Genomic DNA, 68,825 nt, shown 5'->3' on the forward strand with positions numbered 1-68,825 from the left:
TTAGGTTAGGTTAAGTTGGGTTAGGTTAGGTTAAGTTATATTAGGTTAGATTACGTTAGAATAGGTTAGGTTAGGTTAAGTTCAAAAATGATACTTATACAATCTTATAACGGCATCTGCGCCACATTTACCAAAATTTATATCGATGAACCGAAAAAGATATACCTAGGTGGTGTTATTTGGTTGTAGATTGTAGACATCAAATAATATATGAACGACAGCAGCATGAATATACACATATTTATATTACTGCGTTAAACATTAATTATATTGACACCTAAGCATCATTTTTGCGATTGCCTTCTAATAAATTGTATTGCTGCTACAATTATTAGTTTGACATTTGTGAATTTCTACCTTTTCTTTGTGATGAACAATTTTACAAATGTGTGCAGTTGTCAAAATTGAGTGAATTTATATTTACAATGAGTGATTTATGATTTTGGTTTTGTGAAACAAACTATTTTATGTGATTTCATCTATTTATTTGTGAAATCATTTAATATATGTGAAAACTACTTTCCAAATGTTAAAGTTATTTTTTTTTTGTGAATTTTGATTATTGCATTGTGCGATTAATTCCCACCCAAAATTTAACCATTCACTTATTATCATCTATGGTTACTATGCTTGTCTACGGTAAAATTACGAAATGTGAAATGTCAAAAACGGTATCACCTTGTGCCAAGATTGAAATGTTTTCTTGGAAATAATGACCCAAAATATGAATGAAAGTATAAAGTTCTTATGCGAGTAAGTATGTGATGAATAAATGTTTACACATCGTACTGCTATATCGATAGTATTTTGATTTAATATAAAATCTGCAGCAGTTGTTACAAAGTTAATATTTACTTCCAGTGCATTGACATTTCGTTATTTACAGTTTGTTTTCGGAGCAGAGTGTCGATGCTCAGAGTCTGGAAACTTTATGCGCCCAAACCCAAAAACGTTTCCCAAAACAAGAACAATTCAATGGTGAGCCACCCCTAAAATTAATAAAATCTAAATCGAAAATTTCTTGATATTTATTTTATAATATACCTATACTTATATATTATATTATTTTGATATCTTGGTTTTTAGTTTGCCTCCTCATATCGACCCTTATCAGTGGCGGTGATCTAACTCAGCCAGGACAGAGAGTAATCGGATTAGCAATTCTCTACGATGTCTACAAGGCTGATAATCCTTTTAACCCATTATTTCTGCATTTGTTAGAGGGGAAAGATGGATTACAACCACTGTTACCACAAGAGAGACATTTCCTAGGTCAACTCGTTAATGGATCTGTTAGAGATGTAAGTATTTATTCATGTATATTGCCCTATTTATTAAGCATATAGTGGATACAGGCAACCCTCGTTCATCGCGGCCCTTCATCTTCATTGTCTCAAAAGTGTGTCAACATAATATATTTTTTTGAGACAGATTAAGTTACACCTATTTTTTGAAACCAATAAAATTTCTTTTCTCGAATTGCTCTCATTTCAAGTTGAAAATTGTCACTGCCGATACTATCTATGATTCAATCTTTCGAATTTTCTCATATTAACGCGGGGTTCTTTATTAAATTTTAGGTTATGAAAAAATCAGCCAAACAAATAATATCAATGGAGATAAATAAAAAAGATGTGGAGTTTGACTATGGTAATCTTCAAATGTCTATTGCGGAGAAGCTATCTGAGCTGCCGCCAATGGCTCGTGCTGGCATACCTGGAATAATATCTGCTGGAGAGGGGTAAATAACCTTTTAGTAATATTATATAGTACTATAATATTATTATCTATCCATATTATATGAGGTATACAATATTAATAATATAGGAGTCAATACATAGTGATTTTTTTTTGTATTTTCTTCCCTTTCCTTCCTCAACATCTAGGAGGCCCTATAAATTATTATCGTATAAGAACTGAATAAAGACCATCATTGATTGATCAGTATCGCTAACTTTATTTATTATTTGCCAACAATAAGCGGTGGTCTCTAAATGACGACGTCTTTGCCCCCCTTTCGCCATTCATTAAAAATAAATTTATTGAAAATGATTGATTTCTGTATGTCATTTTGAAATAATTTATTCTAATAAAAGAATTAGTTTATATTTTGTTGGTTTTATGTATGTCACATTTTCTACAACCCACTCTATCTCCTTCGTCATATTATATCAGACTCTGTCCTCATTGGGACGTGGCGTCATATTATGGACAGTTTCTAATTGACATATCTCTAAATGTTGTCATAAAAATTATAAATGATAGTGTTGTGTTACATATATTTCTTTAAAATTTCAGTGGACCACCCAACAAAGCAGCATTTCAAGAACTTCTTGAAACTCTGATGAGTAAGGAAGGTATACTTCTTCACAAAACTCAAATTCCCCAATGCGCTTTACTGTCTCCTCAAATGGTTGAGTTTGACGACAGCGAAAAGGATTTCTCTGAGGTAATTAATCATTTGACATTAATTTCGAATCTGACTTGCATTGAATACTATATAAATTAACAGTAGCATATAGACATATTTTTACGGGAACAATATCTATTGCAATTAAAACGAGTTAATTTTAATTAAAAACGAGGAGCCGTAAGCTGAGGTAGAAGTGTATAGAAGATCTTTCCTGTAAATTGATTGATATAATTTTACGATATGCTTTCTTACAGTTGGTATGGAAAGATCTTCCAAATCGTAGTTTCTATAAACCTCTTTATGACAGCAGCCTGGAAGGTTTGATTGTGAAAATAGCCGCCTCCACTACTACTGCAAAAGCAAACACCAACACTGACGAATCTACTCTTAGCAATAATACAGATGCATCACAGGACACTGCAATATCAAACGCTAGCCAGGAAGCCAAAGGATTGGTTCAGCAAGCATTAAAAGGAACACTTAACGTAGCTCAACAAACTAGACTTGCCGGATGCTTAGATCAAGACCCTAATGCTATCTACAAAATTGGAATTACACCTTCACAGGTTGGTCTAACTATTATTGTTGTCCAGAAAACCCACCAATCGAAGTTACATAATACCATTTTCCATATAACAGTTACCGTTTCTTTATAATTATAAAGGAATGGTAACCAGGGAACACGAAATTAATGCAAATTGCATTACCCTATTGGTTGTGGTATAGCAGGCTACGGATCTCAAGTGGAAAATATTGGATAAACATATGCCGCGCCAATTAGTTAATTGGTGTAATTAACGTAAGAATTGGTGTAATTACGGCCCCGTAAATGCGTTTTCGGCAGTTAAGCGGTTCAAGAATATTTTTTTTTTCAAAAATTACATCTGTATTATAAAAATCTAGGTACATTATAGTTTGTCACATAAATGTTTCTTCAATTCGTTTGCAAGTCGGCATGCTTTGTTTAACTTGAGTTTTATGGCCTGACCGTCATAAAGTACCCTGCATCAAAACCTTGGTCCATGGCTATGGGTTTTACATTTGTGTTTTATTAATCTGTTCTGTGATAAATTCAATGCATTTGTTTGGAAAGACTTTAATTCAACAGTCAGTTGCATAATGTACAAAACAAAGACTTGTAAAGTTCATTAAATTTGTTATTTTTTTTTATATGTGTTTGATCCAAAGCAAGGACTCAATGTCTAATAAATATTCTTTGTTCAAAAGGTCTATTAATATGAGCTCGGTGGAGACTCATACTATGCTCTACTTAGTAGGAAAAATGGTATATTTTCTTGAAAAAATATCACAGCTGTTATAAAAATGATTTTTTACATTTCTTAATAAAACGATAAACCATTCATCAAATTAACTCAAAAATCAAAATTGTGCTTGTTATAATATTATGTATACTGGTTGTCTTTATTTGGTCAAATTCCAAATGGCATGTTGGTATCTCAGAGTGAATGATTTTGTCTAAGTCTAAAATTGTGGACTATCTGCAACTGTGGTGATATTTTTTAATTTTTTTCCAATAAATTGTTCACTTCTGAAATGTTTGGTGCTTCTCTTTCAGCTACCAGACTTGGTGGAGAATAATCCTTTGGTGGCGATATCCGTACTATTGAAATTGATCCATTCACAACAGATTACAGAATACTTTAGTGTCCTTGTCAACATGGAAATATCATTACACTCTATGGAAGTTGTCAACAGGTAGGAAATGAATATTTTCCTAGTTGTACATATGTAATAGAAATAAAAATGTGTAGGTACTGTCGAACAAGAACTTCTTATCCACGTGTTAAAACTGTGAACTAACAATTGCCTCCAGTGCAGCTAATCGCACTTCACTTTTTCGAATGATGCATGCCTCTACATTTATCATTTCATTTTATGCTCCCGTGGTGTACGGATCTGTCAATTTACGTAATTTGAATAATAAAAATATGTCTAAAACGATCAGGAGTAGAATTATTGTTAGTAAACTTTTGGTTTATTGCGAAGAAGAAAAGGATTCGCATCAAAAAGAAGAGCCGATGCATTATTTAAATACGCCTCTAGCACGCATTGTCGCCGTGATGGGTGGGTCACTAGGAGTCTTCTACATGCGACTTCCTGTTATCGCCGATTTCTTGTTGTCAGACAATACTTGCATTAATTGGATCATAGTTTCTTCTACAGTATCACATATTATGTACCAATAAAATTGTCTTCATTTACTTTTATGTTTTAATATATTATCTACCCTATAGTAGTATCGAAGTGTGAACCCAAAAATATTTCTTCTTTTCTGTCCATGTCCGCTCCTTAGAGAATACGACCCCACGTGGTATCTCCAAGAATCCCTGTCGCCCGCCAGTCTATTATTAGTATTAACCATTAATTTCTAATTATATTTGTGCGTTTCAGATTAACAACATCTGTAGATTTGCCCGTAGAGTTTGTCCACTTGTATATAAGCAATTGCATTTTGACTTGTGAAACAATCAGAGATCGCTACATGCAGAATCGACTTGTGAGGCTGGTCTGCGTATTTTTACAATCACTAATTAGGAACAAGATTATTAATGTTAAGGTATTTATAACATTTTGTTTCTTTTGGTATTTCCATAAAATACATTTTTACATATTTTAAGTACGACTATGAAAGCTTACAATTTAATCATTTTTCTAATGGATTTAAATTCAAATTCCATCAAGTACCTTCGGTCGATAGTATTATTAATCATTTTTGTTGTAAATACAAGGTGAAAATATAAGTACTATACAATACAAACTTCACGCCACCGCAACTCATCTAAATTATCTATGTAATTTAGTTGACATTCAGATAACACTTCTAACTTAATGCACTAGCCCACATAGCGTCGGCTCAACATTGTTGACTTGTTCGCATTATGTGAGAAAGGTGGATACATCCCTGAATGATGCCTGCTGCATTCTAATGGGATGCTTCAAACAGGCTCCTGTCATTCATGTGCACATTCTGGCTGGAATCGCACCATTAGGTATCCATAGAGAAGTAGCCATTGATGTACCATCACTGTGGCCAAAGCATTATTGGGCGTATCTTTCGTAAGGACACGATTGTTGATAGGAATAACGTTATTTGCATAACTAAATTAGAAATTGTGAGATGCTGATTGTCTTCACCTGAAGATTTCATGTCAAATGTAGAGCACAATAATAGCAGATGATTAGAACATCATTGTCTTCACAGAGGTTAAGAAATATTAACAATTTTATTATGCCAACTTATTTGGAAAAATCTGTCTTGGTTATTTAAAATTGCGTAGATTCTGTTTCCACCTAATATTGTTTATTATGTTGTATAATACAGTTATAATAACATATTAATAGTGTTCAGGTACAACCTTGCTAAACCTGTATTGAATGATATCGCCAAATTATTGCTACTTTGGTTCCGATATTTCTTTTGTGTTGAAAAATTAGATACCAAAATCAAATATGGCTTCTTTATATTATAATATAACCATATCCGTATGCACAACTTACTACTCCATGTCTACCCTCATCTGTGATGATGACACATTAACAACGGTCTACATACATTACATTAGCTGTTTGTTGAAAAATTTTCATTGTGTACATTGCAAAGTATGTCAAATTTTGTATGTACGAAACATTCTACACAATCCAAGTGTGCATTATTTCACTGGACATCTCTGGGTGTAAAAAGTAAATAAATAAAATATTTTGAGTATTTGTGTATATTTTCAGGATTTATTTATTGAAGTTGAAGCCTTCTGTGTGGGCTTCAGCAGGATCAGAGAGGCGGCCGCCTTGTACCGACTGCTCAAACAGCTGGACACGGGTGAAGGACCCAACACGCAAACCGCACTAAAGACCGAAAAAAATGAATTATGATTGAAAAAATAAAAATCAATAAATCAAAAATATTGAATTCATTTTGTTTTGTTAATTAATTCACAACAGTAATGAACCTTCCTCGTGAGCCTTCTTTAAAAGTCATCTAGTGTGATTTCTCTGAATGCTTTCATGAAGAATTGAATAGGTGTGAGTAAGAATTGAAATAAAACACAGTCATAAATATTGGTGTCATATATTATATTATTTTATGAATCTGTTTTATAGATTCCGTACAAAAGTATGATCGTAGAAATGTTTTTCTAGAATTATATTACTAATAAAACAAGATCGCCGGGTGCTCCTGTTAATCAAGTTACAATATAACTTTTTAAATATTAAGAACTTTTATTAAATACATAATATTGATATATAATTAAATGAAATCATTTCTTTTGGTGGCCAATTTTTGGGATCTGAACCCATGATCACTATTCGGAATTGATGATATTCTACCAACTAGCCTAGCTACAGCAGATTAATTATATGCCAAAAATAGTCAGAAAACACTTCAGCAAATACAGTGGACCCTTGGTTATCCGGATTACATTTGATCATTAGTTTCATTTGTTTATAAGAAAAATGAAAATTTTAAATATAAACGGGTAAAAAAAACGTAATATGTAACACAAGCAATTGTTATTATAACGTTTTTCTAGAAGTAAAAGACATGTTTTGTTATTTTTCATCACCTATTATTTTGGATAATCAAGGTTCTACTGTATGAGATTGGGAAAAAAAAAATCAATTGGATAAGTTACATTTTTATTATGATAGATAGCTAGATTCAGTGTTTTCTCCAATATGTTCCTAACCAATAGCAAAATTAATTTAAAAAATCCCTCACAGTGTCACATAATAATATTTTAAAGAAAGACAGAAGCATTTGGGTCGCGCCTTATTTTTTCCAACACATTTTGACCCATTAATGTAGAACATTGTCCTGTTAATATGTGTAATATTGTAATAGTATTCCAGTTTTATGGAAGTATAGTGCTTTGAATGTGTCAGTATAATACCAGCATATTTGTACTTGAAGTTCAGTGTCTTAGTAACTCTACAAGATAACTATAAAGTAGCCTCTATTCATGATAAAATATATAAGTAGAAACATGTACGCCAAAATTTGGTGTACCATAATTATAGTTAATAGAAACAAAACAGAGTAAAAAATATGATACCGATATAATAACTATGAGTGTCCTGTCCTAAGTTCTCTTCGGTCAATAAAGAAATACGTGTTGCATTTATTTTACTAGATGTGAATCTGTCAGCAGCTCTGCATTATGTATACAAATAATTTTTACAATAAATAGAGCTGAGGCAACTTTAAAATATTTTAATACTTATAAACTATGTATTGAAATGATTTCTAATTTATATGTCAATATAAAGAAGAAATAAGCCTTAATCTAATCTTACAACTAAATACTTAGGTCTGTGTCTGGAAAGAATTATGCATTATTAATAATATTATAAAGATGTTAACTCACTTTCGTAATATTGCAACAAATACCTAACCATGTCTGTTGTAATTGACACATTGACATTAGAATAAATGAACTCATTTGGTCTTATTTTCTAAAACTCTGAAAATATAAATATTTTTTTGCATAACTATTCTGCTCTTGAATTACGTCAGTGTTTCGCCTTTCGTCACCTGTAAGAAGAAAAAAAAACCCTATTATTGCATAGAAAAAAAATCAACACTCAAGTTCATGAGCAGGCGTGTCAATGGGGTATGTATAATGGATGCTGTCAGAGTGATATTACACCCACAGCTCTGTAACGTTGGTATAAGAACGATCTATGCATTGCACGTCCAACATGGCACTCGACTAAGAGATATGGCCTAATGGATTGGAGAAGTTCTTCTTTCATCATATCCACTCCTTACCTGGAGCATATGGATAACACGTGGCGCATCATGCTCGCTCGTGTCATTCCAGGTCATACCAGCATCACATAGCTCCTCCGTATACACTCTATAGGTACAGATAGTATTTAGCAGGACACCAAAATCCGGATGGCTTGATAAACAGGCAAGCCAGGTTGAAGTTCTCGGTACAAGTCGGTTACGGGGAAGTCAGGCGGGGACCGCGCTAATTTTCATAGCCGATTTTGGGAAAATTCATGAATTCTATTATTGAAAACCTAACCTAAACTAACCCAACCTAACAAATAATCCTGTATATCGACTATTTTCAAAATGTGTTTGCCGCTGGCTTCCCCATAACCGACTTGTACCAAGTTCTCTTCTGGCATCTGCAGCATGTGGCTGAGCCAGGTCCAATGTCGCCTCTTCACTCTCAGCATAAGAGGCTGCTTGGTTCGTTCTCTTATCTCCTTGTTACTCCTGAAGTCATACCACCGCACCCAGTATCTGTTCTCTAAGCTCAGTATATGGTTAGTTCTGAGTCTTCGTAATGTGCTATCATTCGCTACTGTCAGAATGCAAGCGTTGAATAGGCGGCATTTGGTTTTAACCATCGAGTTGAATGTTGCTCCAGCCATTTCTGTTTTGCCCGTCACTCATCAGAGGGAAATCTGGATCAGGACAGGTGCTATTGCACAAAACGTTGGTTTTCTTCATATTGATTTTCAAACCAACACGAGACGAATTGTTATGTATCCTATCGATTGTCTTCTGAATGCCTTTGATTGAGTTGTGGAATAATAGTGTCATTTGGCGTATTCCAGGTCGCACAGCTTCACCGTGGGGGTAACAGGTATGCCTCATTCAGGTGGTATTGACTTATAGAAAATATTTTAAATTTGCAGGGTCCATAACTCGTCAAAATTAGGTAGCTACTGTCAATGAAATATCTATTATTATTGTAATCAATTATAAAAAAAAGTGCCACAAAAGTTCACTATGCACAAATTGGTACAAGTCGGTTATGGGGAAGCCAGCGGCAAACACATTTTGAAAATAGCCGATATACTGGATTATTTGTTAGGTTGGGTTAGTTTAGGTTAGGTTAAGTTAGGTTTTCGAAATTAATAAATTTTGCCAAAATTGGGCTGCGACAATTAGCACGGTTCCCGCCTGGCTTCCCCATAACCGACTTGAACCCACAAATTTATATATCAGTTAAGTCAGCGATACTCAACCTGCGGCCCTTTAAGCTTTTATGTGCGGCCCGAAACAGATTTATTATCAGGAATTTCGTATATCTTAAGATTCGTTTCGACTTTGACGCACAGATAGTGCACAACAGCGCACGATTAATTTAAAAAACACTCAAAATTTTTAAAATCTCAAAAATGTTTTGTTAAAAAAGGGTTTCATGATTTTTTTCGTCACACCGGTAGTGATGCGGCCCGCGTTACTTTACAAATATATGTATTTGGCCCGAAGAAAAAAAAGGTTGAGTATCGTTGAGTTAAGTAGATAGCATTCAGATGTGTCACGCAAAAATTAACAATTTTGCACAACCAAAACATTTGTGATTGGAAGACGTGCAACATAATACAGCAAAAAGAAGCAGAACACTAAAATATTTAAGTGACTATTTTTATTATAATAATAACAATATATTTTTAATAGTTTCAATAATTTGTTTTTCTGGGGGCCTCATTATAATATCAGGCCAGGGCTCCTTCCACCATAACTTGCTATTTGAATATTTATGTATAGTTGGCTGTATGATACATAATATGAGATAGTGTGTATATTATGCTTTATTAAACTTTTCAAATGCAATACCATAAATTAGATAGATATTAAGGTGTAGTAATAAAATATTAATAGTTATCTTACGCATGCTTCCAAATAGTCGATTCTTCTTTCTAAAGTTGTCAACTTTTCGTTCAAAACTGCTAATCGGGATCTACATGATAAATCTGAAATGGATAATGTCATAATTGAATTAAACGATTCGAATCCGGCACAGTGCGAGGTTTTTCCGGAAGCCGCAAGTATTTTAGAAGTGCGATAATTATTGACCTACCAAACGAGTTTAAAAAGTCGGTAATTTTTTTAATGCTTCCAGTTATTACTTCTATATATTCACGGTTTGCCCAATCTTGTTGTATTTGTTTCTGAATTGTTTCCCGATCTCTGTTGGGTGTCGTCATTTTGGATTTTGTATGACTTTCATACGATAACAAAATTCTGATCTGACGTTTCAAATTGTTGCTAGTAGTCAAAGACCATAGATAACAAGTTACTTTGATACCAAAGAGAAATATACTGTTCAACCTCTAGCTTTTGTATTTTTTCAATAATTTATTGTTCCTTATTAATAATTGTAGGTATATTAAATTAAACGTAATAAAGGGTCTTTTTACTTGTTCTCCGCCACCGCTCGCTATCATCTGTCAGTGAGCGCAGTGTTGCCAACCGAACTATAATTATAGTACATTTTGGCTCGCGTACTATTAAAAAAGTAACATTTTCGTCCGTGTATTATTAAAAATGTATAGTACGTCAAAAATACCACAATTTTGAAAAATGGAATTAATCGAATTCGCCGGTTATGTGAATATTCCATATTGCTTATTTCATTGCGTTTAAAAGTTGTCTATAATATCGTCGATGTTTAAAGTTCCGTAAAATGTTCGTACTTCAATCACAGCAAATCGTAATAACGTGAAGCGAGGGACGTAGTAAGTAAATTTATATAATATACGATCTCAGTGTGCGATATTTCTATGGATGTAATCTTGCGTTGTATACTCTAAAAAAACTAACGTGACAGTTAAAATGACGGCGGCCGGTGTTAGCATTTTTCGGTCGTAAGAGGTGTTTTAATAAAGCAGGGCATCGCAATTTTTTGAATTCTCCGTTATGTTTATGTGACAAACAAAAAACTTACATTTTCAACACGTCTTATAATTTTTGCCGAAATACTATAATGTCTTGGACCGCGTACTATAATTCAATAACAAAAAGATAGCTTAATTCCAAAATGTTGACTGACAGATAAAGACGACGGAGAACCAGTAAAAAGCACCGTAATAAATAAAATTATTATTCTTCAACCATTATTAACGATTTTGTATAAATTATTTTCATTCAAAAATGTCGGTTGTCGTACAACCATGTTTGTTACTTAATTATATTTTTTTACAATGGTGATTGGATATGTTTAAATATTATTTAATTTTATAATACAATATGTACCCAGTAGCGTAACTACTTACTTTTGAGACACCTACGAAACTAATTACTTACTTTTGAGACACCTACGAAAATTTAAAAAATGATAACCATAACTTCCATCTCCCATCAATGAACCCATCTCTTTTGTAGATTACATGCTATAAAGTGTAAAAATAAAAGTAATTTCTGATTGGACGTTTGTTTATAAATGCACTTGATATCAGATAGATAGGCCATTCTGATGTCAGTGGCAGGGATTTTGTTACGCTTTGGGTAATATTTTATAAGGTGAGTCGGGGTAAGTGTGACATTTAATTCAGTGAGATGAATTTCAACCTGGTTCATGATGAATAGGTGTGTTTTAAACAGTTGAAAACTTTACCGTAGGATCTACAAAAGAATTACAATTTCTATGTACAGAAGGAACCCACTGTATATCTTACTATACCTAATACGACATTTTAATATTTTTTGATCACTAGTCAGTTTGTTACACTTACTCCAATATTGGGGTAAGTGTAACTAAATTCATCTTTATTCCAAAAGTACCTACTCCAAAACCATAACGTGTTACACGCATAGAAAGGTAATATTTCATTTAATGGATATTGAGTCATGAGTTAAAACTACAGTATAGAATTTCAACAAAATGGACTAAAACATTTTTTTTTGGGGTAAGTGTGTCATACTAATGTAAGAAGCGCTAGTGACAGTGTTTCCATCTTTTTCTATGGTGATTATAGTACAAAGGCGTAAAAATTATAGTATTTCTAAAAAATATATAGTAGGTACAGAACATTTTTAGTCTTAAATCCTTTAAAATTATAGTATTTTGGTATATTTGGGGTAAATTTATAGTATTTTACATTTTTCGCAGAATTAAAATTAAAGTATTGTACTATACTTATAGTACGGTTGGCATCACTGGCTAGTGATGTCCCGAAACAAAAACGACGTATTAACGTAGGTAGTTGACAGAAATTCGATGACACTATCGAGTTTACTTTTTGAAGGATCATGGGATAAACTTGTTATGTCAAGTTGACAGTCAATATTATATATCCTTTGTGGACAATCTTTTAAATCCAGGTTGTTGATTGTAAGGTGAGTCGGGGTAAGTGTGACATATAATTCAATTAGATGAATCTCAACCAGGTTCATGATGAATAGGTGTGTTTTAAACAGTTGAAAACTTTACCATAGGATCAACAAAAGCATTACAATTAATATGTCCATAAGGAACCCACTCTATATAATATTACTATAATACGACATTTTAATATTTTTTGGTCACTAGTCAGTTTGTTACTCTTACCTTGCTCTTACCCCTATATTGGGGTAAGTGTAACTAAATTCATCTTTATTCCAAAAGTAGTTGAAAACCATAACGTATTACATGCATAGAAAGGTAATATTTCATTTAATGGATATTGAGTCTTGAATTAAAACTACAGTAAGTATATAGTTTCAACAAAAATGGACTAAAACATTTTTTTCGGGTAAATGTGTCATACTAGGTAATGTATGAAGCGCTAGTGATGGCCCGAAACAAAACGACGTATTTTTTATTAACTCAGGTAAACGTACCAGTAGTTGACCACTTAAGAAAAAATAATAACAAAAATAACGATTAACGTTTAGCATTAGACTGAATGTTGGCAAAGCAAGTCTACTCATGATGGATCAAATGTCTTAATTAATATTGACACCCCGTAAGTCCGGGTAGGGAGGGGAGACGGGGCCACACGGCCGATCTGACCTCCGCGCTCGACTCTCCGGTCGGCCTGACGTTAATGACGCCCTCGTAGCGTGCCGTCGGCAGAACGCGGGAGCCACACGACCAGCTTCCACCCTTCGACTAGCTCAGAATAGTTCAAGGCGGTCAATAGTAGCTGGTTTTTAGTTCGGTAGAGCACGTTCAGTGTACGGTTATAAAATTTTAACAGCCCTAAATTTATTAAAGATGGGCGCCTTAGGCTGTCAATTAAAATCTAAGGTTCACAGACACACAGTCCGTCGCGTTTCGGAGACTTCCGCTAACTGCCTCGCCAGCCTCGACACCTACCGTGTCGCGGCCAGGTCTCCTCTTTTTTTGGCATTATCGCTGTCCCTTTCAATCTACCCCTGAACATTCACCCCTCTCTATCATTCTCACCCGCGGCGAATGTTTGGCCTTTGCCTGGGTTTTACCGTAAGGGTCGTCCAGGTCACCTTTTTGGCAGGTAGATGAAAGTTACAGCAATTTCGAAGAATTGAAACCAAAAGAAACAACAATAGGTATTTTACTAATACGATTTAAAAACTAAAATTGTCTCGCGTGACCAACCTTTATCTCGCCCCATCTGGTAATTTGAACATTTGTAGGTAATTAATACAAATTATCCTATTCATAGAGTGGCGATAGAAGGATTTTGGCTTGGCGGAATATGAGAAACATGAATGTGGCATCCATATCTTCGCTCGTACTTTACCCTTAAGGGGTCCTCCATGCACGTAGAAACGTGGAGGTATCAATATGATAAGACAAAAATTAAGAAAGGGTCTGTTACAAAAAAAATTATTCAATTTTTCAAAACCATGTTGCTGTTTCAGTAGTTGATCATCGAAAAAATTGAAAGTTCCAGTAGTTGACCACTATATTTTTCAGTACCTAGTTGACCATGTCTAATCAAGAGGCTTCATGGTTCATCTGTCATCAGAGTTGCCTCAGGGTTTCCTGTCAGGCCACTCTAGCCCATAGCTACTTGAATCAGCTTGGTAGCAATGAGCGGTTCAGGAATAAGTTACATAGGAAAGAATTTTGTTTGACAGCCAATCATCAGCTTTGTTCGGGTAAGAAAGGTACAAAATTAGTTACTTCATCAAAGTAAAAATACAAAAATATACCGTCGTTACCCCGAACTTCCCTAGTTTTAGTGGGATTTTGCGTAATATCATAAAAATTAAAATGTTTTCGTAACTAGTAATTATATCCAATGAAGTATTGCGTTGTCAATTTTGTACAAGTGACATGAAATTTCACATTTTGTAGGAAAAACATTATTTTTTGATCATTGAAAGACACCAGGCGAAGCATGGTGTACTTACCCGAACTTCGCCCAGCGTTGTATTTTTCAAATGTAGCCATATATATAAATAAAGGAAAAGATTTAATAGTAAATAGATGTGTTCAAAACAATATGAACCATAGTGATGGGTGTATAAGGTTCAATTTAGCAAGATATTAGGCGGCCATAGACGGACTCGTAAGAGGTTGAACATGCCAGTTAATACGTAATGGCGGCCATACAGTTATCTTTGGTAGATAATCTGCTGCGCCCATAGACGGACACTTTTCGACCTGTCAGATGTGTGCCATTTTCAAACTGCCAGCGACCCCCCACTCCCGTGTTTTTGTAAAACTGTTGGAATTTCAACTCACCGAAAGTTTTTGGGTGACGTTAGCTAGCCGTGTCGTAAAGTAGGAGTAGCTGGCGCGATTTGGCGGCAAATTTTGACAGTTCTGTCATACTTCTAAGTTCGTTCGATAAGAAGTATATTATTTTTGTTGCGTATTAGTTCTTTTGCTACTCAAATATAATTACGAATATTGTGAAGTGTCAACTAGGTACCGCAAACAATATTTTCCACTACTTAAATACAAAAATATGTCTAGGTATCATGGAAACAGACGCCAACTTGCAATTTGTGCAATGTATGTCCATAACAGGGCGATGATAACGGAAAGACGTCGTTCCAAATGGGTGAAACAGTGGCTTATGGAGAAGGAACATTTTAGCCATATTCCTTTGTTAAAAGTCATGCGGGAGAGTGATCCTGAGGATTTAAAAAATTACTTACGAATGAATGGAGAATTGTACGATCACCTGCTATCAAAGTTATGTGATCGGTTGACCAAGCAAAATACTGTGATGAGACAGTCGATCAGTCCACACGAGAGACTTACGGCTACATTACGATTCCTCGCAACGGGTAGAAGCTATGAAGACCTGAAGTTTTCAGTTGGAATTGCCGCTCAAACATTGGGCCAAATCATCCCAGAGACATGTCAGGCTATATGTGATGTCTTAAGAGAGAAATATATGAAGGTGAGTAATTTTTGGTTGCAGTACACCCAGTGTTTCCGAAAGTGTGGTACGCGTACCCTCTGGGGGTACGAGAAGAGTTTGGTGGGGGTATGCGCTGCACCTGGTGCGACAAGTATTAATACGTCATCAATCCGCATCTGTCAACTGGCTTCGATATTTGTTTTTTATGAACACTGAATGATCTTTCACAGTATATAGTAATAGGAAAAATCGACAATATTATAAAGAAATTGTGTCCAATTCTTTGAATTTTTATTTATGTCAAACAAAAAGTATAAAAATGTATACATATTATGTTGTACAATATTTACTACAATATCTTTTATTATAGTATCTAATACGACATATTTAATTCGTTAAAACAAAGTAGGTATCATAATACCGCCGTCGAATTAAATTAGTTGTACACAAAAATAATAAAAAACACAATTTATAATAAAATGGTAAGAATATGAATAGTTGGATGACAATATTACCAAATATAATATGTATAATGAAACATACAATAATTATTTAAAACAAGGTACTTAGTTATATAATATTACAGTAAGCTATCATGAAGCATTCATGACAATCATAACTTATTTTATATAAAACATAAATCGATACACGTCGGTTATGTGGAATACAGCGGCAAACACATTTTGAAAATAACCGATATACTGGATTATTTTGTTAATTTGCGTTAGTTTAGGTAAGGTTAACCTAACAAATAATCCTGTATATCGGCTATTTTCAAAATGTGTTTGCCGCTGTATTCCACATAACCGACTTGTACCCTTAAATCATTTTGGAAAACTTAGACACCATATTATAATAGCTTAAAGCCGCGTTGACACGATCCGAGTACACCCAGACTGAGCGCGCACTCGTACAAGACAGCTTCATACTAATTACTTTTATACGAGCTAACTCGGAAGAGTAGGACGCGGTCCGAGTAGTTCGGATAGGAGTAATAGTATGAAGCTGTCTCGTACGAGTGCGATCGGATGGCGCTCGGTCCGAGTGTACTCGGATCGTGTCAACGTGGCTTAGGATAAGAACACTCACCTGGAAGTGAATGATCAACTCCTATTCGCAGAACAAGAAGAAATGTGAAAAAGCATCTGTGGCTGGCGGGCGTTCAACCGTTAAGAATATGAATATGCCTCTTTGAATAAGCAATATCTAACTGCATATTCAGTTTATTTTTAGTCAACACTGAACAAAATGGGCGACTCAAATACATAATATGATTAATTAGAGACTGGATTATATGCAACATAAAAAGCTTAAAATAGGTAGTAAGATACCGTTCCACATCCACTGAGGTAAATTCGCGGTGCCACGATCCAAGTTCACTTGGACCGAGCACCATCCAAGCGCACTCGTACGAGACAGCTTCATACTAATTATTCCTATCCAACATACTCCTCCGAGTTAGCTTGGATAGGAGTAATTGGTATGAAGCTGTCTCGTACGAGTGCGCTCGGTCCAAGTTAACTTGGATCGTGTCAACGCGGCTTAAAATATGCAATAACCGGTGAGAATGGGCTAAATATATAAATGCATACAATTCGGTCTCTAATGTTTATAAACCGATGTCATTAAAAAAATCGTCACCACATGTGATTACTGAAGTGGTATCCAATTTTTCATTTTCAGCTTTGCATAATATTCTGTTGAATAAATAATTCACAAGTAATTGTTTTCTGGGGTCTATCTTACGCAGCCTCTCAATCACGCAAGCACCTACGGTATCAGCGAAATCTTTTTCCTTTTCCTGGAGGGCATTTGTGCATGCCGCCATGAATGCCTGATGGTCCGCCTGTTCTTTTTTTTTTTTTTGACTGCTTAGAATTTGTACTGCAGCATCCTGAACTTCGAAGAGGTGTCAACGACTCACTCGAAACAGGTGGCAATGGTGCGAGTGAGAACGTTGCTTGTGATGGTGATGAGTTCTGAAAAAAGAATTAAACAACATTTACTACTAATCATTTATTGTACTTAACTACAATACACATAAGGCTATATGATTTTTTTTTTAAATTTTTGCAGTTTCCAAAAACTAAAGAGGATTGGGCAGCGATATTGTTAGATTTCAAAAAACGGTGGCAATTCCCTAATTGTGGTGGTGCGTTGGACGGAAAACACATACGGATCAATCCACCACCAGGCGCAGGAGCCCTATATTATAATTACAAAAATTTTCATAGTGTCATTCTTATGGCACTAGTTAATGCTAATTATGAATTCATATATATAGATGTCGGTAAGCAGGGGAGAATTTCTGATGCTGGTGCAATGGAGTGGAGTCTATTTTATTCCAAGTTAAAGGCTAATCAGTTAAATTTCCCCTCGAGTAATGAAACCGACAACGGCCTTAATTTTCCCCCATTGGAGATGAGGCATTTGCCTCACAAACAAATTTTCTGAAGCCATATTGTCAAAGAGAATTAAATTATCACCGAAAAATTTACAATTATAGGTTGTCATGAGCGAGGAATGTTGTGGAAAATGGTTTCGGCATTCTTTCAGCCCGCTTTATACGACATTATGAGTGAATAAATATTGTGTTATGTGCATAAAAGTTTGCTGGATAATTGTATCATAAGATTTTTTTATTACCTATCATTTTTTATCTATGGCATTCTAATCGAATGCGATTGATTTGTATTTTTTTCGTTATTGGTATACTTACATGTATAGTTGATTTAAATTAATTAATTGTAGTTGTAAACAAATGTTCGTTTTTATATTTTCATTTGTTATATTTCTCAAATCATTAAAACCGATATTGTTTTGGTTCTACACGAACTGAACCCATATTATCGCAGAGAAATTTTGATTTTGATTCAGTAGTTTTAAACGATTTTTCAATATGTTAATAAGTTGTATTCTAATGATTATAACATATTTTAAAATAGGTATAGGCATATGTGTAGTTAATTTAGTTTATTGCAGTTGTAAACAAATTTTTTTTTTATACTTACTACTATGTTCAAAAAAAATTCATAAATAACTATTAAAATTATTCCACATTAGTTTTATTGACAACCATGACAGAAGTTTATCTAATGTATGAAAACACGCCAGAACAGGTTCGGTACTTCGCCTACCGAAGGGTAATTTTTAGGTTTAACTAAAATAGGCGATGTAAGGTACTGCAGGCGAAGCTCGGGGTCACGACGGTATTTATTTTAGGAACTAAGTACATACATACTAGGTACATAGTAACGCATAGGCTCAGTACTTACCAAAATAAAACTTAACATAAAAATCCTTAGATATTCCAAATAAAGTCCAATTCCGGAACTGAATAAACATTACGAGTTTTGCTTACTTGTCTCGGGTCATTTATGTGGGATACTACCATCTTCCATTCATAGCTAAATACATCGGGGCGCTCTGGCCATTTCCATAGTCTCCTGCACTTTTGCATCGATGAAATAATAGCTTCTACTTTAGAAATATGGACGATTTTCACCGGAAATTATTCTCCTTAATATAATGTTCATTAATGACTTTCATAACGGACAGCCATCGAGTTTTAGGCTTAAAGCTTTCATCACTAGACTCATGCCATTCACTCTCTGCTGAGTCTGAAATGTCAACACTTGGGTTAGAAGACTCAGAAGAAAAACGCATTTCTTCTTGACTGCTTTTAATTTCTCCATTTTTCCCCATCCTTTGCTTGCTCATTCAGTTCTTTCTTTGCCTCTCTACAGCTCGTTCTTTTTTAAACCGTTCCATTTCTTCTTTCTTCCTCTTTTTGTTTAGGAAATACTCCTGGCACAGTTTACCGGAAACAATGGTGGGGTTTTTTTCCCTTTTCGCCTTCTTCTTGATTTTTTCTTCCCCATTACCGGGGAAGAAAAAATGTCTCTTGAATGGACTACGAACATTTGATGGATCTGCCACGGGTTCACTGGCGATTGGAGACGAAGTGTCATTACAAATCCTTATACCAGCCTCAGGTGCACTGGCGATTGGAGACGAATCACCATCACAAGTCGTTAGACCAGCCACAGGTGCCCTAGCGATTGGAAATGAAACATCATAATAATTCGTATTATTCCAGGCGGCCAAAGACATATCATTGGATTCCTCTTCTTGCAATGCCTCATTGATTAGTCTGACCGGCTCAGATGGAGTGATATTTTCCAACTCATTTTTTACTTTTCGCCACAGTGCAAACAGTGACTTGTCATCTTGATCAGGTTCGTTGTTTTTGCGGAATGATTCAAGATTTTCTTCATCAATGTTTCTACTAAGGAACTGCAGTCCTCTCTCTAAATACCACTTGCGTTCCTCTGATGTAACCATTGAAGGCACAGATTCTCCTGGTACTGTTACAACTCGAGGGGTCCATGGACAAAATCCACATTTTCGGAAAATGTTTGAGGATTTCTTTTGTACTTGTAGGGAACTGTCGTTGGTGTGACAGCCCTATGGATTCTTTATCATCGGCATTTACCTGCTGGTACACTGTCTTGTTTCCTTTTGTGACTAAGACCCTGCTCCCCTAGGGGCGGCAAGTTATATGAAAGTATGGTGAAGCAGGCAGGTTTTATAAAAAAGTATGGTGAGGTAGGCTGATAATCAATTTGCGGCAAAATTAACAATAGCATTATTAATTATATGGTACTGTCATCTCCCTCCATTTTAGAAAGTGAAAACACGCTGTCACTTTTATTCTTTGTGGTTTTTCGTCTGGATTCAGGACTTGGGGGTGGACAAATAACACACCGGAATTGTATTGGAAACGGCGAGATGTATTTACGTTTAATATTATCTAATGGTTACATTTTTATAAAATTTCTTTTCAATTTAATTTTAGCTGATAGCGAGGTTAACACTGCTTACTGCGTTGCTGTCAAAAATGCTTCTCTCGCGCTAAAACAAACGGCCGCTTACGAGCGGTACAAATGCGGCGTTGCCGTTCGTATTTTTTTGTAACGGCATTCAGACAATGTTGCCGGTCAGATATTTAACAGTATTTAATTATTTTCGCAATCAACCCATACTATTTGTTGGTTTGATACCGACTCGGACCTCTCCAGATACACAGAGACATCCCCAAATGGGGACCATTCGGGGGTGTAACAGTACGTTATAATGACCAAAGTGAATCCTCCGTGATGCCCTGCATTTTTTTTATTGCGTCGCTATTTCTCGTAAGTTGTCGGCTATTGTTGGCCTGCTTCATTTAGTTGCTATATATTCAAGGCTATAATTCTTTTGTTTTTCGCAGCGCTCGAAATGGAAAAATTTACGAACCGGAGCGCTCGAGAGTTTTCTGAAGATTTTTACATAGTAAAGTTATCAAAGTTTATGTGTTTTTTTTCATGAAAATAAATGTGTTAGATTTTCTATTGTATGGCATATCCAGCTCAGACGCTCAAATTATTTATTCTACGAGACGGAGCAATAATTTTACCGATTTCACGAACAGGAACGGCGCTCCGGTGCGTTCCAGTCCATTTCGAGCCCTGGTTTTTTGAAGAAAAAATGCTGAAAAAATACACAAAACCCGTCGCTGAAAAAATAATTTAAAAAAGTTGACCCCTAGGTCATCTACTGGATAGAACCACCCTGGACACTTCTAATTAATAAATAATCATCGTTCCACACTTATTTCTTTTAATGAAACCTATAGATACCTAAACCAATTGTGTCCGGGTAGTTCGTTTTTAAACGGTGTGTTAATATTATTTTATTTAATATACTGTCCAATTAATTCGATGACTACTTTTTTGTGAGACATGCTTTTCCAATGTATGCAAATGTTCTGCCAAAAATGTTTCAATCTCTTTGGGTAATATTGTACTTCTGCTAAAACTGTCTTCTCTTCTTTCGTAAACATGAGCAATGATTGTAGATCGCGGATGCCGTATTTTCTCGCAGCTTCATATCCTGTCAATAGATTGTTTTTTTTACACATTCAACTGTTTTTTGTGATTTTCCTTGGTCGTAAGCTCCTTTATCTGTCTTTCGTTTATATTTACATGTGGAAAAAATGCACATTAATAATTATCACACGTTAGATAAGCACTTATTTTAAAAACGTATGTATTAAATTGAAACACATGCACTCTTCCGAGTACCTACTTAGCTAACATAAAACTATAATAATACAATTATAAACATATTATTTCAATTATGAACATTTCTCCGATCGATATAAATAATGCATCGTGTCCCATCACTAGTTAAAATAATCACTATGCGAATTCATAGAAAATATATGGGGGAAGTGTGACACAACACAAAGGTACACTTACCCCACGCGTTTACTTTCGTGGGGAAAGTGTGTCTACTCGATTAAAGCTTTAAAATGTTTATCAATAAGTAAAACAATAACAACACGTAAAGCAGGGTATCAAAACACATATACTCACCAAATTTTACAACCATAATGTAGTAACAGCTACCATCTCACTCGTCGACTTCAAAATGTCATCTGGAGAATAATCCATGTAGTCACAAAAAACATGGTATCGACACCATTTCTGATTATTTTTATAAATCAGTGACTTTGCTATCACCTTTTCATAGAAGGCATCATCCAATTTGTAGTAGATACTGAGATATCTTAATAGCTACACTTACCCCAAAGTTACACTTTCCCGATTCACCTTACTCAGTTTGTGAGAAATATTTTTTAAGATTTCAGCATACTTCAATAAATACTACACTATCTTTTTCGAGGTCCTAATGTTTATTTTATATGAGGAATGGTTGTCAGCCATTCGCAAATCAATTGGGTAAATTTACATAGCAGAGAACACAATATATTTTTTGGCCCAGCTGCAGGATTAAACCCGTGACTTCAAACTTCAGAGACGACTACTCTACCAACCAGGCTACCGTGTGCTTCATAATATGAAAATTGTTTAGCACCCTTGTAAGCCCATGAGCAGTAGGAAATTATAATGGTCGGAAAAGGAATAGTGACAACAAACTTTAATTTCAGTTTTAAATTTAATCAATATACCTAATACAGATATTGTCAATATGGTCAGTAAAAAAATAATTATATTCTATAACATCAATTCACATTTATGTTATTCAGTAATTCAACATTACAATCGGTATAATCAAATATTTTTTTAACAAAGTTTTTAATTTTGTAAGTAAAAAACAGTTACCTACTGATAAAAAGAAATGCAAACCGAAACATACACATACCGAAATAACAATAATAATTATTAGTAACACATTATGGTAATGAATGTGTACATGTAAAAGAAAAGTGGTACATTTGCTATAATAATAATAGAGTGGTGATTGCATTTTGACATATGTAATGGAAATACATTGTACATTTTGAATACTTAATTGTAAGCAGATAATATTAGAAATAAACTAGCATAAACCAAAAAAAATTAATAATAAATTCACATTGTAACAAAAAATGAAGATATTCTAACACAATTTTATAATATTATGATAAAAATATTATGCATATCATTGCATTGAGAAAAAGGATCATACTTTTGCAATTAAGCAAACAGAAAGTTACAATAAATAGAAGTTTAAACATGATAATCACTATTTCTTGAATGGTTCTGAAGGAAATTTTAAGAAGTTTTGAGTTATTGATGTGAATGGCTGTTATGGACTATATACCCACCTTTGAGCCGGATAGCTTGGAACAATAATTAATTGTCAACATCAATAACTCTAAAGACAGGTTTTAAAAATTGTCCTAAAAATCTAGTCAATAAAATATGTTATAAGTATACTAAACAAAATAGATATTTTTACATGTGATTTTATTATACATGGTATTGATTACATATTAAAGAAAGGCAGATGTCTATCGATATCGATAGACTATCAGTGTGAGTTGTTCACTGGCAGAAATCGCCAGTGTCAAAAAAAACCATTGAATACTGTTTATAGTGAATACTCGATCTATTGTTCCTCTATCGCTCATTTGGTCATGTCCCAAAAATGCTCATATAAAATTACCGCATTGTTTGTTTCTCTATTTATTTTTTCCACACACTCATTGTTTAAAATTACATCCAGTTTACCATATTTTCCTGGATTGACTGTTTTTCACCAACCAAGCTACCGTGGGTAATAATTATTGAATGATTAAATTAAGTGGCAAAATTAGGGCAAGCCGAACAAGTGATTCGCGTGTTCAATGTTCAAACTATTAGAAAATATCACTAAACATCATTTGAACATTATTGATTTTTTAATAAAATCACTGCTAGACTATTTTACACATACAAACATAAAACTTATAAATACAATTCTGGTAAGACACCAATATTTAATAATAAAAAAAATGAAGTGATGGCACTTTTGTGTCGAGTCATACAATTAATAATGCCAAAATATTTATTTACGGAGTAATTAGTTTTGTAATAACATAAATTTTATATTATGACTTAAAAACTATTTATATTAAACACTACTAATTTATAACAATAACATGGGACACCAATAAATCAAAATTAATATGGATCTTAAAAATGTTCATTTCAATTATTACATATTATGTAGAAACTAATGATTGCAATCCAGGACAAAATTTTCAATTGCGGGATTTCAAGTTAGGAGAAATAAATGAAATTATCACACATCATTGTTTCAGTATTTGTGTTAAGTTAAAGTAATAATTATACATATTGTGTGCAAATGAAAAAAATTGAAACAAAAATTCATATTTTCAACTGTTTTTTTTAAATTATTATGAAGCTAGTTTTTTAGTCTTAATATCTGGAAAAAAAGATGTAGATTTGATTTAAGACAAACAATCCCTATTACTATGAAGAAAAATGATAATGTGTACTAAATTTTACATAGTGACAAAAAGGTTGACGGAACAACTTTACTGACTTATAAAATATAAAATTATGACAGCCATCATTTTTTCACATTTATAATTATTATTAGGACCTAAACGCAATTCCTGTGAATTTTATTTCTTATTTAGAAACTCTTTACTTTTCCAAACCTGCATAATATCGTCACCGTTCAGGCAAAAGTCACCAACCCTGAAAATGGCAGTTTTGAGTTGAGTATGTCACATGAAGCGTAAAATTATGTTCTTTAAGATGCAAAAGTCACCACGGTACATTAGTTAGTAAAATGTAGCTTAAATCCGAATTATTTGTTTTCCACTAAATGACTTTCGATAAAATCTTAACAAGCAAAAGTCATTATAGGTGAATAGACATTATTGACTCTAAAAAAATAAATTCTTCGTTATAAATATACAAGCAAAAGTCACTATACTATGGATGGTGAGTTTTACTGATTTGTCATTTGAAAACTTCTAACACTTGTCTGAAATACGCAAAAATAACCAAACAGGAATAGTTTACCTTAGCTTGTTATAATAAGATCGCTTTGGTCAGATTATTAACAAGCAAAAGTCACCAAACCATAATTGAGCTACCTTACCTCCTTCAAAACATTCTAGATGTTTTAATTAGCATCAAAAAGTAAAAGTATCTTAAAGAAATTATTAAGAACACATGAGAAAATAATGTAATGTAGATAAAACTTAAAAAACATTTAAATCTGATTTTTCCTGCATTTTCAAACTTTCAAATTGCGATATCTCAAAATTATGTTTTTAGGGTTGGTGACTTTTGCCTGAACGGTGACGATATCTTTATGTATTGACAATTATTTTATTTTAAAACTAATCCCTGAATCGCATTATTTTTAATCTCGAGATTGAAAATCCTGTATATAAGTTTTGATAGGTGTTTTTTGGCTAAATAAGCGGATACATACAAAGGTTTGAATATCTAGCTACGGCATGGAAAATATTTAAGTTGTTTTATATTAAGAAATTCTAGAGATAGACCCGAATATTTGGGTCAGTAACAAAAATTCCAAACGGTGCATTGATTTATTACGCACATCTAAGAAACAGTGTTTCAATGAACATAGCGAATTTGAAGATTACCAAAACTTAGTCCAACAACGTTATCTACAGATAAGTTAGTTTTTGCTATTACATATTAGATAACATAATTCTCAGTATTTGGTTTAATTATTATGAAATGTTATTTATATTATTGGATATTTCTATTGTGTTGCCAATACGTCTAATTTAATGTTAGTGGATCAAACTTGTCATATTTTGACAACAGACATTGACCGCTGACGGCACAGCTGTTGTGCCCTCATTAGGGGGCCAATAGATATGATTAGCATGTTATTTAAATGTGGTAATTAAATGCTCCGCGGCGAAAATATTAGAATGATTTTCATAATATTCTCACAGAAATTTATTGACATACTGATGATTTAAATGTTAAGAAATAACCAATTTTTTTATTTATCTATACATCGGTTCTCAACCTTTCCATATATGTGTACCATCAAAACTAAAACTCGGAAAATTTCAGTACCATCAATCAATGGGAAGTCAATCGAGTTGAAAAAAAATTTAACAAAATTATTGTAATGCAATAAGGTGCATGTTATACTAAGTTGATTGAAATTAATAACTCTATATGTGATTCTACTTATTTCATTTTAAACGTAAATTTGGTTCCGAATCAAGTTCAGTTGTATATTTGTTTTTTAAGTTGGTTAAACAAATGGTAAATTTTTTTATACTGCAGACACCATCAGTACTACCACTGGTTGAAAATCAATTCATAACGATTCACTGTGAAGAGCTCATTTTATTTTTCTGTAAAAACGTTGTTTGATGAAGTCGTGGATTACGCTATGTTCATGTTACATGACCGCATTAAAAGTTGAACATACAAATCAAGTCTGCAGCTGGCAAATATTATCCGTCGACGCTTATGTGAGGCACGATTCCACATGATCTTCAAGCAGCTTGATGGATTTGAACGCCCTGTCGCACACGGGACAGGCAAACTGTGTGGGCGGAGGCGACTGCTCCTTCTGAATTACAACAAAAAACACATTGTGAGTATTAAAATATATCTACAGATTTAAATTGAGTTAGCATTTCATTTTACAAAATGATAATATACATAATATTGGATTCTACGGGTTGTTTCTTAAGTCGATAGCTATTTCAGTTGTAACATCATTATTAAGACTACAAACCTATCTGTGCTTAAGTATAAATTTGTGTAAGTGAAACGGTATGATCTCTCGCCCTCACTTTGGAACCATTCAAGAATAATAACAACTTATAGGGTTTCCATGGAAATAAGCCGAACCGAATGGTTTATGACGGTCTCACCTTATGCCGAAACCGTTTATTGCCGTAATAAAACTTGTCGAGTGTTCACCCACTTATCTTCGGAATTGTATATACGGGTGCCGCCCTGTTCCATTATGCTCCATTCAAATAACGGTGTTTGTACATGCGCGTCTATTTGAAACAAGTATTCCTTATATTAAAACAGAAAAATATTTTTTCTCTATGGTCAGTTTTTGATGTCTATGGGCACTTAACTGTCAAATAAATGACAATCTTTCACATTTTGCCTGCTAGATATCCCTAGTGGTCCATATATTTTGAACTCGCTATTACATTTACTTTCATATAATTTCTTTTATTTTTCGATTATTACTACATTATGGCCGGATAATCCGAATGCCGAATAAACGTTATTGAATAAATAATCATTACAATATAAACAAATGAAAGTAAATGGTTATCGTGATAGTATACCTACCTACCATATAATTATTATGCATAAATCGATTCCAGCATAATCATGTGAATTGAGTTGTTGAAAATATTATATTACTTGTATTTATTTGATTTCATGAATCTGCGTCTGATGTGTATTTACTAACGAGACTCTATCTCGTTAACTAGACTAATCGAGACGTCGCCGCTTTTACGAAATTTGCGGCATTGTAGATTAGCTTTATCTACGAAAGCAAAGTTTAGTACCTATAAATAAAGAATTCATGATTGAATAAAACGAAGCACCAATTATAGAATCAATTGTAAAATAGATAGTACCATTAGACAATAATCAAAATAATACACTGAATCATAATGAAATACGGAAGAAAACAAGTACCTATGACAATTATCAACAAACGCGGGCTGTCAGTTGCGATCTGTCAAAAATGGACTCTGCCGAATTTAGCAATCGGTTCGCTAAACTTATGGTAGAGGGGCATTAAGTGTTCGGGTTCGGCGAGATGCTTATGTACTAAATTTGGATGAACGCAGTTATACGGGCGTATTATATATCTGGCATAAAATCGCATTCGAAAATTTTGGATGAACACCCTATTTGTTGGAAACTGTATTAATTTAAAACAATTAATTTATTTCTGTTTAGTAATTCATTGTTTTCGTGAATCCGTGCGTTTCCATGCCCTGAGGCATTATTATTATAAATAGTACAATAATTATCCATATTAGGAAGAGGTACAGGTGAATTAGCAAAATTGTATCACTTGAAAATAATATTTATAATGTGGGGTTACGTCAAAAGTTGGTAAATCTCAAATTCATGTCATGGAGTAATTGTAATTTAAAGTTTGGCATGCTCTCTAAAATCAGGAATAATGCTAATTTCTTTGTGCCTTATGCGCATGTTTAATATATTGGATGACCTTGTTTTTTTTTTATATCATACATATTTATATATAGACAGATAATCCGTTATTAACTCTAAATACCTAAATTATCGACTTACCAACTTTTGGCAGCAAACCCCACGATATTGAATTTCAGACTAAATTTAATAAAGACGAAGCGTGGATACGTAGTAAGGTTTTTATTTATTATCTTGGATAATTTCTTATTAGAAATATGTAAATGACAAATTATAATAGGTATCGACTTAAAAATCAACATGCAGAATTTAATATACTTCATATAATATCTAGATTGTTATGAAAAAATAAAATTATTTAAATATTATTTGGAGGTAGTCCGAAGAATAGCAAGAAGTCACTGAATTTAAATGCAGGACACTTCATAAGGTGACTATTTCGATAAGATAGTATTAGGCTCTTATGAATATTCTTCCAATACCTTGAGCACAGATGTTGATGACATATGTATGGTCCTACCAAATACCCACCATTGCATCTTTAATCTTACGGTAGGTACATAAATAAACAGTATGTTTTAAAAAATACCAAAAATTATTAAAAATTGTATTTATCATGTTGCCTTTTCACAAAAGGATTGTATGGTTTTCTAACAGATTTATTTGCACGACATACGACAACAGCATCCAAAAAGGAAAGGAAAATCAACAATATTTATATAAATATTATTGAGTCTTAGTATGTAAGTATAATAATGAGTTCCTCACACAAGACTAGACCTCCCATAAGTTAATGTTATAATGCATGAATTTTATTATTGAGAATAGCATTCAAGAACAGGTATACGAAACGGAAATTGTGTATTTAGGTTAATATTCACCGTTATGTATTTGAATTATTTTTGGATCTGTTTTTAAGCAAAGATGGCGTTCTTTCAGATATGAGATGTGGGGTTAATGTGGTTGAAGGTGTCAATCATTGATCAATTATGCATAGATGACGCATTATAATGAACACTGTGTAAACTACATTTTGTGTATATAAGTGAGAATTAATTTCATTAGGAAATAACTGGAAGAAAAATGTATAATACAAAAAAATTAACTAAAATAATGATGGTCTTGGCATTTTTTTAAAAAATCTACAATTTACAGCCAGAGGCGGAATAATTCCGATTATATATTTAGTTAATTTTTTTAAATAAGCATTTTTAAGCTATAAACATATCATATTAACAATAGAGCTTTGGTGTGTGACTAGCAAAAGGAGGGGGGGGGTCTGAGACACAAGACGATACGCCAGAAGCTAAGTGAACACTATCAATGAAAGCTACCACAGACAATGTACAAACTAACTGTGGGAGATGCAGCTTTTTAATTAATTGGTTTTGACAGATTGGTGCTAAATTGTGGTGCACAGAGAAAATATGGCAAAAAAAATAAATTATGTCACCGAAGGAATAATCTTGTCGCCACCTTTATAATCAATATTATTTTCATTATATTGAAGAAATATATAGGCTTACCATACGTCCCGGTTTTACACATTGGTCCCAGAGTCCCGGCCAGTTTGGAATTTTGTCCCGGCTGTTATTTCGCATATGAATGATTGGCAATAATACATTATTATGATTGGCCGTAGACAGAAGACGTATTTTGTAAGTGTTACTAACAACACCAAATAGAAAAGAAGTAAAACTAGCGCTTGTTGTTGTTATAGGTATATAGTTTTTCATTGAAGCGCATTGCACGTAAAACTGCAGAATTTAGAATTTCTTGTTCACGGCGAGACATCGGATATGTTGACTGAAAACATAATTTGAACAGTGCGTCGTCATGAGATTGCATTTTGTAGTGACATACACAAATTTTGGAGGCATACATACAAGATGGCAAAATAACGTTTACAGCCGACTCAAAGAAGCACTTGGTGTTAATATCGTCAGCTTTGGATATGGAGTACATATTGTGCACAATACACTTCAATCTGCCGTGGATGGTCTGCCAATTGAAATTGAAGCTCTTGTTTTGATAATATATAAATATGTTCATATCTACACAGTTCGAGTAACTCAATTGGCCATTTCGGCATTATGTGCAACTTTTTTTAGGTATGAGTAAATGTTAAAAAGAAAGTTCATTCCAGCGACAAGTACGACTAGTACAATAAATAAATAAATTAATAATTTGAAATTTCTGCTGCAGCAGAATTCTTCTTTAAATAATAAAACAATTTTTAGTCGTTAAATTTGTTTCTTTGACCTCCCATTCTTGTCCCGGTTTAGAGTTGCATAATTATGGTAAGCCTATTTATATATATCAATGGCCAAGGGTCGAGATCTGACAAAAAAAATGCACTTGTCAGTAATACTTATTTGTTTTCATTGAAATAATAATACAAATCGAAGATGATATGTTATTGAAGCAATTTGTATCCTTAGTTCAATTAAAAGAAATAAGTATGACTGACAAAGTGTGCACTATTCTTGTCGGATCTCCACAGTCTACCTCCACTATAATGGTTAGGTTTAGGCAGGGTTTAATTGAATTTTAAAAACTAACTAACACCATTTGCAATTTGTATTATTAATTCAATGAAAACAAATAATTATGACTGACAAAGTTTAGTGTGTACTATTAATATCAGATTTCCACAGAATACCTCCAACCTTTGCAACTGAGACATATATATATATATTTATATATATATATATAAAATTCATCAACATTTCACGAGACAGCCATGAGCAAAGTCTCACACTGATAGGAAAGTAAGACAAGGCATATGGTAATGAACTTTGCAAATATATTAATGGTTATAACATGATATAAATGATACTTTGGTGTCAATAAAATAATTGAGGTGCTGAGGATTGAACAAATATAAGTGCATCGATGACCAAGATGAATAAATAGATTTTAAAGACAATTGTAATTTCCACATAACTGTTTTCAACACTCTGCAAATAAGGTCTCGTTTTAAAATGAGTTTATTACTATTCATTCCATGAAAAATATATATGTTTATTGACATTTTTAACGTTTGAAGGAGGAAAAGCCAAGCCAAAATATTTACAGTTGCTATAAAAATAATGATGACATTTATACACAATGATGGGAACAAATTGCTTACTTATATATTTTCATACAAAGCAGTCAAGTCATGTTTGCAACCCGTTTTAAGCATAAATAAGTATGTTGTGATGCAAAAACTGCTCTTAAATAATTTTTAATGATATGTCATTTGTACTTGTTTAATTTTCAACACTTCATTATAGTTGCTTGGTAGACCTTGCTTACATATTATTAAATTGTGAAAAGATTCCCCGATATTCTTCGAGGTTTACTAACATTTAATACCTATACCACATGTCAAAAGGTGACATATCATCAATCCAAATCCACTGGGTGTCCTGAAATAAACCATTATAGAATGTCAGCAAACACAGCTACCTCATCTTAAATGTCAGGATTTAGTCAAATGAACCGTTAAGAAGACATATAGTATTACGAGCCAACTACAACTGCATGCAACTTGAATATTATAATAAAAAAGGCCGGTATTAGACTTTCATCAAATCAAAGATCTTTGACATAAATCTTTAATAAAATCTTTTACAGTGTAATATGTCTTTCATAAAAGATCTTAGTAGATTGCCTTTTATCAAAGATTAGTCGATGGTAAAAAGTGTTTTGCAGTGTTAGATAAAAATTTTAAAATTCACCAATTGAAAAAAATTGTAAAAATCGTGAAACATAGATTAGTAGCATCGAAAAGCGTGCTAATGCTACAATCACGTAAATGTGACCGTTAATCCAATATTAGCAGATCTACTGAAATTTCAGTTGTGACAAGTCCGAAATTAACTAACAAATATATTAATTGTAAAACATGAAAAATATCAAATGCTATATAGGTAATATGTAATAATCACCACCCAGATTACAATAATAGAAATATAAATGTACAACATACATTTATTAGCCATTTTTTAAAGATAATTTTCATAAAATATTTTATGCCCTCCCCTGTTTTATAATATAATATGTAATACTATAAAACATCTTTGGCAAAGACCTCTGATGGTCTAATACTGACTTAAGGCGAACTGACATTCCACCTTTTCCCTCACATCACAATATTCTTGTTGTGAGAAGATTTTAAGCTAATACAGGAGATCTTTGACTTTCTAACATTTTTTCCAATTTAGATTTTTGTCGATAATGCGAAAAATGTACGCTTCCATACAGGCACTCCCCTCTCTTCCGCTCCCCGAAATATTTTGCACTTATAAATTTATAAACATGAGTGAGAAATGGAGAAATTGCAGTGTTGAGATATTTAAGACTCTCTTTATACGATCGAGACAAAGATGGAAATAATTAGGCATTCTGACTGCAGCAAATCTTTTGCTTCAATCGGCCGTTCGTATGACTTAGTCGGTCTACGATGGAATTAAATCTTCAAAGATTGTTTCCAAAAAATAGGGCAGATGATCAATGAAATGGAGAGATCTTTTCCATCACGAATTGACGATAAACGTCCCTCTGAGTTTTTCAATTATTCAAGCCAAGGCTCTTAGTTTGCAAGTTAAAATCTAATCGAAGATATGCAAACTTTACATGTCATGAAAATTCAAAATTGGAATAACAGGAAAGGAAATTTGAACAAACAAAAAAAAAAAAAAATATACTCTTTATATTTTTTATATTTAGATGTCAGTTGGGGCCAGTTGGGGCCAAATGTGAAAAGAAGATCAAACAACATATTTTGACTTTTATATAATACATAATAATATATAGATTAGTATAGAGTTGAATTTATTGCTGAACAACTACATATTAGTGAAATTAATTACATACATATTTTGTGCTCAAGATCTATCAAGCAAAACAATAGATATGTGCATGTACTCATTATGTATAAGTCAAGGGGTTTGTCAATTGATTTTTTTCCGATAGTTATTAAATTGTTTTAATTTATATAATATGATATTCCCGTATATGATCATATTAGGATTGGACATGGTCGAAAGAAAAATATATGAAAATCATGTTATTGTTAGTTTTTGGCAATGATAATAAAACATAAATGAATCAGTTGTATTCTAAGCAGGCTCGGACATCAAAACTCGTCTCGTCTGCAACGTGTCGAATACATCAATGTGACATCATAAAAAACACACGTTGCCAAATGAGCTCTGTAGATAGGTCGAATGCGACTTTTTAGTTTGAAAAAAATATCTAGTGCTGCTATCAACAAATCGCATGCATCTCGGGCTGCGAGTCGAAGACGCCAGAACGCATACATACACCTACGAATTGGTCATTCCTATACCGGCTCGCCGCATTCAATTATCTACACGTTTCAAGAGGTTACGTGCAACTGTCGCAAGGTTAGATGTGCGCGGTCTTCATATGCAACATCGGATTGACGTTCCAAGAAAGTTTGATATATGGCTGTGCGGCAGACGAGGCGAGTTTAGATGTGAGACCCAGCTAATGATCATAATAATATTTATTCTAGTATGTATTAGTAAGAGATTTGAGACAATCATTATTTACAATAAAATAAATGAATACCCACGCAGTACTAAGTTTTTACATAAATTATGAGTGTAAATAAAAATGGCGTAAAAATTAATAAAACCAATTGAAATGCAGTTTACTTTATATGTCATACTAATCTTTTATTCAACAGATTAATCACAATAAGGAAATGTGTTCACTTTGATATCTATTTTATGTCTACGCAATGCAGGTTATTGGATTGTCACTCTTCCGAGTTATGTAATAACTTAGTAAAGATACGACAGGAATACAAAATCAAGTAGGGGGGTATAAAAAAACACCATGATTTATATCCACGCTTATATGCAAACCATAACTAATATGACAAAAAGAATATTTTCATGTTTGTTATTTGAGTTGTTGTTATTTTAAAATGCGTTGATGATGGACATACCGAGGCAGACGGCACTGATGGATGGATGACATGTCCACGCGATTGACTCAGTGGGCGATGCGCGTTCGAAGTTTGTGGCATATTGGCCTGATAATTAAAATAAAGAAAAACAAAATAACAAAATAAAATCGACTAATAAACAAGGGGTAAATTTAACTACAGAAAACAATATGTTATAATATAAAATTAACCAAGTGAAGGTATGGATCATTAATTCTAGGTAGGTAAAGAATATTTAAGCATAGTAAGAAATATGTACCTAATCAGTTTGTACTAAGTATAAATAAAAGTGATCAAAATTGTTCATCTTGATTAGGTTAGGTTTAATTTATGGCATGTCTCCACAACAGGCTCCAAGTGGTGTGATTTTTGGTACCTAATTGAGGTTAGTAAGTTCCCAAATTTTTTCATTTTCATTGGACATTAGAGGAGACATTGTACATAATTTGAAAACACCACGAGAAAAAATCTTTTTGAAAACATATGACACCGAGCACGATCCGAACCTGCGCCCCCTGGGATTCGCGCCCATGTGCCCTGGTCACTAAGCTATACGTATCCTATCTAATTGCGACGAAGTTAACTAATCTTTTTACAATAGATTTTTTCTAGTAGTTATATATTTCTCTCAAGTGTTCAATAAAAGAAGTTTACATCTTTAAATCTCGTGAATTATTCATTGAATAAAAAAACATAGTTTATTAGAGAAGACATGAGTTTTAAGCTGTGATTATATTGTCACGCTGCTATAGCGAGAATTTTAGTGTATGGTTTCGTCAGTTTGCAGAATAGTTTGGACGATCACTGTCTCTGTAAATTCAATGATGGAGAGTGCCAACTCTAATGTATTAGTATTTTGAATTATTATTCATTATTCATGCTAATTTTGATTAATTTTAAGTTTCCACGTGTGCGTACATTAAAATTATTTGCGATATTACATCCATAGATAATATTTTGAACAGAAACCAACCTGCAGACCATAGATAATAGAAAACATTCTAGAAAATACATAGTGCCAACCGCTAAAATCAAAACACACGGGATTTTGACACGAGTCGAAATTGTGTAGGCATTTAGAAAATGATAAGAAACGTTCATTGAGTCATGCGGGTGTCGATGCAGTGCGGTACGTGTGAGGTGTTGTTGTTGTTCATTTGTTGTTGTTCTGATGATTTTGGTAGATTTTGCTACGGGATGGGAGCATCAGTCTGATAACATTTTAAACACAAAAAAACGAAATTACACACTTCTTTCTCATAGCGGCAGCTTACTGTGACGTCACATTATAGTACACGACGTGCATCATAATATATTTGGCGCTTTAGAGACATTAAGTTTTGATCACCATCTTGATTTATCAGAAAAAGCTCAGAACATTCTATAATGGGTAATTACCTTTCCTATAATGTACAAATTTTTGCGATACATAAAGAGAGGGTATCATTCTACAAACTAAATACTGTAATTAAAATCATTAGGTCCATACCATTGCTTTCTATTGTACACTTACTGACTAATTGGTCAATATTGGAATAGGTTACACTTATATTGTGAAAAAATAGATCATTATCATCATCATCAGGGGCGCGACAACCCGGTGTGGGTCCTGGCCTCTTCCAACAGCTCCCTCCACCTGTCCCTATCCAGTGTGGCCGCTTTCCAATTTGGTACCCCCAGAATATGGCAGTCACTGGCAGCTCCATCCAACCAGTGAATCTTTGGCCTCCCTCTTCTTCTACGTCCTATTGGATTGCTGGACATCACTCTCTTTGCCGGTTCATTGTCATTCATACGGTGCACATGACCTAGCCATCGCAGTCTCCCAATCTTAATTGATTGAACTGCGCTGCAATCTTCGTACAGCCCGTAGTGCTCAGCATTATATCTTCTCCTTCAATTGGTGCCATCCCTGATCGGTCCATATATATGGCGGAGAATTTTTCTTTCAAAGATGTTCAGGGCTTGTTCATTTCGCAGAGTTAATGTCCGGGGTTTCCGATGCGTAGATGAGAACTGGCTTTACAAGTGTCATGTAAAGAGTGCTTTTAGTTCGGCGAGATAGTATGCGGGTGAAAACATAAGATATATAACAGTAAATAAAAATATATATTAACTTACCGAGCTTAATAGATCTTGGTTGGTTTTTTGCAAAGCCCTCAAACTGGTGACCAGTTCCTGTTTCTCAGAAGCCATTTGTGTCCGTGCATCACGCTCTGCTTCAAAGTCAGCTCTAGAAAATGTGTTATATTTAATGACTGTTATATTAAAAAACTATCTTAAAATTATACACTTGAATAATATTATAATATATGCTATCAAATCCAAATACCAAGCGAAAAGTTTGTGTAGGTTAAATATTTGCCCTCCATAATTAAAATATACCCATGATATAATAAAATCTGTTTAGAATCTGCAGGCCTATATTTTAACATATCACCTAAGAGCATACTTCAGTGAAACGGCAAATAATTTAAAACTATAGGTGCGATGAAATTTCGGACTCGCTGGCAATCGGAGAGCGAAAGTCGAGCTGTGAACACGTCAATTTGTTTTGTGATGGCGACGGGGGAATTAATTCTTAAATCGTGTAAAGATGACTAAAAAACGTTACCCATTTACTTGAAAAAGAAAACATGTCAATGATTATATTATTATTATTACTAATAGAACAATAAACATAACATTAAATGGACGCATGTTGACTTGTTTATATATGTATATATATTTGTTTTGTTCTGCATGCGTCGTTTGCACAATCTTCAGGTCGCGTAGTCACAATCGTTTTAGACCGTGCCCCAGCTGAAGTATAGCCTTAACATCAAAAAAGAGCTAGTTGTGATAAATATATCACATCTATCACTTTACATATTCTGGCGGTTAATTATGTAAAAAAGTTAACTGTCAGCACTGTCATAAGGTGATATCTTTTAACAGCACCTCGCTTAGCCGTGCTAATTTTGAGAACGAGACAGAGTATGTCAATTTAACATATTGAGAATTGAGACGCAAGATCCGATTGTTTTGCTGCAATTGCAATGACATGACTAAGAAAATTGTAGGTTATGTTGATATTATGTCTGATGTGTCAATACAATTCTTGTGTTCCGCTTATTACCAACTAGATGGCGCTCGTTCGGCTTTATCCACTTATATTCGGTTTTATCCGCTTGGGTTCGGCATTATAAATTTACATATCTGAATTTGACGGACGTGTCTTCCAATCTAAATTAACTCCGTATTATGAATTAAAGAATACCTTCCGTGCTAATTTGTAAGAATGAAAATAACGGAAACGTGCTAAAGTGATAACCATTAAGAATAGATCTGCTGGAATAAGTTTGGTTGAGGATCTGTTCCGTACGGCCCATAATTGAGAGCACTTCCAGGAAATTCTTAATCAGTCAAGTCATGAGTCAAGAAGCTGATGCTCAAATTTGGCATGGAAAGGGAATAGTTTTGCATATTTGAAAAAAATGTACTATACATATTAGTGAGAAAGGGTTGAAGTAGGCTGTTAAGATCTGACATAAATTGTGCACACTAAATTGTCAGTCAGACATATTTGTTTTTTTTAATTGAAATAAGACTACAAATTGCAGATAGTGTTGGTTAGTTTTTAAAATTCAATTATGTAGCTGTCAGTATATTAGCGATAAAATATCTATTTTGTTAATGTATCAAATTATTCGACCATATTCCAGTAAACAACTTTATCTGTATCAGCGGATTGAATGGCAATGTGAAATACGCTATCGCACGGAAAAGTGGTCGAATGTTTATTCCCATAATCTCATATTACATTACGACTGTAATAATATTATAACATTCACAGGTACTCGAATTTAATCTGCTGATTCCTGTAAGATAATTATGTACTAGAATATAATGTTATTGTATTATTTTTGACTGTATAAATAACGAAGAATGATTTATCAAAATGTCACTCGAAGAAGTCACCAGTCTGTTACCATCGCAGTCTCGATATCGTTTCGCTCAACATACGATTGGAGGTGCGGACCTCGACTCCGTACCTATCATATGTACTGTCATAATCTGAACTGCTGTACCATCTATTGTACCGACCATTACGCTGCCAATAAAACTCGCTCCTGCATACGCCATTTACGATTTACGTCATCATCCTACATCCCCCCACAATTAAATCCTGCATAAACGAAGCCATAATAGACAAGTCAAAAAAAGGCTATTTTCAAAATTTAAATGGATCACTTCATAAATAATATTGTAACTTATATTTGGACAGTTTTCACATTGAAAAGGATTGTTCGATCATAATATCACAGAGTTTTAATTATACTTTCTAATTGTCTATTGTTAGTAACCCAACAATAAACTATTACATACAAAGTAGAAGTGAACTACATGAGTAAGTAATTTTTTGTTGTCTAGTATTGAATGTGTCTCTCACTTGTAAACTTCGATCTGTGCCCGAAGAAGATCTCTTTCGTCGCTCTCCTTTTGGAGTTGCTGAACCATCAGCCTGAGCTGGTCGACCTCCCGAGTGGCGAAAGCCGCGGCTTCTTCATGGTTCAGGCTCTTTGCTGTCAGTTCGTCCACTTGTCTACGATGCTGTAACATACCGCATGTTTAATATGAGACACCAACTCTTTGAGCAAGACTGTCAGAATGCAAGATATACCAAACGACCAAAACTAGGACACTTAAAATACAATTTTAAAAAATCAGTCATTTTGAGTTTCTCTGTTTTACTAATTCAATAGTGACTGCCATTGAGAGCATAATTATTTAGAATAATGATAATTACATATTTGGTAATATAACATTAGAAAGCAGTCATCACTGCATTTATTGAGCCGAGTCGCATATCTAAACTTGTCTTGACTGAACACATTGAATATGTCGATGGTATTTTGTTGGTACATATTCACAAAACACAGGTAATTTAATGTACTTTAGCACACAACTTAAAATCGACATGTTGGTTTGAAAAACAGCTGGTGTTGCAAGCATCTTCACCCAACATGGGGCACAGGTCTGCAGAATTATTCTAACTCACATTTGTCCCACCGGAACATGTGCAGGATTTACCTTTTCATTCATTTCGGCTAGTCATGTGACATCACAATCCCTGCATGGCCTCGCCTATGCGCACTGAAGAAAGTTGTAAAATTGCGCCCAGTTTTGACTATATCCCAGTGGAGACAATTTTCAATGTATGATGTGTGCGGATTGTTAGATAAACAATAAAATTGATGGCAACATTAAAGATTTTGAGTTCAAGATTCATAACATTATAATCTTCATTCAACAAATAAGGCAAAGATATTACTGAAATGTAACTGTTCTATACTTTGATATGATTATTATATCTATTATAGACTGTAACATTATGTACATCATGCACAGACTGTATATATTACCTGTTTTTCGGATGATGCATTATCTGTTTCTTCACTCTTTAGAATCTTCAACACTTGTTGATAATCCAAAAATATCTTCTCCAGCAGTGTCAGGCACGATTTGATTTGATAGCTAAATGCAGAAAACAAAACACACATATTTAATTCATAATGAATTCCAAGTTGCAAGGTTGTATGTTACATTTATAAATAGGCACCTATGTTTAAATATTTTTGAAAATGAACTAAGTATGTAGCCATTTGATAATGCACTCACAGAAGACTTAGAGAATATACAAGAAAGTCACTATTGTTCACTATCTTGGAATGAAGTGTGTTTTATGTGGTGTAGGTTTATAAATAAATGTCTCGAAGAAAAAAGTAATGATAAAGTGCTTTGCGGAACCAGATGCGAACAAATCAAGCGGATCGACAACTATGTCTATCTCGGATAACAGATGTCAATTGACGGTGGTATGTATGACACGATCGTTCGCAGAAATAAGCTAGCAGAGAGCGAATTTGGGCGTCTGAGTAGTATCTTCAAAAGTTACCTCCAATTGTGTCGTAAAAGCGTAAAGTGTTGAACTGATATAATATCGCACATCTGGTGCAATAACGTCATAAGTGCAAAACACACCTTTTTTCAGGAGAAACATTTAAAGATTATGAACTCGATAGTCACACGGTTTCATGATTTGACATATGACACCTTTGACGAAAACTATAAGAACTGCACTTAAGACATTGACGCACCAGGTGCAGAGACCTATTGGGCATCTTTTTTGACATTATTCTAAATTTTGATTTTTTAGCACTTGTGACGTTGTTGCGCCAGATGTGCGATATGTTACCAGTGCTTATGTATGCATGTGAAATATGGAACACTTATGTAAGAGAAATCAAAAAATTTTGAGTGGCACAATGTATAGCACAGAAAGGTGCATGTTGGGCATAATGCAGAAGGACCAGAAAAGATACTAATGGATAAAGGAGGCAAAGAAGAGTACACGATCCAGCAGTGGATCTGCCTCACCTGATGATGATGACAATAGGTACTGGCATTGTTTTTGAGTATGTTCTCAATGACGAGTCTTCTAAGATTTCTTACATAATCTAATATTTTGATCGTTGAAAGAGAGTACCCAGGTACTGTTCCAATAGTGCGATTGGTACACTTGTCATCGTCCATTACCCAATTTTTTAAAGAATATTTTGTTTGTTTAGAAATACATAAAAAATATTAAGTAACAAAAAAGTAATATTTCTTACTTATATGTCGATATGGTTTTATGATGAGAATCAATTATTTGTTTAATTTCTAGTAAACATTGAATTGATTCCGCGTCATGTGTTTTATCAACTTCCTGTGTAACTCTTTCAAATAATGTTGAAAAACTGAAACAGAAATTAAAAAAATTATAACAAAAAATTCATCTAATGCTTTAAAAACAATCTAAATGAACATTGTCCAATACTTACTCTTGAGAGTGTTGGTTTAGATAAGCGGCCAAGTCTTTTAGAGATCTGTCATAGATTTTGACATTCTCGATGAAATTGGAGAATTCGGAGCTGTCACACTGAGCCTCTAGGCTTAACGAATACCGGATCGGTTGGAAAGTCTGGAAATTAAACGAAAAACAGATTGAAGTAAGTTTTACAAAGATGAATCTAGTTTGTTCATTTGAATATTGGTATAGCATTAAAAAACTATATATTGGAATAGAGAATAGCCATTAGTGGAAGCAACTTTTGCAATTACGACTAGAAAAATTGGGTAGGTTGATGACATTTGAGACAAATAAACTTAATGAAATAACTTGCAACTAATTTAAGGGCGGACGTGCTCAGCGTGGGTCAAAATGGAGCTTTTTTTCTATTTTCAAAGCATGATCCTAGACATACCTTAAACATTGTAGATAATCTATTTATATAATTATGAAGCCTTATTATCTGTTATTAGGCATTTTATTATTCAAAAAATGGGCAAGATTAACACATTTGAAGATAATTCTAAAGATACAAATTATAAGCTATGTCTTTGACCATTCAAGTGTGATAAACATCCTACGAATAATGATTGCTTTATAATAATTATTGACCGAATAAGGTAGTGTTTTTTTGAAATACGCCATTTCTTTTGGCATTCCCCAGTGGTTAAGCTACAACATACGGCCGTAGCCATAAATTGACAAACTAAAACTGAAGTAGGGAGTAAGATCATGATAACACGCGTGTTTGAACATGTATCGTTTAAAAAAAAAGATTTTTTTTTTGGTTAGGTGCATGGATGCTTTAGTTAGATGTAGAAACACGGATATGAAATGTAACGGAATGATCATTGGACATTTTTTAAAACGTGACAAAGATAATTCTACGATAACAAAAATGTAATCACAAGGTATTTTCTTACAATTGTATGGGCTTCCCTCAGACGGTTCTTTAAATCCACAATGCTTATATTTAATTGTTTGATAGCTTCTTGCGAATCCTGTTTTATTTGTGTACGCTCCAGCTGAAAAGAAGCAAGTCATTTCAAAGAATCAGTAAAATTACATTCAACATGAAATATTTTGAATATTATTGTATAAAGAACAGCATGAATTTATGTAAACTCACCTTGATATTCTCAGTTTCCAATAATTTAATATGTGAGTTTTTCAGTTCCGTTTGAAGGTTTGTAATTTTGACTTCTAGTGCCTTCACATAATTTCCATCCATTACAGGGCAATTCTTCCTTTCCTATAAAAGTATAAAGAATAAATAAAATAATTAGATTATTAAAGATATAAGTAGTCACATTTCAATTCACTTTGCTTTACAATCAATCAAGAAGTGCTTTATACCTACATATTATATATATATACAATAGTTAAAATCAATTTCATGGTATAAAATTACTAAAAGTGATCATTTATAAAACAAACTGTCAAGTGTATGCATAAAACTAATGCTCAAATAAGAGGGGGGCCAGAGGAGGCCTTCGCCCAGTAGTCGATTGGCCCCTGCTGACAAGAATAATGTGGGAACTATCCGTAACTTATTTTTAAATTATACATACATACAGTGGCAGCTCGTCCATATGCACTGCGGAACTGCAGCACCCCCAAGCAAATTGAGAAAAATGTAATATTATAATATACATAAATTTATGTATATTATATGAAAATATCAATATTATTTAAGCATGTTAAGCTTGCCCATGCACCGATATATTCAATAATAATTATTATAACCGCGATGAAAGTGATGCAATGCGTGATCTCATGCAGTACCATTTTCGGTAGAATAATGCTCGAATTGGCTAAGGGGGGCGCGGGGAGTGGGGCTTGGCGCTCAGAGCTTAGTCTGGTACTGCCGCTTAGACAGTAATATTAATACTAGACAGATGTCGAGAGCAAATAAAAGGTGATAGACCTTATTTCAAGGAAAAAAGACAGAAGAATCAATTTTATAATGAAATAAAAACACTAATATAATATTTAATTTTAATAATTTTGATGTCAATAGTAAAATATAATCCAAATAATCATTTATTTTTAATCAACCGCAGCACCCCCAGATATAATATCCACGAGCCGCCACTGCATACATATATAATTTTAATCCTCATAACTTCAGTTAGAACCACACACATAAAAAATATAAAACAGAATGTTAGTGTCATGTCTTGCCTCTGAGCTAGGTATAGCAAAACTGTCGGGTTCGGAAAAATTCATACGGAGTTATACTTTTCATGTAAATAATCCTGGAAAAATTGTAATTAATTTAAATTGTAATTTCATTGTACTTATTAATGATTATTGGTTTATGAGCGGTTTGATAACATTCCTACAGTAACTCGATTAAAAAATACACAATGATCAGACGAACCTCATCAGATTTCCTAATCATATTCTTCAATTCATCGTTTTCTTTTTTCATCAGCTCCAGGGATTGCTCGAGAGAGTCTTTCTCCTGCAGGATTTTGTCGTTGTCAGCGATGACATGTTTCCGCTGCCTCTCCACTATTTCCAGCTGCTCCGTCAAGTTGTTGATGGTGCTCTCGCCTGTATTCATGGGGAGACATTCGAAATTGCCTGAGCTCGGGTCACTGCTTGAGCCGGCGGAGACGGCTACGCTCTGAACCATTTTCGCCTCTTTTATAATGGCCACTTCGTTTTTTAAATGCGTGTTTTCGAATCTCAACTGCACAGGAAATGATTATTATTATGTACTTGGTGTATGTAAAAAAAAAATAAACGTTTTGTGATAAGATTAACATAGGATGCTAGCACCAATTATTAATAAATGTGGGGGTAAAATGGAGGGAGATACAAATACAAAGCCCCATAAATCTCCTCAAATATTACCAATAATGGTTGTGCGTTTTGTTTAGATAACAAAATATGATGCAAAATACGATACAATGAAATTATTGACATGTTTTATCTTTTATCCCATATTCCTCCACATTCAAGAATTATAGCTTCTTACAGTCACACCCAGAAAGTAACCCACCTCTTATTTTTATGTTACCTGTGTTGTCATGACGAATTTTGGTCTCATATCCTCATTTTCTTCAGGTAACATTATGGTACCACAGATAAAGTAGTTTTACTTAAGGACAAATAAGTTACCTTTTCGATTAGCTCCTTGGTCTGTGCAAATTTGGTTTTTTGCAAGTGGTGGGCTTTCATAACGTCATCCTGCCAATCGGCGATGGTTTTAAATTGTTCCCTCAGCGAGTTATTGTTTTCCTTCAATGTCTCCCTGAGTATAGTATTTTCATCGAGTAATTCTCCAATTTTGAGTTGCATATCCGAGTGGTTTGAACATGTCGTCACGATGCTGTCAGCCACAATCAAGCTGGCGGGAGTGGGCTAAAAGAAAATGAGGATATTGAAATAAAATTTGACACAACAAAGAGCGTGATCCTTGAAAACTAAGATCGACTGTATTTAATTTCAGAATAGGAATTCTGCACAACGCTTAATAATCGTTAGGCCATGGTGTACTATCAAATAGCAACTGTAGAGACATTCCAGGAAGTCAACGGAAAATCAATACAATTCCAATATCGCTTGAAATTATTTGGAGTCATGGTATCGAAATAGTGATAGTCAGATTTGCAAATCAATTAACGCAAACATAAAAAAAAGTGTAGGTTTTAGTAAATTACTTAGGTACATAAAATGTCTACAATTTATTTTCTTAGATTAGTTTTTAAAAGAACTTTTGTTTCAATGATCTGTATTTTATGTAGCCGATCAATGAAAATTAATAGTAAAATCTTCAGTCTTCACATATAGCGTCAATGACATTGAGCTACTTTACAAGCTACAAGCCAGCGAATTTACAATCTGTTTGTAAACTCGCCCAGTGTCATCATCGAACTAGGTAACAAGCAGATTGTAAACAAGCTACTGAGAAAAGTTGAAAGCCGGGCTACATTTCTAGCTATCGCTGGTGTGTGGGCCGATCTGCGTCTGCGCAGTAGAGTGATATAGGCAAACCTGTTGGTAAAGAAACGAACTACTCAATACGTCCTGTAAAATAGTACCAAAAATGACGGTTTCAACTCGCTAGCTTGTTGGCTTCTGAGCGAGTGTAAAGTTTTGTGTGTCATCATCACAATCGCACTAGCTGACTTGCTCGCTTTCAAACTCGCCGAATAGCAGCTTGTAAAGTAGCTCAATGTCATCAACGCTTAAGTAATTTATTCATCGATTTCACAGGAAGTAACCGACAAATAATTACCATCAACGGCTGCAGTATGTTACAATTATTATTAGCTATATTACCCATCGCCTCTACCTCCTTTGCCGTACAAAAAATCACTACCATTGAATAATTTCAATCTTATAATAACTATGAATACTATATTGAATTCTGGGGCTTTCATAGTTAAAATTCAATGTCACAATGGGGGGTGGCGCCACTTGTATCGAATATCCTCTTGTGTAGAACTTATGAATCTTATTACGTCTATTATCTACGCTTTAAGATCCTTAATTGCAGATAAGTTGTTGTCAATCTATCATGATTGCTTACTACTTATGATTAATTGTACCAAAAAGTACTATATAAAAACCGTTGAAATTTAATAGGCCTTGTCTATGGTGAGCATTTTACACAGCTAATAATGATAACAATATATATTTTTTTTTTAAAAATCAACACATTAAATAGGTAATCAATATTTTAGCTTACACAATAGAGACTTAACAGTGTTTTATCAACAGAAATTTATCAAAAGATATATGTGATAAGGCAGAATATTCATTGACAGTAACAAGATATTAGATAGATGTGTTCCGATTTCAGTATCTTCTATGAAATATTTGTTTAACAACATTGCTCAAAACAACAAATGACAAAAATCTGTAACGAAAATTGAGGGGCCCAGGTGCTGTGTAAAGGTCGAAAATTAAGATTTCGGGGTAAATGTACGAGCTATGTTTAAAAAAAACTGTAGACTTTCTTGTATATGTCATATAATTCCGTACCTTTTCTCATCTTATAATTTAACATTGCACGATCGCATGAAATATAATATTAATACTGTAAAAGGCTTTTATCGGAAACGATGTCACGCTAAAATTGAGAATATAGTCACATTTGGTACATCACATGTCCGTGGTTATAGCACTCTTTTAAAATGTTATTTTAACATTATACAGTTAACTATAATAATATGACTGTTATTTATAATTGAAATAAATATTTTGTTGTTTCATGTGATTTCAGAGAAATTGCAAGTATTTTGCATGATATATTATGTATTTTATGACAATACTATATATCGTCTATGTAAGTTCAATACCGCGTATGAGCCAATATGTTCAAAATACGTATTTTTGGCGCTTTAGGTTAAACGGCACAAGCCGCATTGATTGGTGCATTCAACCTTTGAAATTGACCAATTCTTGCACTTGATTAAAATCAATACCGCGTATGAATTATCCATACTAAAGAAGCAAGCAAGACTGCGTATATCCCTGATCCAATACAGCGGACGAACGGCGGCAATACCGTGTGCAGTGGTTTCCAAGCTTTATGTTACTACGCCTCCCTTTAAAAAAAATCTAATCCTGGCGCCTCCCCCCCTTTATTTCATGAATTAGTAAAACAAAACCCTTTTTAAATAGGTAGTCAAAAATATATTAATATAAAAATGACAAAAAACTTAATTATAAAAATAAACAAGGTTTTACTACTGATATCGTATTCATTTTTAAATTAATTTGTTTTTTGTGCGATGTATGTGCTTATTTATTAGCACAAAGTGCTCTTTTTCTACTAAATGGGATCGATTTTTCGATTTCATTGCAGCTAATGCAGAAAATCCCGTTTCGCATAAATATGTTACGAATGGTAGCAGTACTTTACTTACAACTTGCATTACTTTTTTTGACAAAGTATTATATTATTCTTCACTTCGATTCAACAAAAATTGAACTAGGTTTTTTGTTTCAATGAATTATAGCATGATACTTCCATTAATGTTTCTTTTCAATAGTAGTCAATCTAAATTCATCATCGTTCATTGACAAATATATTCTATCATGGGTCTTCACTTTGTCTTTTTAAATCAGTGAATGCATTGATTTATTCACTCATTTTTTTTTAATTTCAACCAAATAGACAAGTTTAACAACAAATTTATTGTTCCTAAACAAATTTGCCTCAAATTTCCTCATTTTGCAACACTCCACGCCTTCCAGTTTGGAAATCGCTGGTGTAAAGTCCAACTGATTTACAAAATCCTATGACAATTAATTTGCACAGACGCATACGATAGTAAAAATATATTTTCTAATATAAAACAGGAAGACGCAATAAACTGCGTTTAAATTAATTTTTTACTTTTTTATTGACGAAATTGCAAGGTTTTTGTCCCTCCTGAACATTTTGACAAATGGTTCTTCCGCAGTATTAAACTTACATAGACGATATTATCTGACATAGGTTATAGCACTTATACATGTTGCACCGTGAGTGTAAAACCAAGGCATCTGCAAAAGACACATTTTGGATATATTAGGGTTTGTCTTCGTTTTGTTAGGAGAAATAGAGTTTCTAAAAAAAACCATAATATTTGGTTTATATCTACATTATATTGCATGTTCTTTCAGTTACTTCACTTTTACATTATCAAGTTCACAACTTTAGCAGTTGTTTTGCATTTAATCTCGAAATCGAAAAATTTGTGGATGCCTTGGTTTTACACTCACGGTGCAATGTGCATGGATTTACTGGCACCAAGTGTGTAAATTTAAATATTCAAGCGATAATAACTGTTTACATGTAAAAATGCTGACTGTCTCGCCAATCTCAATCTTCAAACTCAAGCGAGATGCGTTGTTATCATTTTATAGTGCTATTTGACTGGTTGTAAAAACTCTTAAACGCCAAAAATGCTCTAGTTGGTTTGTTTCCGGCAGGTTCGCCACTATCGTTCTATTACGCATATGTCATGCAAGTTCCAACTATCGCATTAAAATTCAGAAGCCGCTGAACTTTTTTGATCCATGCATGCAATCTTGCAATTTGCACATAATACTCTTTTATAGTATTAATAAATAATATATTTCACGAGATCATACGACACTTATACATATTTCCTATGACATCTACAGTATTTTTTGGTTAAGTTTGCAAATATATGGCAAAATCATCATTTTTGACCTTCACATATTGGTTATAGGTAGGTATATATAAAAAAAAAAACTGGTCTGAATTTGATACAGGATTGCAAATATTATTTTAATTTATTAACATTGTTAAATTAGTTTCGCATACCGACCACACTATAATTATAATCAGCATAGAAAAATATGGCAACACTGCCACTACCTCTAGCTCACTATAATAGCTGTGTAGATTTAAAGATCCATGATTTACGACCTATACCATTAGACAGCACAATAATGTATTCTCAAATGTGTACAATCATCATTTTAAGAACACAAGCATATTGTAAGATTGTGTAATGATGAGTCAACAAATAATAAATGATGAAATAAGCTAGATATATGTATTGAAATGTACCAATGTGTGGTTTTTAAAGAGGATAATGTAACAAAGGGCAAATATTATTTATTTTAATTCGATGTATCAATTACGTTAATTATTCAGTTTGTATAGACTTTTTATAAAGGACCTGTGATCTTCAATATCATCTTGTTGGAACTAAATGTTTGTCAGATCCATACGTTCCAATTGAGGCCAAAAAAAACCATGATTATCGAACAGTATCGGTCGCAATTAACGGGCAGTGCAGCACCAGCCTGATCTTGGAAGAAATAAGAGTCAATGATACTGCCACAACAAAATCCACACTACCGACATTCATATTTTCAGAATGCAATGGATTCTCTTGAGGATATTCATTTGTCCAGATTAGATAATTTTGTTTATTGACAAAGTAGTTAGTAGCATATTAACGAATATCTATGTCTACATTATTTGTTTACTTCCACTTCCATCTTTTTAATTCTAGTTTTCAGAGTAGTTTTTCGCATGCTTTAGGTTGAAAGCGTGTTACGCACCGCGTACACTGTCTACACTGGTATGTCAAATAGTTTGCAATTTTTCACAAGTAGTGTTATCATTAATGTTGATTTTAATATAAAGATGTGATAATTATAGTATTTTTAAAAAAAACTTTTACACAGAATATTCTTTATTTTGAATCATTCAAAATTATAGTATTTTTGGCTTATTTGTTGTAAAATTATAGTATGATAATATACTATTATACATTTTTGTGGAATCATTTGGTTGGGAACACTGACGTGTTGTTGAAAAGAAGTCTATTGACGATGACGTCATGTGCGCTAGCACTTTCGAAAAACGGCCATTTTGAAACCGGTTTGAGGCAGGCTATGCAATGCGCGGGGCTACACTGCACTGCAAGTTTTTGATAGATAACCTCACTAATTTAATTACTTTCACCATTTCCATAACGGACTTTTATACTGTGAAGGAATATTTATAACTTGATTGTCAGAAATGCAGTTGAGCTATGCTATGGATCCATGATCTGAATCAAATGTATATAGGTATTAATTGAATAAAAAATCATCACATTTGCGGGATTCAAACTAATAACCCATAGATCAAGAGTCAAGCATGCTAGCTACTACACGGTAGACGCTGAAAACCTTCCCATTCATATTACATAAAAGAAATATTGTCTACCAGTGGATTAAATCCACCGCTGTTAGAAGCAGTGGACAGGGAAAAACATGGCTAAAATCATCGCAGATATCCGATAACAGATATGGCACAGAAAGACAATGGATTAATGACATAATGACATAGCTCTCACAAGTGACATGCTGACAGGGCTCTAGCCTAGGGGCCCGGCTTCAAGCGGACTGATTCTCTAGCAAAAAATGATGTCATGGCTGTGCAATGGAATCTGATGTGATATGATTATTGATATTATTAAATGATAGTTCATTTGTAGAATGTTTCCTACTAATAAAAATGTCAGTACAAGTCGGTTATGGGGAAGCCAGGCGGGAACTGCGCTAATTGTCATAGCTGATTTTGAGCAAAATTCAAGAATGAAAACCTAACCTAACCAATATTTATTATTAGCTATTTATATATTATTATTATAGGCTATTTTCAAAATGTGTTTGCCGCTGGCTTCCCCATAACCGACCTGTACCAAAATGTCTATTTATCTAATATGGTGAAGGGTCCCATACCATTTGGGGAACACTACTGTGGAACATCATCACACTGCCCTTAACCTCAGCGATATGTGGGGGGACCTGCATCGGGATATGGGGGCCATGATTAACGGTAAATGTCTCTACTTCGATTAGGGGTGTACATTAATAAGGTGACACATAATATTGATAATTTTATAGTAACATCTAAATAGCCATTTTCTTTTTCTTTCGACAACACACCGGAAAACGGTACTGTTTGGTTGTGCGGAAAACGCATTTTGAAAATAGCCGATAAACTGGATTATTTGTTAGGTTAACCTAACCAAACCTAACAAACTAACAAATAATCTAGTTTATCGACTATTTTCAAAATGCGTTTTCCGCTGTATTCCGTATAACCGAACAGTACCCGAAAAACTATAGTGAAGCGGAAAAATCAAATATAAGAAACAATTGAATGTTTTTACTTATATTTACTATACTATTTTTTACTGATATTATCGACCGATTCGTATTTATACCGCTGAATACGTTGAACGAATAACAACATTACATACAACACCAGCTGTTTATACATTTTCTGTGTTTAGGTCTGCTCTATATTGTGTTTTCATAAATGTCGTCGTATGGATTGTAATTTTAGTAAAACACAACATGTATAATGGTAGTTACATTATATTACAAAGACATAGGTTAGTACTCACTAGCGGTTCCATTTTAAAGTTGATTTTGAGCGGCAAAGATGAGTCGGATCCGTTGTAGGATCTGTCAAAAATACTCGAGGTTCCGTTTATTGCAATCTTAGAATTTGGTTGACCAATAGACCCGAGGGTTTCCTCCAATATCCTCGATTGTAATAGGCTCATGTCCATACTGGGTTTAGGCGAAGTGCTCCCAAGGACTACGAACGATTCCTCTTCCGAATGGCCATTTTCAGACGTCATAGACTGCATCGCCATTTTTATTTAAATATAAGACGGCAATAACGTAGCACTGGCACTATTTAATTATTGACCGTATTATAAAATGCTTTAAATATACAGTGTCGTCATGTCGTAAAAAAGACAGAGCATTGTGGGTGAAGTACCCAATGAGTGATGTTTCCGCAAGAAAAGTCCCCCGTCCCAATCAACTGTCAAAGGTGAATAATAGCTGGGTTACCAAAAAACAAAATTCTTGCTCATATGATATCAGTACTGCCATGTTTACAAAAAATATTATCCATTATAAAAGATCCAACAATATAATTCAAAATTTTTATAATGTTTTATTTGGATCCGGCAACTTTACTTATTTATTATTTTACATTGTTTAAAGCCATACAACACATTCATAACTATTATTATACATATTTTTTTCCCTTAATGACTCGACTATTTTACTCGGTCGTTGATCGTTCGTTTGTCAGAAGCAGTGATATCCCGTGGGGGTAGGCTGGTTATGCGTCACTTAGGGGCGGCACAAGGAACAAATACGAATGTTGCAACTTTTGAGAGCAGCGGCGGTTTTCCATGAACCAGACGATGCGGTCGATTCGTTAAAAAGTGCAGACATCTTAATTTAAAAAAGGCGTGTATTTTTGAAGGAAGTATTAATAGACAATTTTGAAAAGTTTTTAAATCCCAAGTGTCAGAATTTTTAATCATTGGTAAGTATTTATTTCGAAGTGTCAGAATAAGGACGCCAGTTTTAGTGTGGAGGGTAAAATAATGTTTGAGGATGTAATAATATTAAAAATCGGTTTTAAAACTAAATAATCATTATTTAAATTACGCGTGTCAGTAGATAAAACATATTATATCCATTATTATTATGATAATTAAATTTGACAAGTAAACAATTTTATATGGGACGCATAGCAATTTAGGGTTACCATCTCGCACGTAAGGGATATTTGTCTATGCTCGCACGCCAAATTCATGAATATTCGGTACAAATAACCATTATTGTGATCATTAAGTGCTCGGCCGTAGTGAATTGGCGGGCGCGACGCGGCGGCGTCTTGCGAAACTCAAACGTATAACCGTGCTTATTATGCCCCAAAAAAGACACTGTCTACGAACATTTTACACACGGTTATACGTTTGAGTTTCGCAAGACGCCGCCGCGCCGCCCCCGCGCGACCACTACGTTCTTGCACTAAAAGAACACCAACTAAGAAGTATTCAAAGGTGCAGCAAAAAGAGCTATAATTATTATATGAGCACATCACACAGATGACAGAAGATAACCTCAATTCCGATAACTTTAAACCCAAATTATAATAATTTAGTGATATTTGACGGTTTATAAATATTATGGAAATTAAAAATATACCTATTAAACTATTATTATCTAATTGAAATAACCTGTTTCATAAATTAATTCTATTGAAACGATTATGAATAATTTGTCTTCGATTGAAATTACGTGCAAAATAACTAATTAGCTTGTGATAGTTAATGGACTATTTCAACCTATATCTAATATACTTACTTAAATATTCTTAAAGAAAGTAATAATGAAAAATAATACCTCATTTTAAGGTTAAATTTGATTAAAAATATTATATTGTGAAATATTATTCATTCAACCAAATTTTTCATACATTTCGAATGAGATTAAAATACCTAATATAATTGATCAAACTAATAAATCGATAATCGAATGAGTTTATGTGATATTAGTATTAATTCAAATAAAATAGCTACCTACTTTCTGGTTTGCATGCCGATTATAAAACAATTTATATAAATCTTTTCAGGGCTCGAAATGGACCGGAACGCACCGGAGCGCCGTTCCGGTTCGTAAAATCACCAACATTATCGCTCCGTCTCGTGGACATATTAATTTGACAGTGAGCTAGATTTGCCATTTAACGTAAAAATCTTTGTTATTCAAAATATCTATCATATAAAATATATCATTTAAAATATCTATATTATCTTAAAAAAGTTTGTCCACATTGGTAACCTCATTAAATTTCACGATAATTATCAAAATTTCTTTGACCAAAAATTATTTTAATCGAAATTTAATGAAGTTGTCAGCAACTTGTTGTCAATGTGGACACGGCATAACACACTTATTTTTATAAAATACACAAGCAATTAGATAACTATGTTAACATTTTCATAAAATATTGAGCGCTCCGGTTCGTAAAATTTTCCATTTCGAGCGCTGAATCTTTTAGATAACGAACCTTTTAATGTTGAGACAATTGAGACATACCTATTACTTATTTCATAATATTATATCAAAATTACGGATATCGATAAATTATACTAAATAATTTTATTTACAAAATAAAGGAATTGGTCATTGATCTACAATGGCTAGGCATTTTTTGCTGTGGGGAAAATATTGATATAATATAAAAATATTATTTTTATAAAATTTACAATAACCTGGTCACACCGTTCACCGTTGACATGACAAGCCAAGCGACCCGTTGCCATGTATTTTTTTTTGTAAACAACTGAAGTCTGCCTTATTCTTTATTTTTATGTCAAATATTAACCTATAATAGACACATGGTGTACCTACCTACCTGTCTTCTTATTTTTTTAAATGTTAAAACTATAATACACACTAGGCATACAACATAATTCTATAATGGAGCATGTATTTTCAATGGTCATTAGCCCAGTGTAGATACCTACTGAAAATAGTTTCTAATAAGCATTAATAATTGATTACAAACTAATTCTGTTGTACCCAGAGCATAGAACCAACAGTTACAGCTGATGGCTAGAACGAATTTCTTAAAAAACCTGCTCAGAAGATCCACATTGAATTGTGAAGCCATTTTTTATAGATACATTCATTATAATAGCAAGAAAAAATACTATTCTAGATTTCTAGTGCTGAGGAAGTCAACTGTCATCTCTCAAGGTACAGCATAACCATAGACGATTATGGTATTAGTCTATGATACAACTAACTCGAATATTAGTCTATGTTATAACCCTGGTTAGAATGACAGAGAAGAATACTATCCTTGAAAATGGCGACACCCAATGGCGATTTATTATTATTATAGGGCAAAATCATGAAGGGGCCTCCAAACTCGACCACCATGTTTCTAAAAACACCGCTGATTGAGAATATGTTTCGTGGACATGCTCTGATTCTCAGTAGATGATTACTAATATCATATTTGCTTACAGTTATTTGAGACTAAAAATTAAAGGAGATGACATTATAAGTCTGCCTAAGGGTGGCACTTTGCTTAGGGATGTCACTGGTCAGGAGCAAATCGTGGGCAAACACATCTGTCATACAATCCTGCTCACTGGCGCACTCAGGATTAAATATTGGAGGGGGGGAGGGCAAGGAGGAGAAAGTAAATTAGTAATATTTGTACAGTTCCTAGTTTTTACTAAATTGTAGGCATAGTGGCGGTAACCGTTGAGCATGTCATCGGTGACTTGCGGATTGGAAGTTACTAATAGCGACCATGCTGGACATGTGCGCTCAATGACATTAATACATTGTGTGCGCTTAATATGCTAAAACATTACTCAAATAATATCGGCTGTGCTACCCACTTGGTCTAGAGAGCTACAATATGTATGCCGAATTCCACTGAAAAAATGTTCTTTTGATTTACACCACCACCGACTGTAGTGTAGTCGTTCTTTTCGCCGAATGTTTATCGTCTATTTTTGGTTTTTTAATATTGAGGTTCCAAAATATTAATTGAATATGAATAAAAAAAAGTATTATTGCATTTAACTCATACAGAAACCTACTCAACACAACACAGCCTAATTTATCGTTTATCGGTATTTTGTATATTGCACTCGGTGTATCTACACCATGGTCCCCACATCCTGAAACGGGCCCTCTGGCTAGGATATTTGGCTGGCCCCCTACCTACCGCCAAGATTAAAGGCAGTGTTTCAACACTACATTAACGTTTTTCAAATTGTGTTTTAGTTCAAATTGAAGGTAGGTACTTTAAAGTGAATTATTAGCGATTTTCAATAAATCTGCTTTATCGACACATAATAATCAGAAAACATATTGCACAATTATATAATTTTAAATGTTCACGGCCATGGACTTCTTTTTTTACTATTAAAGCTAATTTATGATGTGTGTTTATCTGGTCAACCCGACACGCCGGGCCCCCCACAGCCCGGGCCCTCAGGCTAGAGCCCTGTCAGCCCACCCCAGCTATAACTTACACCACTCTGGAATACGGATGGACACCGAGAATTTTTTGACAGTTCCATTAGGGATTGGGTTTCTAAAAAAACCCGACATTAGTGTTTCGAAATTTTTGTGTTAGAAATTAAAATCTAAGAAATTTTTCTAAAATGGGTGCTGGAGAATTACAAATCATTTTTTTCCCGTGGTTTTATTTGTTATATTTATAGTTTATTGGCTTTCAATTTCAATGTTTATAATCATTCTGATAATTTTTATGTTTGGGGGGTGTCAGGGCCCCTTGCCCCCCCCTGGGTGCGCCATTGATCCTGCTGGTTAACCAAGGAATACGATCGAGTGTTTTGCTAAACCTTTTCTTATTGACTACATGAGGAATGGACATGATTAGGCATCTTAAAAGATTCAAAGTACTTTCGGTATAAGACCGGAAGTGTGAGGACATGTCAGTATCTACTTACCTACCTATTTCGTATCGATTCATATTATTATATACGTAGGTAGGTATAATATTATTATATTGTTTGAGAGTATTTTAAAAGTTCATATTTTTTTAGGAAATCGTATTGATTTGAGTAAATTTGTACCTTGTTGAAATAAAATACCTATTAATTCCTTGTGGAACGTACCTATCCAAAGTAACAGTTCATATGAATTTTTCATTGACATTAATAACATAGTATGTTAGTCCAATAAGTCACTATCACAGAACAGATAATAAATAGAATACCGATAGTCTATATTCAATACGCCGCATCTTGATGCAGGGTTTTGAATGTGTGAGTGTCCTACGAAAATGAAGCACGCATTATGCACGTGCAATGGTGTGTGTAATACACCAACATTAAATGAGCGTAAATGCATACACCGACGTATTCTAGACACCTCTGTAAGGCGTAAAACCCACTTAACGCAGCAAGTGTGGCTCTCGCGCAAAATTTCACAAGTAGAGCGTAAATCAACGAAAATACAACGTAATCAAATACGCCAGCGCCCACTGGATTTGACGACGCATTATACGCGCCCGCCGCATGAATCATCGGTTTTTCGCGAATCACCGCTTCTCGGCGATACGAATGAAAGAAAATACAATGGAGTCCATTCATTGAACACAGCGAGCAAAATCACGCTCTGGACGGCGTCGTCGATCGACGGGCGAGAAGTCATTATTTAATAACAGAGATCTCATTGTTTAATTTTATTGCATGTCCTATATTTCGCTGGTTGAATAATGTCGTCGTAAATATTAATTACAAGCCCCGAAATAATATAATATTTTTATTGCTTTGTTATGAGAGACGCTGTAATAATAATTATTTTGTGCTGCTTGGGCCGCTTATTACATAGGTGAAGGGTAATGCGCGGCAAGAGACGTGTGATTATGGTTATGAATAAACGCTTCATACGCCGACTTCGCCCGCTCGACGCGTTCTATGGGCACTATCGCTAAGTTTAACACGGATTCATCCTTACTCGAGTCGGTTACCTGCTTCGCCTTACCCGTTATATGTATTTCAGTTCCCTGGTCACTATATTAGTGACTTATTGGACGAGGTCAAGTGTTTGTTTTGATTTCAATCAAAACCACAGATTCAGGGCAATTGGATAATATAATATACTTAATATAATATTTTCCCTTTTACACAAGATACATATTATCGCACAGTGGTCTAGGTATGTGGAAGCAACAAAAACAAAGATGAAAGTTTATTTACCTAATAATAATTGTCGTGATGTCACGCTCACTTTATTTGTCGTAAGGGATGAAACACTATAATATTTTATTCTCTTTGCATACTTGACGTTTGGATTACGAAATATTAATAAAAATATCGGCAAGCAAGTAACCCTTGCTGAAGACGACTGATCGACTGAATTGAATAATAATTATTATATTATATATTAATTATACTAATAAATGTTGTAGGAAAAGGTGTAAATACATGCTGGTCTAGCTTTATGTTCCCTGGGTCTAGCATTCTGCGAAAGTCTTGTTTCAAAGTTACAAAATAAACATGATTACCTACTTACTTTCTCCCTAATTCTGTCGCAGGATTTTGATGGAGGATTTAGGTATTTATAACCAGTGACGTCCCGTGGGGGTAGGCAGATTGAGCGTCGCTTGGGGGCGGCAGATACTCGAAGGGCGGCAAATCGAGGAGAATTATTTGGTATTATATAGAAATAGCTACCTATATTAGTTATATTATAACCAGAGCGTTGGAGATGTTTTTTTTTCCAGTAATTACTAGAGTACATATTTTAGTATGATGTCACCACGCTTCGCGAGGATTTTTTGTTTTATTTTTGACTGCTTGGTTTCGTATACAAATGCCAATAAAAAATATTTTTACTACTCTTGGCACGTGGACACATTATGAATGATAAATGTAAAACACCAAAAAACCATAATAAATCAGTCATAATATAATAATATAATGTCATTTACTCAGATTAAAGAGTTACTTTCATAACAGTGATATTATGTAGGTATACGCGCAAAAGCCGTCGCGCCATAGGTGGCGCCGAACAAGCGACGTAGGTAGGTATTGAAACAAAATAATATTACCTATATAGATTTTAACGTTGGTGACGAAACAAGGAAAATTATGGTAGAGATTTATATGTAGGTACATACTTCCGTATTTTTTAATTTATCCAAATAATTTTGCCAGTCTCTCCCGAGATTTAAAAGTTGCCGGATGTACCTATTGCAAAATAGATATTCATAATGATTATTAATCCATTGACATTTGTCATAATCAATTAGTATTCGTGCATATACCTAATAGTATTTACATTAAGTACCAGCTAATTGTAATAAAAATGTACACTAGTAGGTACCTACCTAGATTATATCGTATTTATCGTGCTGTGAATAACAATACCTTCTTTTAAGTCATTTTTTTGTAAACATATTTTGTGCTGATAATAGTGTGGATTTGGGTATTTTATTTCAATCATCAACGGTTGAGTGTTGAGACTATTAATTAATAGTGTATTTATGATTAAAAATAGGTTTATATTAAGTAAATAATGAGGAAAATTATTGTGTTTACATATTGTAGGGTACAATAATAGCATAGAAAAAATGGTGTAAAAATATTACGTCTGCGTAGATATTACTAAATGGTACAGACCAAATGTGTCCGACATATCAACCAAATGGCATCTCAGACTCTGGTGATTTGGGTAAGTGTTTAACTAATATTATATTTATTCGCTTATTTATTTATTAATATCTAAATTTATTTTTTTATGATTCAGCTTAGTGGTAGGTATATATTTTGTTAGTAATGTATCCATCCATACCATGCCCCCCCACAAGGGGAGGCTGACAGGGCTCTAGCCTGGGTCCCGGGCTCGATAAGTGAAATAAACACATATCACAAATTTTCTCTAATAGCAAAAAATTCGCCTGCGGCGCTATTTTCTTCAATAATATTAATATTTAAAATTATGTGGTTGTACAATTCAAATGGATGTATTAAAATATACAAAACAACACTAAATATACACATCAATTTTAACGCGTACACCATTTGGAAAACATTACTGTAGAGCGTCACACTGCCTTTATCCTTAGCGATAGGTAGGGAGGCTGCCAAAGATCCTAGCCTGGGGGCCCGCTTCAGGATGCGGGGGCCATGCTTCATACAACACATTTCTTAGATATTGGAGTAATGAAAGGATGATAAAAAAAATGGGGCGGCATTTTGACGCTGCCTAGGGGCGGCATTTTGTCTAGGGACGTCACTGTTTATAACATTAATAATTAGTATATCATTAGTTCTAAAGATAAACTTTAAAAAATGCTTTATGTTAATATATCAGAACCACATTAAGGTATGGGCATTGTGGGCTCCACCACACGAGTCTCACTTACTTGAAGGGCCTCCATTATATATATTATATATATATATTTTTTTTATATATTCCCTTATTTGTGATCATACATAGTAGGTAGGTAGGTAGGTACATATCTATATTATAAATGTAATCATCCATCAATGAATAGAGCTTCATTTTTTTGTTAAATAAGAGCTAAAGACAATCAAAGCACTCCTTGACTATGATTCTTTACCATTTATATTTTACAATTCCATTGGGTCTATTCTTTACTTATCGACCGATAAAGTGATAAATATTATCAAACTTAGGGTAGGTTTGTATCAAAGTATTAGCACTTATTGTAACAATTACAGTAAGATGTTTGTAATTGTTGCAATAAATGCTATATTTTAACAGCACCTCTCTTGCTGCTGTTAAAATTTAGCACTTATTGCAACAATTGCAAACATTTTATTTTAATTGTTACAATAAGTGCTAATCATTTGATACAAACCTACCATAAGTTTGATGATATTTATCACATTATCACTTTAGCGGTCGATAAGAAGTATAGAATAGACCCACATATCCTTCAATTCCAGATTCTAGTCAAAGTTTTGGTGAAAAGTAATGCAATATAATAGAGGTAGGTGTACATATTTGTTATTTGAATGAACTTTAGTGAAATATCGAACAGTTTTTAGTTATCCTTTTTTATGTCAGATCAAAAATATCGATGGTTTAAATAGGTACCAAAAGCTTTTTTTGTGGCCCATGCCCTGACTCAAACACAAATTGAAAAACAATATATTGTCTATTTGCCATGGTCGGGAAAAAAAGTTTTTTTTGGAAATTATTTTCGGGGAAGGTCACAGTAGGTAGGTACGTGAAGACAAAGTCTTGATCTGGATCTGCCTACCTGTCTAAATATTGCGTGTATGATGGGACTTTTGCATAGAAAATTTGAACGAAATCAATAAGTGCGCCGTGCTGTTGATAATTTATTATCTGACTGACATGCAATTCTATTGCAAGCAACGAAAATGGTATCATGCTAAGTATTTCGAGAAAGTAATTTTCAAAATGCCGGTCGCAAGTTATTTACTTATGTAGGTACGTGCCATAATGTATGACATGTCCACTAGACGCGCATTCCATATTTGAATGAAAATTTTACTAATTAGTAAAGAGCTAAAAAAAGTATTCCGATAAGTGCCTAATTTATTACGGTGGTGACCACTAGGAATAGGTATGTGCCGAAATGAATGTGAGGTTGCACATTGAAACTCGTCACGATTGCAACACGTCGAATTTGCCGATGCGATTTTGTTGTCATTCTTGTAACTTAATATACCGCCCCACGGTAGGGAAGGGCAGATGTAGACTGTTAAGATCCAACATAAATAGTGAACACTTCAATTAAACTTTGCCTTAACCAAACCATTATCCAACACGCGTAGTTCAACTGTCATTATTATTAGGATCGTTAGTGTCCGTTTGTGTCGTCCATGCTGTCATGCCACATCGAAATATTAAAACATACATTGGGTGGCTCAGATAGTTACACCAATTTATGAAAGCCGCGGATCTTCCAGTGCAGGTCTCGAAATGGACCGGAGCGCCGTTCCGGTTCGTGAAATCGGTAAAACTATCGCTCCGTCTTGTGGAAACAATAATTTGACCGTATAAGCTAGATAGGCTATAAAATAAAAAAAAAACCAACACACTTATCCTTATAAAATACACATAAAATTTGATAAATATCTTAATTATTTCTGAAAATTGTCGAGCGCTCCGGTTCGTAAACTTTTCCATTTCGAGCGCTGTTCCAGTGTCATCTGGGTCATGATCCTCAGTCATGATGAGGTCCTGCCAAAAAAGTAATATTCCATTTACATAAATAATAATATGTATTTTTTCCGTTTCTGGGGCGAGGGGGTCCGGAGTGCGGACACGAAAACCCCCCCATTGTGGTCGCGCCTGATGAGTTATTAATCGCTGTTTGCAGTCGTTATTTGGCAGAGTATTGTATTTATGATGGAACATCGGTGGATAACTCTGAATTCATTGTTTTTTTTAAATTAATTAATTAACGAATTAACGACCAACTTGTATTCCAAGGGGTCAGATAATGAGCATTGGTGATATTCCCAACGTTCTCATCACAGCCTGACTATAGGACAGTAAGAAATCCTCGTAAAAAAGCAATTCAAAAACACAGTTTAGAAAATCCTCAAACGTAATACTACAGTAAGTTATTACCTATTGATAAGCATATTAATATTTTAGTCCTATCCAATGTTTCAAAGGGTGTGAATGAATAAACCATACTTTCTGTTGTATTTAGCCAGATAGTAGATAATCAGTATAATAAATGCTAATTAATTAAAATTATAATTATTGATGTGTGTATTCAATTATTTATAATATGTAAGTACCTATAAGTAAGTATAATAATTAAATAGGGACGCATTTACGTTCGATGGGGCCCTGTACTAATACATTATATACCCACAAAAGAACAACTATTAAAAAGGTAATTTAAAATAGTATTATTATTTTCAATAGGTACTGACGAAGGCCAACCGTATTTACACAGGGGAAATTTCTTCATTCTTATAAATCTATACCTAAATATGACCGAACACGTCGAAAGGTAGGCTTTTTAATTTAAATATTTACCTGAGCCTACCTGGGTAGCGCAGTTTATGGGTAGGTACAAATTTCGTGAATTTACTTTCCTGTCGTCGACTTTTACAAAGCACTGTGAGCGAGACAGGCATATTAGAGCAGGATACTAGATTTTTCCAACTCAATGGTCGAAGTTATCAAGTGAAATGGATTGACAGAATCTGCAGGATATCGGCAGTCGATATATAGACAACAAATATAGATATGTACTTACGTATAAGGACTGAGGAGGGAACTCTATCAACGAGTTTGCCCCGCTTTTCAAGCCAAAACTTTCTGAAGCAGTCCGTCGCCACAACAGCTCTGACCATTGATTCTTAGAAGAAATATAATGATAGCCAAGCAGACGTCCAACTGTCCAAATGTCTGACGCAACGTTTCGACCTTTTGGGAACATTGGATTCCCGACTGCTATCGCCATAAAAACCTGTCGCGATTAGCAGGGTGTTTGTTCTTCCTGCACCTTTTAGCCGACCACGCAACCTGAAAAACCAAACCGCCTAATAGGCTCGCCCCTGCAGTCTACCTGCCTTATATTATAATAGGTTTTTAATTGATTTCGATAATATTGTATCTGCCCTTCTGACGTGATGACGCAGCCGCTTTCTCTGGATCCTGGTTGTCATTTATATTTAATTCCCATTTATGCATATAGATTTTAATTATGTATCCTCAGTCGATACTCGATAGTATTACTTTACTACTATTAGGTGTCTGTTAGGTCAAAGGCCTATCTTTTAAATTAACGTGGAAACATAATATCGAATGTAGGTACCATTATATGGCATTTATTATAATCGAAATATGTATCATATACAATATATTGTTATTATTATTAGAAAAAGTGAAAGTTAATCATACTTTTCAAGAATATGTAAACTATTTGATATGACGGTGGGTAATAATAAAAGTGCATTGAGATTCGAAATCTGTCTGTAATGCGCGGAGGCAGCGGTCTATGAAGATATTTGCTTCTCCATGCTTCACTGAACAAGCATTGTTCCATACTAGATGAAGCCAATAACTATGGTAAGTCTTCGGAGATCGGCGGAGACAGGCACGATTCGATTCGAGTGTTTCAGCGCAAGAATCCATCTTATACCCGGCTGCTAGGAGCGTTAGGTTTATTGGTTTCCCATCATAGACGTGGATATAAGTAAATGTTTTCATAATAATTGAAGGTTGGATTATAAAAACGACATAATGTCAGTTACTTCATATTTAAGATTTACATGTCATTTTGATAAAAATAAAGCATTCTTTCAAAAACTGCACATGCCATGAAAAGATTTTAAGGGTGGACGTGCTCAGCGTGGGTCAAAATTGAGCTTTTTTCTATTTTCAAAGCATGATCCTGGACATTCCTTAAACGTTGTAGATAATCTATTTATATAATTTTGAAGCCTTATTATTCTTTATATTCATTTTAAACATTTGATGACTGCATAAAGTATTTTTATTACATAAAATAGTATTCTTTTAAACCTCTCGCTCTAATGTTTTGGAATATAGTCATATTTCAGTACATAACTGTGCAGTAGCGTTAAGATTTTTTACGTTTATTAAATTTTAAACGCATTTATAAAACCATTAGAAAAAAATTATGACGAGATAATTTTAGTAAAATATTTACGATAAAAAATTATATTGATAATCTCTATGATCCCAAATTTGACAAGAATTAGGCATTTTATTATTCAAAAAATGGGCAAGATTAACACATTTGAAGATAATTCTAAAGATACCAATTATAAGCTATGTCTTTGACCATTCAAATGGGATAAACATCCTATGAATAATGATTGCTTTATAATAATTATTGACCTAAGAATAAGGTAGTGTTTTTTTGAAATACGCCATCTCTTTTGGCATTCCCCAGTGGTTAAGCTACAACATACGGCCGTAGCCATAAATTGACAAACTATAATTGAAGTAGGGAGTAAAATGATGTTAACGCGCGTGTTTGAACATGTACCTAACCTTTTTTTTTAAACGGTACATGTTCAAACACGCGCGTTAACATCATTTTACTCCCTACTTCAATTATAGTTTGTCAATTTATGGCTACGGCCGTATGTTGTAGCTTAACCACTGGGGAATTTAAGTTTTACGTTTAAGGTATGTCCAGGATCATGCTTTGAAAATAGAAAAAAGCTCAATTTTGACCCACGCTGAGCACGTCCGCCCTTAAAGTTTCTTTGATTCCGGTTCAAAAGAGTTTCTACGAATTCATCAGAATATATCAAATGACAGCTGTCATTTAGTGTCATTACATATTTTTTTCTGATACTAAAATGATTATTATTTCTTATTGAATAATAAGCACATATTGTGCCGCATAAAAAAATCACAGTTCACAATGGGGAGATTCATTGAAGTTATATGCTATTTTGCAAGATTGTTCCTCTGCAGATCATCTTGCAGATTGTAATACCTCTATGGTTCTGACCATCACGGGACCCTACATTTGGATGTGAAGCATATTTTTTTTATGACTACGGATATCTCAGGACCAGTTACCCAAGACTAAGTTCGCCATGCACTCAAGTGTGTTTTGACTGAATTTACATGACTTTAAGTTAAGAATACCCATGGGAGAGATGAGCACGTAGAGTCAATATTAAAAATAGTAGTAAGTAACAAAGGCTAATACAAAACTACCGTATATTTTGAGTGAATTAAAATTGTAAAATATACTTAAAGTAAAATTGAATAGTTGTATGACTGGTTTGAACTGTGTAGAGACCCTCTTTTTACATATTACGGCGAATCGATTGCGTTATCTGCGTCGAATACAATTGCTGCTGCTCCTATAGTATTTTATTAGGTACCTACGTACCTCAGTAAAATATATTAGAAATAAATGTTTTGTGTGTTGTAGCGAATAGGAGTTGCAGCACCCATTACAACCATGGTGGTGAAACGTACCGATTAAACTACCGATAATATTGTTATCCATGCAAAAATTCCCTAACAACTAAGCACTTGAGATGTTTTCTATTAATATTGTGACACATTTTTATAATTAATACTTTGGACGCGGAAGACGCACACGGTGCGTAATGACCAAGCGGCCGATCGATGTAATTAACGTGCATTTTAAAGGGGGCAATTAAAATCTCATTATCTATTCAGCAGCGAAAGCGTTAATTTTCAATCACAATACTTTGATTCCCACATTGTCTATGCTCAATAAAGAATGTTGAATACGTAAATGATTTGTATGATTCATCATTGAATATTATCAAATACTATAATATGGTTTCATTTAAACTTTAAACACACTTATTATTATAACGGTATCAAACAGCAATAATTAGTTCATAGTAAATTTGTTAGTAAAGTAAAAAAAGAAATTGAAAAAAATCCTGTAATTTAAATATTACAATACAAGCGACCTGTGGGTCTATTCTATACTTATCGAACACTAAAGTGATAAATAGTATCAAACTTAGGGTAGGTTTGTATCAAAATTTTAGCAGCAAGATAGATGCTGTTAAAATATAGCACTTATTGCAACAATAAAAACCAACTTCGTATAATTGTTACAATAAGTGCTAATATATTAATACAAACCTACCCTAAGTTTGATAATATTTATCACTTTATCACTTTAGCGGTCGATAAGTATAGAATAGACCCACTGATGGTATCACGATGATTCCATCGAGGGAAGAAGAATGTATGGTTTGGGATGCCACGGCGGTGGATACACTCGCGACATCTCACCTGAATAAATCAGTTCAATCTTCAGCTCTTTTGGCCGAGTCTAACAATGCCAAAAAATACGTCTGTCACCTAATTATATTGTCTGTCCCCTGGGTTTCGGGACGTTTGGACCTTAGGGACCTTCTGATTTGAAGACAGTGGCTGAGATAAGTCGGCGCTTGATGATAATACAGGAAAGTGCTGTTCAAATTGAGTAGCAACCTGCAACCTGCAAACTCTGCAGTGACGTCCCTAGACAAAATGCCGCCCATATGCAGCGCCAAAATGGCACCCCATTTTTATATGTATTTTTTTATTATCCTTACATGACTCCAATATTTAAGAAATACTCGTACATTACTAACAAAATTTACCACAAAATTTAATTTAGGTAAATGTCATCTCTACTTCAATTGACAATATTGCGAGTCCATGGTTTCAAATACATTTAAAAATACACCTGACAACTTTCACAACTCTGAAATTTTTGGATAGGTACATTAATTAGGTAAGTATGTACCTACCTATAATTCAAATATAATTCGAAAATCTGCACGTGTCATTGCAGGTCATCAAGTACGTGATATCCAAGGACAACGGAAGTAAACTAGACATCGCGAACCGATAAAAAATTACAGTCCTGTTAAACTTTTTATGCAAATTAATACATTTTGCTTCCAACCAGTGAGCTGATTTTTTTAATGGAAAGATATTTTCGTTATTACTAAGTTTAGGTAGCTTTTTTTACATATCCCTAACGATTCTCCTCGATTTGCCGCCCTTCGAATAACTGCCGCCCCCAAGCGACGCTCAATCTGCCTACCCCCACGGGACGTCACTGCCTATCTGAGACAGCGAATAATCATAGGAATCCAAAGAGGTACCTAATGCAGTCGCTGTTTTAGGTATTCTTGAGGTATACAGGAGACTGGAAGAGATATTAATTTATATATTAGGGGAAATCTAATATAGCTATCAATAGTTTTATAATTATTATTTTATTGGTTTATATATCTACCTATATATTATGTGCTTATATCGTTTAAATTTACACCTTTTGTCACTTATTTTATTTTACTCCTTTATTATAATTATTCCTTCTCTAGATAATTTTCATTGGTAATATAATTTATTGCAACTGTTTGTTTACAATAATAAAATCTATAGAATATATAAAAGTCAAAAATTGTAATATTAATTTTTCGTTAATTAATACGTAAGTTAATTAATAAAATGGATAATTATGTAGGATGTCAAAAACTCATAATAAAACGTATGAACCTATTATTTATTTTGTTTTAATATAATCATGAACGTTAGGTACCCTTTTGTACTGATTGTATATACCTACATACTTTCTAAATAATGTACAATTTATTATAAGAATTACTTGATCGGCACTGAAGTGTTTTTAATTTTACAATATTTCACCATCTTCATCTTCAGTATTACGTAGGTACCTACTGAATAAGATGTCTCCATCCAAGATTACTTTCTTCGAATTTTGCCACTGTGGCAATGTCGCGTAATGGCAATAAAATCATTGCCACCGTGGGGCAATGTTTGCCATCATGAACATCGATCGTTATTCGTTCGTTTCACCGACTGGTAAGAAAGTAGCTCGCCAGAAGTAGAGCGTTCTACTTGCGTGCCCAGGCCATGGCACTACTGGCCGTGGAACAAACTCATCTCAAACCAAACGATTGATCTTTCGAGTCATATGGCACGAACTGACTACAACTCAAATCAATCCTTGTCTTTTAAAGAATCTTTAATTAACCAGAGAATACAAAATTAATCTCTTTTGCGTATCTAACCATCCGGTTCGTTGCACACAGTTCCGTCAACGAAGTATCGATAATTCTCGATTTGGAATCTTGATGATTTTTAAGGAAGGATATGGAAACAAGTCTTGTAAAGATTTTTATAATTTCGATATGATATTATCAAGTTGCTAGTATTTATTGATACCTAGAATATATTAGAGAATATAGAAATATTATATAGTTACTTTCACTACGATGAATGCATGAATCTATGTATAAATTGTCTTCGTTTTAAAACCATTATAGTGGAGTTCTACCACATTAATTATTGTCTCTTGATATGATATGACATTCCTGACTTCCTTACCACTACAATATTTAAGGATTTATGACAATTATTGGTAGGTAATGATTGTTGTACAATCAGTGACGTCCCGTAAGGGTAGGCAGATTGAGCGTCGCTTGGGGCCGGCAGTTACTCGAAGGGCGGTAAATCGAGGAGAATCATTAGGTATATATAGAAATAGGTACCCAAACTTAGTAATAACAGAAATATCTTTCCATTAAAAAAATCAGCTGACTGTCTGGAAATAAAATGTATTAATTGACATTTTTTTTCGAGTTAACGATGTCTAGTTTACTTCCGTTGTACTTGATCACCAGCAATGACACGTGCAGATTTTCGAATTATCGGTAGGTATATACTTACTTAATTAATTTATCCAAATGTTTTTGCTGGTCACTCGCGAGTTTTGAAGTTGTCAGGTGTACTTTTAAATGTATCTGAAACCGTGGACTCGCAATACTGTCTATTAAAGGAGAGATGGCATTTAAATTAGATTTAGTGATATATGTTTTGTTAGTAATGTATCTATACTGGAGTCATAAAAGTATGATAAATAATTACAAGATAAAAAGAACTTTTTATAAACCACGTTTTTTAATTTTCTGTTGAATCATATAAACTGGACAATTCTATGTTTTAGGACAAATAAGGCAATAATTGTCATAAAATCATTTTTTTTGCTATTTTGCAACAAACAAACAAATATATAATACTGAAATGTTATTTTGATTTACATAGTAACGCACGTATATATTAATAATTTAGTTGCTAGGACCACCCCTTAGCAACCAATGATAGTGGATTGGATTACGGATTTCTTCCGAAATAACTTTTCATACAAAACAGAATTAACTGAAAATTAATTCAATTCTACTTAAAGATGGCTAAAAGTATTAAAATAATGCATTGGCATCGTGTTATGATATATTCTAAAAGTTGCAAATGTCTAGCTAGTCTGGAAGTTAGTTAAAATCGATTGCAAGATTTGTACTGGATAAACAACCACCGGACAAACAAGAATACGAGCTAAGAAAAACGTGGTGATAAAATATTGTATAAAAATGGGGCGGCTTTTTGTTTAGGGACGTCACTGTATACAATACAGTACAATAGGATGATATTGCTTGCAAAACCAAACTGGCATAGATCGCGTTTGGGCGGTTAAATAGTAGCCAATCTATGCTACTAGTGCTCACACATTCATGTGAAAAATGGACCCTTAATGTAAGAGAAATCAAACAGTTACGAGTAGCGCAGCGGGGCATGGAAAGGTGCATGATGGGCAGAACGCTGAAATACCAACAAAGAAACACATGAATAAAGAGGCAGACAAGAGTACGCTATGTGTAC

At 33.8% G+C, this 68,825-nt stretch overlaps 3 protein-coding genes across 8 annotated transcripts; 1 reads left to right on the forward strand and 2 right to left on the reverse strand.

Annotated features, from left to right (window-relative positions):
* Positions 1-632: 632 nt before the first annotated feature.
* Positions 633-6,345, forward strand: Not11 (CCR4-NOT transcription complex subunit 11). The gene is made up of 9 exons (XM_085944077.1): positions 633-753; positions 887-978; positions 1,087-1,301; positions 1,581-1,741; positions 2,299-2,449; positions 2,668-2,979; positions 3,990-4,129; positions 4,826-4,991; positions 6,158-6,345. Exons 1-9 carry the CDS (start codon positions 713-715, stop codon positions 6,302-6,304), a joined length of 1,425 nt encoding a protein of 474 aa, XP_085800203.1. The 5' UTR covers positions 633-712; the 3' UTR covers positions 6,305-6,345.
* Positions 6,346-6,492: 147 nt separating this feature from the next.
* Positions 6,493-10,439, reverse strand: HSPC300 (hematopoietic stem/progenitor cell protein 300). The gene is made up of 3 exons (XM_085943465.1): positions 10,258-10,439; positions 10,068-10,150; positions 6,493-7,964 (listed from the first exon to the last, which is right to left on the reverse strand). Exons 1-3 carry the CDS (start codon positions 10,382-10,384, stop codon positions 7,938-7,940), a joined length of 237 nt encoding a protein of 78 aa, XP_085799591.1. The 5' UTR covers positions 10,385-10,439; the 3' UTR covers positions 6,493-7,937.
* Positions 10,440-17,261: 6,822 nt separating this feature from the next.
* key (NF-kappa-B essential modulator kenny) lies at positions 17,262-51,112 on the reverse strand. 6 transcript variants are annotated; one of them, XM_085943358.1, is made up of 13 exons: positions 50,687-51,112; positions 43,932-44,174; positions 43,186-43,500; positions 41,932-42,054; positions 41,726-41,827; positions 40,795-40,934; positions 40,585-40,710; positions 39,334-39,445; positions 38,361-38,521; positions 36,050-36,161; positions 33,929-34,015; positions 26,231-26,374; positions 17,262-17,439 (listed from the first exon to the last, which is right to left on the reverse strand). In XM_085943358.1, the coding sequence occupies exons 1-12, from the start codon at positions 50,939-50,941 to the stop codon at positions 26,270-26,272; spliced, it is 1,881 nt and encodes a 626-aa protein (XP_085799484.1). In that variant the 5' UTR covers positions 50,942-51,112; the 3' UTR covers positions 17,262-17,439; positions 26,231-26,269. The 6 variants fall into 6 exon arrangements, 5 of the variants coding, with proteins under 5 accessions (XP_085799484.1, XP_085799487.1, XP_085799483.1 ...); XM_085943359.1 differs by lacking the exon at positions 17,262-17,439 and adding an exon at positions 31,315-31,376 and having other exon boundaries at positions 25,796-26,374; XR_015070181.1 differs by lacking the exon at positions 17,262-17,439 and adding an exon at positions 29,490-29,769 and having other exon boundaries at positions 25,798-26,374.
* Positions 51,113-68,825: the final 17,713 nt, after the last annotated feature.

This window comes from Rhyacophila brunnea, unplaced genomic scaffold (genome assembly GCF_057557595.1).
Source record: "Rhyacophila brunnea isolate RB1 unplaced genomic scaffold, BYU_Rbru_1.0 scaffold_16, whole genome shotgun sequence".
In the NCBI taxonomy this organism is placed as follows: Eukaryota; Metazoa; Arthropoda; class Insecta; order Trichoptera; family Rhyacophilidae; genus Rhyacophila; species Rhyacophila brunnea.

Bases quoted from the DNA above. Each gene is read 5' to 3' on its own strand.
- HSPC300 (XM_085943465.1), bottom strand. From the start codon at position 10,384: ATGACGACACCCAACAGAGATCGGGAAACAATTCAGAAACAAATACAA. The intron at 10,151-10,257 runs GTAGGTCAATAA...TATCCATTTCAG, and splicing joins CGACTTTTTAAACTCGTTTG to ATTTATCATGTAGATCCCGA. The intron at 7,965-10,067 runs GTAAGATAACTA...TTCTTCTTACAG, and splicing joins TCGACTATTTGGAAGCATGC to GTGACGAAAGGCGAAACACT.
- key (XM_085943358.1), bottom strand. From the start codon at position 50,941: ATGGCGATGCAGTCTATGACGTCTGAAAATGGCCATTCGGAAGAGGAA. The intron at 40,935-41,725 runs GTAAGAAAATAC...TTTAATTTCCAG, and splicing joins TGAGGGAAGCCCATACAATT to ACTTTCCAACCGATCCGGTA. The intron at 36,162-38,360 runs GTGAGAGACACA...CACATTTTCTAG, and splicing joins GCACAGATCGAAGTTTACAA to AGCTGACTTTGAAGCAGAGC.
- Not11 (XM_085944077.1), top strand. From the start codon at position 713: ATGACCCAAAATATGAATGAAAGTATAAAGTTCTTATGCGA. The intron at 1,742-2,298 runs GTAAATAACCTT...TTAAAATTTCAG, and splicing joins ATAATATCTGCTGGAGAGGG to TGGACCACCCAACAAAGCAG. The intron at 2,450-2,667 runs GTAATTAATCAT...GCTTTCTTACAG, and splicing joins GCGAAAAGGATTTCTCTGAG to TTGGTATGGAAAGATCTTCC.